Below are 60,083 nucleotides of genomic sequence, written 5' to 3' on the forward strand. Positions count from 1 at the left end.
ACCGTAGGAACTAGGTTCACTTTTATTCAAATATTAATAAAATAAATAATAACGAGACACTCGTTATTTGTGGGAAATTCGACTAGTACAATACCGGTTACAAAATTAGATAAACAAATATAAAATACAATATAATTGTACCAATCTTGATTCAAGTTGATGTCTTTGGAAACTTCAACCGCACCTACGAGATCGAAACTCCGCTGCAAGACAAGCAAAATAGTTGACGGTTTTGGTTGAGGCACGTTCTATGTGGTGATTCTAACTCACCACATTTAATCATCAAGATAGCCAAATTCAAGCATAATTTAAGTTCTATGTGGTGATTCTAACTCATACTCACACCAATTTCACATGAATTCGTGGATTGATTAAAACCCATTTCATACAAAATCATCAAATCACAAATTTCAACATACCTTATGTAGAGGACACTTAGATGTTTCAGAAACCCATCACATGCATATGAATTCAGCCCAAATCCACTCTCAAATGGTTGAATTTCTGATTATAGTTGGAGGAGTGGTTTTTCTCCTTCCCTGCTCTGTATTTCGACAAACACACATACCCAGAATTGGGTTTTTCCTTTTCCCCCATGTTTTTAATTAAAACATTTTTCAACTTGCCCCTTTTAACCCCTGTAGTTCTGTTCATTATTTTGTTTAGTCACAAGAAATTCATTCCTTGTTATTGAACTTACATTTTAACTAAATTAAATAACTTGGTTATCTCATATTATACCATAGCACAAGGAATCAAGCTTTCAAATTAAAATTCAAGTTTTGGGGCGTTACACCGAGGGGGCGCGGAAGACTGGACGGTGGTTAATAAAGGAAATCCCGACTCCAATGCTCCAACCTCCTCCTCCCCTGTGTCATTGAAATGTGGTAGGGAAGCAGAAACCCTGTTGGAAGGTAGGGTTCGGTACACAATTTCAAGACAGTCGGTCTGTCTTGGTGTTTGGGTGTTACACCCATCGTTTTTCTGTGCAAGAATTTAAGAATATGTAACAATTAGCGATTTAGGGTTTAGTCGTTACATTTTGTATGAAAGTGCCATGTTTTGTGTATTAATATAAACCGATGTTTAATTAAATTTTGAATTACGTTTCTTGTTGCGTTATGATTAATAAATGACAAGTGAAAAACAATTAAAGGCATAATAATACTTAATAAATAAACAATTTGACATTTAATAAAATGTTATAATATACTCATTTAATAAAATTTGACATTTAAAAATTTGACAATTAAAGACATAATAATACTCATTGTAATAAAATTTTATAATAATACTCATTTAATAAAAATTTGACATTTAAATCATTTCACAATTAAAGACATAATAATAATTAATAAATAAAAAACTTTATTATCATATATACAATTCGTTTTATAGAAAAAATTGACATTTAATAATGCTTAAAAAAATTTGACATTTTATAATATACACAATTCATTTCATAAAAATATGAAGTTTTTAATAATAATACTTAATAAAAAAAACATATGCACGTTTTTTATTAGAAAACGATGATATTTTCTATAAATAAAACATGACGTTTTATAATATTAACACATTTTTATAAAAACATTTTATAAAAGAAATCTATTAATTTTTTTTATGTATATAAGACTACATGGTATGGTGATAGACCATCCTTGGAGGATGATCCACCACGTAGGCGACACATCATAGTCCTCCCAATGATGGATCATCCTCTAAAACTAGGGGGCATGGGAGGATGGTCCTAGTCATCATCCTCCACCACTTTTATATTTTTTTTACTTTTTTTAATCTTCAACTTTTTTTAAACATTTAACAAATAAAGTAACAAAATATTTTCACTAATATTAAAAAACATTACATAAACTTAAAAAAAATTAAACTTAAAAAAATAAACTAAAAAAAACATAAACTTAAAAACCTAAAGTTAAAAAAAAACTTAAAAATATCCTAACATATTAAAATAAGCTACTAGTCGTCGTCTTCCATGTGGTGGGCGGGTTCGTTTTGAGCGTTGTTCCAAATGTACTCCACCAAGTCCGCTTGTAGGTTGTGATGTGTGTACTCGTTACGTACAGCGAAGGCGTTCAAATCTTGTTGTTCCTCACTAACTGGAACAGAATTTCCAGTAGACGCGTTTTCGTCGTAATCGCATATCGCTCTCCCTTCGTCTTCAATGATCATGTTATGAAGGATGATACAAGCGTACATAATGTGTCGTAACCTCCTTGGTGTTTGCGAACGTGCTGGAATAGAAATGATGTGCCATTTTTTTTTTGTAGAACACCAAAAGCCCGTTCAATATCTTTTCTTGCGCCCTCTTGAAACTTTGCAAACTTTTTCCTTTTGTCGTCGGTCGGGTGCGGGACAGTTTTAACGATTGTCGAGTACGTTGGGTATATCCCATCGGCTAGGTAGTAACCTCGCCTGTACTCCACCCCTGAAACCGTAAAGCTTGTGTCTGGACCTGTACCCGCCACTACATCATCAAAAATCTGTGACTGGTATATGATGTTGAGGTCATTGAGTGAACCAGGTAGATCAAAAAAAGCATGCCATATCCAGAGATCCTGTGACGCAACAGCCTCTAGAATGATAGTCGGATGTCCCTGATCTCCCCTAGTATACTGACCTTGCCATGCAACCGGGCAGTTCTGCCACTGCCAGTGCATGCAATCAATGCTCCCGAGCATTCCTGGGAAACCATGTCTCTGTTCGTGTGCTTGATATAATTTTTGAACGTCGTTTGCGTTCGGTTTCCGCAGGTATCGCTTGCTATACAATTTGACAACCCATTGGCAAAACTTGTACAAACATCGACGTGCGGTTCTTTCAGACATCCTAATGTACTCGTCTAATGCATCTGGTGCGTAACCATACGCAAGTTGGCGAATGGCCGACGTACATTTTTGTAAATTACTGAAACCCCTTTGCCCCCTAGCATCGTTTCGCAATGTAAAAAACGGATCAGACTGGGCCATGTCGCCTGCAATACGTAAGAACAGTTGACGACTCATGCGGAAACGACGTCGAAAAATCTCGGCTGGGTACACGGGTTTGTCGGCAAAATAATCGGCTACTAGTTTATCGTGGCCGGCTATAAATTTAGAACAAAAAATAAATGAAATTAATTAAAACATACATTTTAAAATCTATATAAAACATAAGGAAAAAAAATAAAATACCTTCTTGGTCTCGGTTATATTTTGCTCGTCTGGTTAGCGGTTGGGACGACCCTTCAGCGGCCGCCATGAACACCTGAGCCGCGTTCATAATCATGTTGTGCATAATAACATCCTCTTCCGAAGATGATGAATACCACTCGGACGAAGACGATGAAGACATAGAAGAAATTGAAGAAATGGAAGAAACGGGTGAAGCCATGATTATTTTTTAGCGAGAGATGGGGTGGTAGCGGGTAAAAAATGGTACAAAATATGATGATTTTTTATAAAAAGGGAAGAGTGGTTTATAAAATGTGAGAGAGATGGGGTGGTAGTGGGTGAAAAGTTGTGAAAATAGGGGTTAAAGATGTGAGTATTTATAAAAATGGAAGTGAAATGGGGGTATTATTTGAATATAGCCGTTTGAAAAAATCTTTTTTTTTTATTTCTAACGGTCAAAAGGTGGGGGACCCACATCATTTGCATCGTCGCAAACGGCTAATTTGGGACGGAGAGGACGGGGACGGTAGGGGGCGGCACGGTGTTTGGACCGTCGCCGACCCGCGACGGGCCGGGGCCGACCCCCATACCGTGTAGCCTAATTCACAACTTCCCCATAAACATTCATCAATTTAAACAAAGCTTCATATGTACATCCCAATCATTGGGCAATCATTGGCTGATACCCAATGATTGGCATTAGTTAGATGGGTGGGTCCATTTTCAGGTGTATTAGACAATGAGGGGCGTATGGTGAGTCATTTTCTGGCGTATTGGGCAATGAGGAGTGTATAAGGTTAGGGGGATGTGTAGATACTTTTGGGGGATGTGTGGATACCCCCACCGATAAATAAAACTATTGAGGATTTTCTATTTCCAACACAATAAAAATCATGTAACTAAATATAGAAAATGTTAATAAACCAACGATATGGGACACTGGCGAAGCTAGTTAGAAAATTCAGGGGCATCCCAACCTTTTTTTTGGATGAGTATCCTTTGTTTAAAACCAATTTATTGAAGTCTATGAGGTTCCACTCTAAAACCAATTGGTGATAGAGGGAGTAACCCAAGATCTTATTAATACAACCGGAAGGTCTTATTCTTTCGATGTGGGATAGGGCTCCTCCAATACCCTCCCGCACGTGTAACCCGGTCTATCAAGAGGTGTACACGTGGCCTTAACCGGAGCTGACATAGAGCCGTGGCTCTGATACCATATTGAAGTCTATGAGGTTCCACTCTAAAACCAATTGGTGATAGAGGGAGTAACCCAAGATCTTATTAATACAACCGGAAGGTCTTATTCTTTCGATGTGGGATAGGGCTCCTCCAATACAATTATTTTTAAATTTTTTTACACTACGAAAACGGTACGGAGACATGGTTGAAAGATAGCCCGTGCTACCCCTTCTAATACACTAGCTCGGCCCCTGCATGGGGAAGGGGTATGGGTGCTTCCGTGCTTGCATCTAGGGGTGTGAAAGATTCCATGCCATTGTAAGTTTGTGACACTTTTATGTGTGCAAGATTCCATGCCATTGTAACACTCTTATGTTCTATCATCAGTTCCTTTTAGATAAATATTTAATATGCGACTTATGTACTGGACTTGAAGAAATGTGGCTAAGTAGCGATCCTAACACACACTTTGTTGGCAAGATGACGTACAACTGCCAAAAACAGTAAACATGGCCGTTGTACTCATCAAAAGTAAGTTTTGAGTGGTTAAAAACGCATAATTCATGCAGTATTTTTAGTACCATTATGGACAATCTGGAAAGCAAGTAAAATGAAGAAGTTCCAAGGCATGAATGTGAACAGCCATAAGGTAATAGAAGAGATAAAGGAAACTGCGTACATGGGCGGATTTAGCATGGTTCCATGGGTTCCTAGGAACCCATTCGATTCGAAGAAAATGGAAAAAATTAGTGTAAACCGTAGGAACTAGGTTCACTTTTATTCAAATATTAATAAAATAAATAATAACGAGACACTCGTTATTTGTGGGAAATTCGACTAGTACAATACCGGTTACAAAATTAGATAAACAAATATAAAATACAATATAATTGTACCAATCTTGATTCAAGTTGATGTCTTTGGAAACTTCAACCGCACCTACGAGATCGAAACTCCGCTGCAAGACAAGCAAAATAGTTGACGGTTTTGGTTGAGGCACGTGTTCAACGCGCCTCCTCTCAAACGGTTCTGTCTCCCAGGGTACAACAACCGAAGCAGTAGTTGTACTGCTGGAGATGGCACTCGTGCCCGAGGTTACACCAGGTAACATGTGTTCTTATAGTAGAAAAATTAAGTTGAGTCAAACAATTTAGAGAATGCTCTTCTCTAAATTTCATGGAACAAAGATGATTATCACATGTGTATAATTTTTCATATGATCTTCTTTACAATGGACCATAGTCCTTTTACTTATACACAATGTATTAAAACCTATTTAATCTTGTAATAATTACAATATTAAACAAGACAATCAATCTTGTAACTACAAGACAATCAATCTTGTAATAACCAGGTTTTAATTTGGATTAAACTGCCATTGAAGTGGTCAACGTAACTGTCATATTAATTCATGACGATCTCGTAACTGACAGAGATTAGTTGACTAGCCGTGAGCAGCCTGCAAGCGAGCTGCACACTATATAGTCGGACCCGCGCCTGTGCGTGTCGTAGGCCACCAGTATGTTATACGCGCGCACCGCACTAGAACCCGCGCGGACACATAGCCTCGCGTCATGCGGATGCCGCTACGCATACCAGGACGCCACCTGGTCATGCGCCATTCACACTCGCGCGCCCTAAGGAGCTCGCGCCGCATCGACATGTGCCATGCCATGGCATCCGCCTACGCCACCCAAAGGTGCGTCATAAGCGGACCCGCTATGTATCTAACCAAACGCTCATGGACAAAAATACAAAGGCAGTGTACGAAGTGCAAAGTGCATCACATTGCGACCATCATCCATGCCACGCACGTGCGTGTGTGCACGAGCGCACTCTTTAGGGTCCCCACTAGTGTTTGCCTTTAAGGAAACAATATACAAGGAGTGCTCCTCCTTATAAACCACTTCAAGTTTTATCATCCTACCTATGTGGGACAAGGTGACAAATCTTAATCCATTTTTCTCATCTTTTTTTTTTTTCAAACATACAACTTCAAGCTTCGATATCTCATTCATCTCAGCTCTATTTGGACATAGTTTGAACACAAACCCATAAATAATTATTTATACAACACATATATAAATATTATTGATGTCCAAAATATTTAGTGAAAAACTCATTTTCACTAAATTTCCAACATAAACCTTGTATGATTTGAGAAAAAATAATAAAAATTAGTGAAAAACTACCAAAAGGAACCCAGTGGAATCCGACCCTGGATCCGCCACTGACTGTGTATGATTGTATGAAGATCGAAGTTCAAGGAGATAACGTGGGAGGAATGGCGTAGGTTCTAAATTCAAATTTAAAGAGTATAAGGAGATGAAATAGTCTGGTGTAAAATGTATGTTTTGTTTTTGTTCTTTAGTTTTCTCCATACAATGGTCAATGGTGTTCATAGATGATGTTATTACTCCTTTTTTTTTTCTTTTTTAACTAATTAAAATGATTATAACGATAAGGATCTTAACTTCTTAAGTTCCAAATTGACGAGTTGCAATAAAATAACAATTGAGTTACATTGACACAAACCTATTAAAAATAAAATAAAAAATATATTATTCAACACTTGACCTACCCATCCAATGAACAAAACATTTGATCATGATTACATTGCAAAAGACACAAAATAGCCAGCTATAAAGATAATAACCCTAGTGATGAAACCAACAATGTAGTTTTTTTTTGTCACTTTTGGGTGTTTAAGAATAAATATTTGCCAACTAGTCATTATATAAGGATTGTGTATCTCGATGATTTGCAAACAAGACACCTATATTTGGCAGCCCCAGTTGACCTTTCTTAATTTTTATTAATTTGCTACAAACTTATTATCAAATAATAAGGTAGATACCAAATGTAGGAAAATAAGATGCCAAACGAAAGAAACAAATGTGAAACTGTTTTGACGCAATGCACGATATTGGAAAGCAAAATCAATATTTTTTTATATCATCCAAGAAAATGTGTAACGAAGTGACATTAACATCTCTCAACTATTGGTCTAGTCAGGTATTAGGTGGCTACATGAAAATTTTCCTATAAACAGTGTAACAAAGCGATGAGCTTAATTGGTCACAAAACACACACATACACACACACAGATATGGCGACGACAACATGCCTACTTTCCTCCGCACGGTGTTCTGCAAAGCATCCCATCAATTTTAAAGCACATGATCTTAAGACTGCACTCGCAAGTGTTGTCAAGGTATTTATTAATAAACTCTGGCTTAGATTTCATTTTTCTAAGTTATAAGGCTATGTGTTATGGTTTCGTTCACTTCCTTCATATTTCACTTTCATCTCACCATATCAAATCCTATGTTGTCATTCACTCATAAAATTTATATTTGTTAACATTAAAGAGAGAGAGAAAGAAGAAGAGAAAGAGAGAGAGCGAAAGAATGGAGCATGGTGAGTGGTCTTCTCCTTCATCCATATCCAATGTGGCACCTCCCCAAACCCACCCTCGATTCAAAAGCGCTTAGCCTAACAAGCAGGGCCGACTCTGAGAATTCGTGTACCCTGTTCGAGCTCGAAAAAACGTGCCCTTGGACCTTAACAAAATTGGGTATTGGACTCACTAAAGGTCTAAAGCTAATGCCAATAGGCTTATAACTAATCTAAACTATAAGAATAGTTTGTAAGTGAGTCTTTGTTGGTGTTTGTATGGGTATATACTATTAAAAAAATTACATATACATATCGGGTTCTTTTTTTAAAATAACGTGCCTTGACTGGTGGTCCTCCCCGCCTACCCCAGTTACCCAGATCCACCCCTACTCACAAGCATCTGCATCAAAACCATCAGTTCAACATGAAAGACCATGTGCAATGGTCATAGAGTGAGAACTTTTATTCATTGCTACCTCAAGTTCACATTACCACACTCGTACTTCACTCACTCCCTCAACCTTGCTATGGTCTCACTCACCTTTTTATTTATTTTTTTAATACGGTTAATATATATTAATTTAAAACAATTGCTTAAATAAAATTATAAGATCAATATTAACTATTTTCTTAAAGACATTATAATGCCAAATCACTTAAAGTTGAAAAAAAAAAACATAAAAGTATATTAAAATGCCATATCACTTAAAGTTGAAAAAAGAACATAAAAGTATTTGCGTAAATTACACTTCGTGTGCTTTATGTATTACTAGAAATATAAAACGCGCCCTTTCAAAAAAAAATTAGAGATTATATCCAAAAATACTATGTTTTGTAACAATTTATGTCCTTTTAAGCAATATAAGTTAGTGAAGTCAGTTATCTCCAAATTAACCAAGGACAAATTAGTCTATTCACGCATAGTCTCTCTCTCTATAGAGCCTAATCCACCACTATATATGACTAACCCGTCACTTGCCTGACCTCTCTTTCTTTCTCTCTCTCCCCCCTCAATCTCAATAAATGGATCCCCATTTGATAACCCGACCTGTCACAAAGTCCGTGACTCAAACCTTATTATCATATATTGAAGGTTCCTTCAATTTATTTATAGGTTATATTCTACTAACCCACTAATTAAGTTGGGTCAAAGTAACCGAATATTAACTAAGGGTGTCCGGAGTGGGGGCCGCAAACCCACCCGGCACCGATCGGCAACCATTGCCGGCTCATTTGCCGCATGATGTTTACAGAAAAAGAGGAAGAATTCGGTGAGGGTAAACTGATGCGGGGAAGAGAGTGGGTGAGAGAGAGAGGGTAGTGTGGGGGTGGGGTCCATTTCAATCTCAACCAATCACACTTTTTTCCTTTAAAAAAAAAAAATAGTTTACCACTTCACCATTGGCTAAACCATTGCCAACACTTTGAGCATAGTTTACCACTTTGACATTGCACACTCTCATTGGTTGATTTTTTAGTTTGCCACTCTCAAATATTTAACCACTCCTAACCATCAAATTATGTGAGGAGGGGTTTTTATATTATAAAGGGTATAAAAAGTGGTTGTGAGTAGAGGAGAGAGAAAATGTTACTGTTCATCTGTATATTTGGGGGGACACTGTTCACCCGTTATAATTTTTTAATATATTTTGAAAGTGGTTGTGAGTGGAAGTTAGAGAAAAATGTAATGATAATATTATTTAATTAGAAAGGAGAGAGAAAAAGTATTTGTTTTTAGTGGAAATATATTGATATAGGAGTTGTTTTTTAGTGGAATGTATGTATAATTTGATGGATTAGATGTGAATGCTCTATTCACATCCAATCCACCATATTTTCACCCTAAATTATACTAAAAAACACTACATTTTCTCTCTCCTTTTCAATTAAATAATATTTTTTATACATTTATCATTACCTTTTCTCTCTCCTTCACTCACAACCACTTTCAAAATATATTAAAAAATTATAGGGGTTGAGCAGTGTCCCCCCAAATATACAGATGAACAGTAACATTTTCTCTCTCCTCCACTCACAATCACTTTTTATACTTTTTATATTTTAAAAACACCACACACACAATTTGATTATTTGGATGTGAATGCTCTAACACCCTAAACTCTTAAATGAAATAGAATATTGACTAGACTCGTAATTGAAATAGTAAACATGAACTAAAATAATAGTTTCTTTCCTTGGTCTAATTAATTTAACTTAACTGGCGTTACTAACTCAGTTTGTTTAAAAGTACATAAATTGTTACAAAACATAATTATTTTGGACATAATTTGTAATTGTTTTTTTTTTTTAAATGGCACGTTTCATAATTCTTCTGATAATACATAAAGGACACAAAGTGTAATTTACTCAAAGTATTTTATATTGAAAACAACTAGGTTCCGTAAAATGTAATGGTATGTTGAGAAGCAAAAGTTTAGCACAGCCAAAGCTGCCTATGAGATCAAAAAGTCCTTTCCAAAACAACTCGATTTTCGTTAAAGTTTATATTTGAGAAAAGAAAATAAACAAAACCGCATATTTAGTTTTCTTTAAAGCTAAATATTACAAGTAATTAGAGAAAAATCAAATTGTTAGCTAAATGAAATAATATAACAAAAAAAGTCTTACTCACGTCTCACGTGGACTCACGAATGGGATCAATGGGGTGTGGTGAAGCGTTCACTAGCATGAGTAGAGCCACGTCGTCACCCGTGGGGGAGGGGGCTCACAAACTGCAATAGAGTTATATGATATGTACGATTTTATTTATATGCTTTTAAGACTGTGGGGTATGATGGGGCGAGGGTTTGGGGCATGCTTTTAAGACAGGTGGGTGGGTGAACCATTTAGCTTGGCCAAACGGTTATATTTTAAAATTTAAACATGGCCCGCTATGACCTAGCCAACAAGCAAATAGGAGCCGGCCACATAGGACCGCTAGGCATGCCCAACGTCCGGGCTTAAACTCCCGCCCAAGTAGCCACGTCCAAACCCAAACCCACCCGAGGTGATGACTTGGGCGTTTTCAGCCAACCCACGCCCCAACCCCGCCCCATACCCATAGTCTAAGAATATATATGGCACACTAACATAACCTAGTTGAAATTTAGATGGAAGTTGCATTACCAACTTCAAATAACCCCATTATTGGTGTATGAACGTATTTAAAGTTTGTGAATAGTGTTTAGGTTATAAAAAGAAACGTGACACTTATTATAAATCATTCTTGAGAGTATTGCATATTTTCTCTTAAAAAACTGCTTAATTACGTATTTACCCAACTTAAAATTAAAGTTGCCTATATCCCCTTCCTAACTAATAAAATTACAAATTTACCCATTTTGATTTATTTCATAAAAAACAAGTTATGTAATGACTTCTTTACCCTTATTTTTACTAAAACTTAAAAAAATACATATTTATTTATTTTTACTAGTTTTTTGTAGATTTTTACTAGTTTAGCGGTTTATTTCAGTGTTTAATTTTTAGTAAAAATAATAAAAATGAATAAATGTGTATTTTTTTAAAGAATTCTGAAAAATCCACAACTAGTAAAAATGAATAAATTTTTTTAAGCTTTAGTAAAAATAAAGGTAAAAAAGTCATTATATAACTTGTTTTTAATAAAATAAATCAAAATGGGTAAATCTGCAATTATATTAGGTAAGGAAATGGGATATATGCAATTTTAATAGTTAAGGAAGGGGATATATGCAATTTTAATTTTAAGTTGGGTAAATACGCAATTAAGCAGTTTTTTTAAGGGGAAATATGCAATTATCTCATCATTCTTTGTTGATGTTTTAATATCATTTTTCTATCATTGCTTCAAATTATGAGCAGCCACCAACACAAAAACTGAAGAACCCATCCCTCAAAGTTGAAGCTGTTAAAGCTCTCAAGATGGTTTCAACCACGATATTAGATACCATGGTAGATTTCATCTTTCAATTTGTTGACCAACCCATGATTCCATCTCAGGTATACCAATCCATTCTCCACATATGAGATTTCATGTATTTTGAGTTTTTATATAAAACAAAATTAATTTTGGTGACTAAATTGTTCAAACTTTTATTTTTAATACGAGTAAAATGTCATTTTCGTCTCGAAGGGTTGATCACTTTTACGACTTTTATCCCTAAGGTACCATTTTCATCTAGAAAGTTTGAAATCTTGCAATTTTCATCATTGGGACCATTTTTAGAGAGACGAAAGTCACAATAAATTGTCAACCTCAAGGATGACAAAGGCAAAAAAAAAAAAACCGAAGGTGAAGGGCTGCAATGCACAAAAATTCGTTTTGGATGAAACAGACAAATACACCCAAACCTCGGGGACGATTTTGGCAATTTACTCTTGTAATATATACTTTTTTAAATATATGGATAAAATGACTAAATTGTCCAAACTTAACTGGAAATTTTAACTGTGTTAGAGCCAAACGACATACGATGTAAGATTTTTAAAACATAACTGATGATTCTTGTAATTTCAAAAGGTAAATGACATCTATTGCAATTTGGTATAAATATAAAGAAGGAAAAGTATAATTTCGGTGAATTATGAACCAAATGAAACTGACAATTGTTGACAAAGACACCAAAATAACATACCAAAAATAAAAGGGTTGCTTAAACATACCCCACTCATTAGTTTTTTTTCATTTGCTCCCCCTAACAATTTCAAATTTTTATAATTCTGTCTTTTTAGTAATATTAGTGATTTGAACAAGTAAAAATAGAAGAGGCGTGATGCTTTAAAGAAGATACATTCTATTAGAGACACCCAATTATATATCACTAGTTCACTACTTGCCATTGTTCTAATATTAACAAATCCTTTAGGCTTCGGTCCTTAAGCCTTACATGATGCACCATTTTAATGGTTTTTGGTATACCGTTTTAATGGTTAATTTTTCATGCACCATATTAATGGTTTATGCTATATATTCACTGTCCTATTTTAAACAACAGTTCGATCATCAAACGCCAAGTCCTTATGTGTGGGTTAGATGTGAGCTAAGCTCCCATCCTTGGGGTCTATAATTACTATCCAGATTCTTAAAGTCTTAATGTTAGAAGTAGAATCGAACAAGAATCGTAAGAGAGAGAGTAAGCTCAATTCATTTCCAAACTAATCAATACAATCTGTTACAACAGTATTTAACCCTAACTACTGAACTAACTGATTAACTAACAAACAACACTATTGATCCCTCTACTTTCTATTATTTGCATATTAACCCCTTATTCTCTCATTTTATTACACATACCACAAACATGTAACAATACTCCCTCCTCTAAAAATTCTTGTCCTCAAGAATCAACTTGAAAGTCTGGAAATCTGACCATAAACTCATCAGCGTCCACCCAAGTGGCATCATGTAATGGCAAGTTGGACCATTGAATTAAGAACTGCACTCCTGCACGCCTTCCTTTTTTAACCAATTTTCTCTCTAAAATAGCTAAAGGCTGCATAGTAGAAGAACCTTCCTTTGGTAATGGACAAACAATATCTCCCGGTCCTTCAGCTTTCTTGAGTAGTGAAACATGGAAAGTAGGATGAATTTGGGACCCACTTGGTAAATCTAAAGTATAAGCTGCAGTACCTACCTTTTTAATCACCAAGAAAGGACCAAAGTATTTTTGTGTGAGCTTTGAGTATTTATGCTTCCTAAGGGATGTTTGAACATGTGGTTGAAGCTTCAAATAGACCCAATCACCTTCATTAAACTGTCTTTCACTTCTGTGTCGATCTGCAAATTGCTTCATGCGATTTCTTGCTTTGTTCAAAGAGTCCCTTAAAATTCTCAACATAGATTCTCTTTCATGAAGCCAATCTCCCAGAGCCTGAACATTAGTATCGCAAGGAATGTATGGAAAGTGAATAGGAGCATCTCTGCCGTATAAAGCTTTGAAGGGAGACATCTTAATGGCAGAATGCCAAGTTGTGTTGTACCACCACTCAGCTAGTGGTAACCATCTTACCCATGACTGAGGTTCATCCATAACCATACACCTCAAGTACGTTTCCAAGCACCTATTTACTACCTCAGTCTGCCCATCTGACTGAGGATGATAAGCAGTGGATAAGGCTTGGTCAATTCCTTGCAACCTTAAGAATTCTTTCCAAAACAAGCTCATGAATAAGGGATCTCGGTCTGAAACAATTCTAGCAGGACATCCATGCAGTTTGAAAACATAATCCATCATACATTGAGCTACCTTGACTGCTGAATAAGGATGTTTTAAGGCCAAAAAATGAGCATATTTTGTAAAACGAACGACAATCACCAAAATCACATCTTTTCCTCCTGATTTAGGTAGACCACTGATAAAATCCATTGACACATCCGTAAAAATTGACTGTGGAATAGGTAAAGGATTCAGCAGTCCTGGTGTAGCAATTGCTTCATACTTTGCTTTTAAACAAGTACTGCATTGCTTAATCAAATTCTTGATGTCTTTATAAGCCTTTTTTCCAGAAGAACATGTCTTTAAAACGTTGTAAAGTAGCTTGCATACCAGAATGGCCTCCCAAAGGTGAACTATGACATACATCCAGAATAAGCTTTTTTAGCTCAGCATTATCCCCAATCCACAACTTGTTTTTTCTTGTGAGAACAGAACCATCCCATTTCATATGTTTAATTGCCATACCCTGCTGTAACTGCTGAATCATATTTTGAGCTACCAAGTCTTCTTCCCAATGTTTTTTTATCTTTTGTAATAACAGTGGGTCATAAGACGAAACAGCAAGTGAAAATAGAGTAGCCCCATGAACACGAGATAATGCATCTGCAGCTTTGTTCTCAGACCCTTTCTTATATATAATATGATAATCGTAGCCCATCAGTTTGCTCAGCCATGTATGTTGTAACGGAGAAGTAATCTTCTGCTCTAAAAGATGTTTCAAGCTTTTCTGATCAGTCTTGATAACAAAGTGTTGCATAATCAAGTACTGGTGCCACTGCTTGACTGCTTAGAGAATGGCTAGAAGCTCTTTTTCATAAACGGATAATGCACATTGACGAGCAGATAAAGCTTTACTTACAAACGCAATAGGGTGATTATTCTGCATGAGAACAGCACCCAATCCTTTTGAACTTGCATCCGTTTCTACCACGAATTCTTGGGACCAATCAGGGAGAGCCAACACAGGTGCATTGCTGAGTGCGTGTTTCAATGTATCAAATGCATGCTGAGACTCAGCAGTCCAAAAGAAAGCATCTTTCTACAACAATGCTGTCAAGGGTTTAGCTAAACTGCCATAAGAGGCTATGAAACGCCTATAATAACCAGATAATCCGAGAAACCCCCTCAACTGCTTTACATTAGTGGGTGGTGGCCAATTCCGTATTGCTTCAATTTTAGAAGGGTCAGTTGAAACTCCTTCCTTAGAGATAATGTGACCCAAGTATTCAACTTGTTTTCCACCAAAAGTACATTTAGACATTTTAGCATATAACTGTTGATCTCTGAAAATCTGTAGTACCTCTTTAAGGTCGGCCACATGCTGTTCCATAGACTTGCTGTAAACGAGAACATCATCAAAGAAAATTAGTACAGATTTCCTGAGCAACTTTTTAAACACCGAATTCATCAAGGCCTTGAACGTTGCAGAAGCATTAGTCAGCCCAAAGGGAAGGACCAAAAACTCGAATAACCCCTGGTGGGTTCTAAAAGCCGTCTTGTGGATGTCCCCTTCGAACATTCTCACTTGATGATACCCCGAACGTAGGTCCAATTTCGAATAAAACTCAGCTCCCCCCAACTCTTCTAATAGCTCTTCAATTAATGGTGGGAAAGCGTTTTAACCGTATGATCATTTAATTTCCGATAGTCTACACAGAGTCTCCAACTTCCATCTTTTTTCTTTACCAGAACTACTGGAGAAGCAAAAGCACTAACACTTTGTCTGATTATGCCCATATCTAACATCTCTTGTACCATCTTTTCAATTATATTTTTCTGTCCCATAGGGTATCGGTAAGCTTTTTGATTAACGGTAACTGCTTCATCCTTTAGCTGAATTCTGTGATTAAACTGTCTATCAGGTGGTAAAGACTTAGGTATTTGAAACACATCTTGATACTCCTGCAACAACTCATTAATTCTGACATCATGCACTTGTTCTTGTACTTTAGCTTGGTGATGGAACGTATCAGTTCCCTCCATTTGCATACTAAACATTTGCACTTTCATATGATCACCAGGCTGCATTAGTAAACTTGACAGTTTTTCCAACGAACATAATGCTACCCCATCTTGAGTCACCCCTTTCAACTTAATTGATTTTGAGCCTACCAAAAACTGCATAGTGAGCTCTTTGAAGTTCCATACAATATCATTTAATGATTGCAACCATTGTACTCCAAGAACCATGTCATAATTGTCCAAGGGTAGTAAGAAAACATCAGTTTTAAACCAACTTCCCTGCATCAACCATTGGAAGTCCTTGCATAACTGATTACATTCTAAGGCCTTTCCATTTGCTACTTTCACCTTCATGAGTGGTAGTTCCCTAGTATGGCATTGTAATTTTGTTGCTAATTTCGAATCAACAAAATTATGAGTAGACCCAGAATCAATTAGAATTTGCAATTGCCTGGTTCCAGTTGTTCCAACTACCCTCATTGTTGAAAAAGAAGTAACCCCTAATAATGCATGAATAGAGAGTTGAGCATCTAGGTTCGACTCCTGAATTTCCTCCTGTGACTCCTCAATCTTTTCTTCCTCTTCTCCATCATCAAAAAGTTCCAACACATACAACTGTTTGTACTTGCAGTTGTGAGTAGGAGTGTATTTCTCACTACACCAAAAACATTCACCCCTGGCTCTTTTTTCCTCAGCCACCCTTGCAGGAACTTTTTTAACATTTTTTACCATTTTACTTGCAGGTGGTGTAGGTAATAAAGCTAAAGTGTTCACAGGATTTACCACTGCTTTAGTACCACTGGTAGAAGCCATGCTACTACTTTTGACTGATGTGTTATTACTGTTCCCAGTCCAATTACTTTTCTTAGTGTCCTTATCCCCAAATAGGGTAGAATAGACCACTGACTGTTGTTTTGCCATGGCTATAGCATCCCTCATACATTTCGGTTTAAAGATCTTAACCAAGCATCTAACCTCCGGTTTTAACCCCCCCACAAACAAACTTGCAGCATACTCATCTGTCAATTTTACCCTATTCAACAATGTATCAAAATCTCTAGTGTATTCTTGTAGGGTACCTGTTTGATGAAGGTTCTTCAACTCCTCCATAGGATCTTGTGACAACCTTTCTGAAAATCTGTTTTCGATAGATCTGCAATATTCTTCCCATGTTATATCTTCAATGTCACGATCTTGACTGTCAAAATACCCTTGATGCCACTCTAATGATGCACCCTCTAGGTTGATGACTGCATAATGGACCTTTGCTACATCTGGAGTTCTGTCCACAGCGAAGAAATGATTGCAACGGATAATCCATCCTTCAACTTCCTCCCCATTGAACTTAGGGAAATCCAACCTTCCAGTACGAACCAACCTTTGATCATGATGACCTCTTCTTTCGGTAGCCATACGATCAATCTTCTCATTAATCTCCGCCATTTGTGTAACCAGACTCGTCATACTCGTTTGTAACAGCAAAATAGCTTGTGAATTCTACTCTAAAACTGCTTGTTGAGTTCCAATTGTGGTCGCGTGTTCTTGACAGAACTTTTCCAATCTTTCCATCGTTTGATGCCTTGTCAACATACACAAACAGATCAATCGAACAGATACGCCTGATAGGAATCAATCGAACGATGATTGATTCCAATTAGAAAAAAAATGAACCAGAATTAATCGAACAAATGATTAATTCTTCTTTGAACGAATGGAACGAATTTGCAGTGAACTACGAATCAAATTGAATCAATCGAGCTCCGAGAATCGGTAGCTCTGATACCAATGTTAGAAGTAGAATCGAACAAGAATCGTAAGAGAGAGAGTAAGCTCAATTCATTTCCAAACTAATCAATACAATCTGTTACAACAGTATTTAACCCTAACTACTGAACTAACTGATTAACTAACAAACAACACTATTGATCCCTCTACTTTCTATTATTTGCATATTAACCCCTTATTCTCTCATTTTATTACACATACCACAAACATGTAACACTTAAACACACTAACTAAAGTATTTCAGAATATTCTTTGTTTGTCACACTTATTTAAATTCAGAAAAACTTCGCGCCAGTTGAGGAGATCGGAGAATTGATCAAAGTCGATTGTTTTCAAGGCAATATCCCTGAAGATTTTCCAGAGGGTGTTTACATTCGAAACGGTGCTTACTTTATTTTTCAATAACTTTGTCAACAAATGCCTGTGCATTATACAATTTACAACATGTAGACGTACGATTCTCAAATATTAAAGTTGTACGCAGGATCAAATCCGTTATTTGGAGGTTTAAAACTTGCAGTTTCGGTGTTTGGAAAAACGGATAGTTTGTGGATTGAAGGAGAAGGGATGCTTCATGCCCTACATTTCAAGAAAGATGAACAAGGAAAGTGGAGCTTTTACTACAAAAATAGATATGTGGAAACAGATACATATAAGATGGAATCAAAAAGGAAGAAACCAGCTTTTCTTCCCATTGTAGAAGGAGATCCCTTAGCAACATTAGCTGCATCATTTTTCAATGTGGTAGGGTTTCCTATATCTTGTGAAAGTTTCATGTATGAAAATTTAATCTAACAAAAATATTGAGTATTATATAAGAAAAGGTAATTAATACCATTTTTTTCTTTTATCCACAATTCATCACACCTTTGATGAATAATAATTCTTGTTAATTGACAAACATGTATATAGAAAAGGAGAGCAAAAACGGCTAAGGTTTATTATTATGTAAAGCGCATACAATGAAAACATAGAACTTAAATAAATAGACAAGTTAATTAGGTTATCTAGCTAAATGGGCAAAATAAAAGCATTGAAATCCCATCCATCAACCATCAACCATCAACCATTCCCCTATCTTTAAAATTTTAAAAAAATCTACTAAAAACTTTGTACATCCCATTCATCATTTCTTTATCCCACCCTTATATTTTAAAAAATTGCTACACTAGCTTTTTATATATGAAAAGCTACTATTCATCATCTATCAAATTATTGTATAACAACGAGAAAATTAATAAAATAAGTGTTTGTGAGTAAGATAAAGATAAAAATGGTGAATGGGATGTGTGAAGTTTTTTTTTAAAACGAGAGATATATTTTGAAAAGTGTGATCTTTAGTTAAATTATAGAGTAGAAAATGGAGGGGACGTGAATGCTCTAATAAACCCAATACAAAAAGAGCTCACTAACTTAATTATGCTAACAATACTACCTTGAAAACCATTGGGTGTCAGCCCAATGGCCACCAGCCCGCATTCTAACCCGGAGGTGGCGGGTTCGAGTCTTGCTCGTTCCCAATGCCCCTACGGTAGCGGATTTACCCCCAGACTCAGGCTTGCTGGGTGGCGGTCTGCGAGGTGGGATCACCTCGGCGGTTGGGAGGACCGTGGAATATCCCTCCCCCCCCCCCCCCCCTACTACCCTGAATGCTCTAATAAGACCACAACTGGCATAGTATTGTTTTGCTAATGGTTAGTTTTGTGACTTTGGCAGTTAAGATTTGGCCAGGAGTACAAAATCATGAGTAACACCAATGTCTTTGAGCATGGAGGAAAGCATTATTCTACTGCTGAGAACTATATACCACAAGAGATAGATTTAATTAGCCTTGAAACTTATGGCAATTGGAACCCGGGTAGAACTTGGTCTCGACCTTTGACTTCACACCCAAAGGTTTTTTCTTACAACGACGACACACACTTCTTAATGCTACACCACTTAAAATTTATCTAAATACCCACCCTTTTACTTGATGGGAATTCACAAATGCCATTGGGCCAAAGGCCTCTTGACTCACACCCGAAGATTAATCAGCAATGTTCTATGTTAACTTTCGATATGGTCCACATAACGGGACCAACATTTCCAAACATGTTTTTTTTCAAGATCTCGTTAGAACTTTAATTTTCTGTTATGTGTAGAAAACACCAGGAACTGGAGAACTGGTTACAGTAGGGTTTGAGGCAAAAAAACCTTATTGCATTGTGGGTATAGTATCAGGTACTTCAATAAATGTATAATAATATATTATCCTTGTATTATCAATATTTATAATCAAGCTGCTTTGATAGCTGATGGAAAAGAACTTGTCCACAAATTGGATCTGCAACTGGATCAATGCTCACTTTTCCATGATGTGGGTGTTACAAACAAGTGAGTTCCAACAGTTGGTATTATCAATTTGGGTTTTTTATATATATATATAGATGGTATAATAATATGTATTTTGTTTTTCTAATTAATGTACAGGTACACCATATTGGTTGATTTTATGCTCACATTAAGCCCGGAGAGGGTAATGAAAGGAGGCTCGTAAGTATATACGACTGTTCCATATTCACAAGAACATATTATAGAATAATGAAAACCCCCTGAGTTATTATACGTATTAATCAACTATATACAGAGAATTCGTTCACAAGAACATATTATAGAATAATGAAAACCTTGTGAGTTATTACGTATTAATCAGCTATATAGGATATAACAAGGATAATTACAAAGAAAACCAAATCAAATCATATCTCCTGATTATAGTAGTTACAATAAACCGTTATCTAATACATACTAGCTAGTCTTAATTAACCATTCAGTAAACATAACAGAAAGAAAAAAAGAACATAAAAGGTGTAGTGGTAACGTGTCTCCTCTCTATTAAAGAGGTGGATGGTTCAAATCGTGCAAGGTACAGGCATAAGTGTATGTTAGTTTGCCGCTAAAAAAATAATAAATGAAAGTTATGGTTATTGTGGTTTAGGTTATTCAAGTACGAGAGGGAGAAAGATGCAAGGATCGCAGTGATTCCTCGATACGGTGATGCAGATTCGATTAAGTGGTTTCATATCGAACCATGTGTTTCTTAGATCATCTAATGAACACCTTCGAAGATGGTGACGAGGTGCATATCTTTTATCATTATTATAATTGTCATTGAGCTTCCCAACTCATTGTTTCAGTATAAAACCTTCATATTCTTCTAGACCCTAACATGTTTTCACATGTGATTTTATCATAGGTTGTTGTAAGAGGATGCAAGGCTAATGCAACCATTATTCCAGGCCCTGAATGGGGTGAGAATAAATTTGAATGGTTCTCTAGAGGATTTAACTTTAAAAAGTTCGCTGAGGTAGCAAGCAAACTTGGCTGAGTTTTCTGGTCAAATGAACGAACTCACTTTTTGTCCATATCCAAGTTTGTTTGCCACACCAGCGAACTGAAAAAAAAAAAACATTGTCACATTTCCCTCGAGTTCGTTGAGTTTGCTGGTCAAACGAGCGAACTCTCTTTTCGTCCATATCCAAGTTTGTTTGCCACACCAACGAACTCAAAAAAAAACATTGTCACATTTCCCTCGCGTTTGCTCATATCATAGGTGTAGCGAAGTGTTTATTTGTACAACAATTTTCACCTACAACTCCAAAAAATAGTATGTTTAGGTAAAAGTAAGACTTTATGACGCTTTTGAGTCACTTGTACACGTGTCACTAAACGACACTTCCCTTTATAGCAAATATGTTACAGGGGCCTAAGCAACTATATGTTTTGTTACAGGGAAGGCTAAATACGGAGGGCTAGCTAAATTATACTTTGAAGAATCAAATAAACAAAGAACTCATGATGTCAAGTATCATTGGTTACCAAAAAATAACTTCTGCACAGGATTAGTTTTTGTGGCTAAGCCAGAATCCACAGAAGAAGATGATGGTTGGATTGTTACATTTGCTCATGATGAAGAGAATGACACTTCTTATGTATGCATTAGATTTCTCTATCAGTACTAATTAATAAACACAGATATTGACAAGTATGTCTCTTTACATGTGTTTTTTTCTTTTTTATTGTGGTCACAGGTACTAGTAGTTGATGCTAAGAACTTTGGGGAGGAGCCAATAGCTAAAATAAAGCTCCCTCAACGCGTGCCATATGGTTTTCATGGGTCTTTCTTTACATCCAGATAAACAGTCACCGGAACCTATAAAATGCGGTTGAAGTTGGTCTATTCATTGATGGAATTCTGTGAAAGGTGAATACCTGCTAGCAATATTAGATCAAACTGGATATGCTTATACTGTTTATTTGTCAATTTCTTTTGATGTGTGATCTTCGATATGTTTGTGTCCGAATCTATTTATGGATAAATGTGAGCCGTTATCTCTTGAGATACTATTACTACTAACTAACTGCTAGGAGATTTTTAGTGTTATCATGATCATTTTAGTATAACTGGATTTACTTAAAACCAAAGGGATATAAGAATATATATTAATTCAAAAATAATGTGTAGAGTACAATGTACACGCTCGATATGAGTATCCTTATTTCATGCACCTAGGTAGTGGCGGATCCAGGATTTTTTTCTAATGGGTTCCTTTTGATAGATTATCACTAATTTTTTACAAATGATACAAGGCTTTCACTAATTCTCACTATTTTGATGTGCTAGTTTTATCGCTTTAGGATGCGGGCAATTTTATCATTATTTGACCCATATTTTGTATGCCCATATTTTGCACCGATGACAAAAAATCATGGGTCTGCCACGTAGGTGGTTCAAACGATAAATTTGATTTGTGATGTTAATGCACATTGGTTTGATTACCATTTACCAGTGTGTCCACAAAAATTGTGTCATTTGTCATTTACTAATTCTTGCAACATGTCTTATTCACTGATTTCTCCATCACACTGAATTGATTTTAAAGGTTGGGGTTTGGCAATTGGGTTGTGACAGAGATAATGAAATAGATAATTGGTTAGAAGGACGATGAAAAATAAAGGGAAAATTACCAAGTGTTCAAGTTTGACCTTGACTTTTTCAAAATAGAAAACAAGCCGGCTAAACCAACAATTTGAAAGCTTAGCCGGTTCATTTTCTGTTTTAATGATTTGACTCGTCAAATGATTATTTTGGTAATTTCCGCTAAAATAAAACATCCCCATAAACAACTAAGTCATTGGAAAGAAAAGAAAATGCAATCTTGGGACCAAAGGTAGAATTACTTTGCTATTGGAGGACTTATAGTGTAACATTTCTGAAACTTTATATTAAAAAAAATAGAGTTAAATGCCATTTTAGTCCCTGTGGTTTGGGCCATTTTGCCAGTTTAGTCCAAAGGTTTCATTTTTAACCTGTGGGTCCAAAAAGGTTTCACAGTTGCCATTTTAGTCCACTGGGTTAACTTCATCCATTTTTTCTGTTAACGAGAAGGCCAATTCGGCCATTTTATATGGCTGAATTGCCCTTTTAGTTAAGAGAATTACATACAAAATGACCAAATTGCCCTTCTCGTTAACAGAAAAAATGGATGAAGTTAACCAAGTGGACTAAAATAGCAACTGTGAAACCTTTTTGGACCCACAGGTTAAAAATGAAACCTTTGGACTAAACTGACAAAATGGCCCAAACCATAGGGACTAAAATGGCATTTAACTCAAAAAAATATTAGAGAGTTATTGGTGACCCGTTAGTCAAAATCTAAAAAGGTAGGGGTGTGCATAGTCGGTTAACCGTAGGTTTGATTAACCAAGGGTTCAATTAATTGATAAGTATTAACCGTAGCCGTAATTGATGGTTAGTTAACCGTTGTTATTCGGTTAACCATGGGTTATGGATCGGTTTCGATTAATTTTGGTTAATTATCCAATGTACATAAAACTTGAAAACTATAAACTCATGAATATTAAACTTGCAAAATTATATAGATAACACATGCATATTGGACCCTCATATTGGACACACATATGTTTGGCTAATTGGCTCGGTTTGGTTATTTTCGGTTTTAGATATATGATTCACCGAAACCAAAAATTCAGTTATTTAGAAAACAAAAACCGAACCAACGGCTATTGTTTCTGTTCCTTTTTTTCAATTCGATTAATTCAGTTATTCGGTTTCGATTAGTTCGGTTTTATGCACACCCTGTAAAAAGGTATAATCCATGAGTGATTCTAAAACCCAACTAGAAATCCGATTTATACGGCAATTTAAATTTAACGATTTATATGTATTTTTGCTTATGGCTTCTACTATAATTAACTTACATAAAAAAACGTCTCAATTTGCTGATTTCTTTGATCATTCATCCCACCCAATTCTCCGTCGCTTGTTGAGAGGTAGGCATCTTAAATTACTGATTTTTTTATTAAAAATCTTATATTTTGGCCATAAAAATCTCTGGGTTTTGTAAACCCTGATCAGTTCATAGAAGATAGCTGTGTCAATTTAACTATGGTTTGAGCTTTTTTGCGGTTGTGAATTTGAATATATAATTAGGGTTTTTTATGTTTCTAAGATCCGAATGCATCTTTTGAGTTTTGGTTTTGGAGTTTTAATTGGTGATGTACTGATATTGTTGCCTCTGTGTGTGTTCATGTGAATGCATCTTTCACTTCTGGTATATGCATATGTACCATATCTGCCTACTGCTTTGATCATTAGACTATACTATACGCTGTGGGTTAACTAAAAAGTGCAAAGTTTACCCCTTCGGTTTAACTAAACTACACTTACCTTCACACGGGTTTAGTGGTTTAACTGAAAAATGTGGGTGATGTGGCACCACGTGATTGGCTCAAAAAATATATTTTTTTCAGATTAAGGGGGTAGTGGGGTAACGAAGAACAGTGGCGATGCTTGAGATTTCCGACGGGAGGTCGAAAACGTATATACCCGAAAAATTTCTATACGAAAGTTACATACACAACACTACTGAGCGAAAAGTTCGGAGGGTCGCCCTCCCCCCCCCCCCCTCTCCGGCCCCTTCTAACCTGCGCCACTGACGAAGAAGGGGGGACCCTTCCTTTGGCGCCTCCGTAATGGTGGAAGTGGTGATGACGGGGAGAAAATACGTTTACATCTTGCTTTCTGGTGACGGTTGCATTCTTTTTAGCGTATATTATTTGTATCTTACTATCTTTACTCATCTTATCTTGTTTGATGATTATTACTTCATGTTGATGATATGGATCTTCTTCATTCAATTTTTTTTTTCAAAAAGTAGGTACCTTTTGATTTCGAATTTTACATTATGTTTGAGTAGCACATTTAGTGACTTGATTTGGGTACTACCGACACATGGTTTGCTACATCTATGTGTTCTTATATATATATAAATGAGTTACAACTTACAACTTCTTTTCATCGTTATTTGATTGACTTGCAGTGAATTAAATTACTTAACCTCCGATGGAGATTACCACCAAACGAATGGCTGTAGTTGTTGGAGCCCTCGGAGTTGTTTCCTTCATACTCGGCGTTATCGCTGAAAACAAGAAAGTATTAAATTTTCAACCTTACTCCTCCAGCCGTCTAATTTCATATGTTCATAAAAAAAATCAATCGGCTATTGGCATAACCATGGTTTTAAAAAACGGTTGAGGTGTGCGCCTCGAGGGTTACCTCGAGGCAAAACGCCCAAAAAACGATTATTGATTGTGCGCCTCAGAGGGGCTGAGGCGCTAAAAAGGCTGCGCCTAAGGGGTTTTTGATATTTATGTTTTTTTTTTTTTTTTGGCTCATTCCACACGAAAAAGGGCAATTACAAAGCAATGGCAGGTAGTCGGGCAACAAGTTGCACCGCCTACCTGATGATGAATTTAGTTCGTATTATTATTTTTATAAGATATATAATTTTATATTTATTTTTTAATTCCGCCTCAGGCTCACGCCTCGGTTCGCCTCGAGGCTTATGCCTCGTGAGGCGAAGGGAAAACGCCTCGAAACTCGTTTCCGTTCTTTTAAACCTTGAGCATAACACATAACAATTTGTTTTTTATGACAATGGATCTTTTCTTGTATTTCCAGCCTGCATCCGGAACCCCGATCACAGGGAAGGATGTTGTTATCTGCAAGTATCCAGCGGACCCCACAGTGATATTAGGGTATTTGTCATTTGGATTTCTTGTTATCTCAACCTTGGCTGGTGCGTTTTCGTTGTTTTACCCTTACAAAGGGAAGTCTATTCCGTGGCCTGCGTTATTTCAAAGCACAAGTTTCTTCATATTCTTCTTGGTTGCTTTGTAAGTACACACATCACCTTAATCTTGAATACTGTTTCAATTCTACACATAGCTGTCAATAGAGAATAGCGGTAAACAGCGACAAGCTACCAATATGCTACGTAGCGATAATGACGAAATAGTGCCTGCTATTTCAATTTTAGCGATAAAGTAGTAGAAAATTAGTTAATTACTGTTTTCGTCCCTGTGGTTTGTCAAAAATCACTACTTCAGTCCATTAGTTTAAAAATTGCGATTACAGTCCCTGGGGTTTCACTTTCGTAACCATTTCAGTCCACCTCGTAACCATTTCAGTCCCTGTACTTAACAGAATAATGGATTGAAATGGTTACGAAAGTGAAACCCCAGGGACTATAATCGCAATTTTTAAACTAATGGACTGAAATAGTTATTTTTGACAAACCACAGGGACGAAAACAGTAATTAACTCGAAAATTTAAGAAATAGAGTTAATTACTGTTTTCGTCCCTGTGGTTTGTCAAAAATCACTATTTCAGTCCATTAGTTTAAAAATTGCGATTATAGTCCCTGGGGTTTCACTTTCGTAACCATTTCAGTCCCTGTACTTAACAGAATAATGGATTGAAATGGTTACGAAAGTGAAACCACAGGGACTGAAATGGTTACGAAAGTGAAACCATAGGGACTGAAATCACAATTTTTAAACTAATGGACTGAAATAGTGATTTTTGACAAACCACAGGGACGAAAACAGTAATTAACTCTAAGAAATATTTACACGTATATTTTATCTAAATACGCTTCTTTTTTCAATCGTGAAACAAATAACCATAATGGGCATCACTATTTATATTTAAAAATAAAAAGAAATTACAGAAAAAAGTGCTATTTGTCGCTAAACGCCCAGTAGCGCCATATGGGCACATCGCTACGTAGTGCGCTATAGCCGCTATTGACAACTATGATTCTACATGTTGATCATTATAGAACACAGCGAACCAATGAGAAAAAAACTTGAAATGCCCGTTTCTTCACTTATAGAACATAATGAACATGTGTAACTATGGATGGCCCGTTTCAACCTGATACCTCTGTCGACCCGTTATTAAACTGGCCCGACCTGCTTATCTTCCAACCTCTACTGATATTTTGATATGTGTACCAAAATTGCAGGGGTTCGACTGGACTAGCGGCAGCGATGCTTTTGTGGCCCACGATTACAGAGCACAGACACCTTTTGAGTAATGTCCATTACAACCTTGAAACAACTTGCCCGACTGCAAAAACCGGGCTGCTTGGTGGTGGTGCGTTTTTAGCCCTTGATGCAGCTCTTTTCTGGCTGGTTTCCCTCATGTTGGCCGATAATGCACGAGAAGATTACTTTGATGACGTTAAAGGTGCTGGCGATGATGCTAAATATCGTGATGACAGCGTTGTTAAAGACAGTGCTTAAGTTTAGCGATCATTAACCACTGTAAATACTTTTATAGTTTTGTCATATACATTCATGAAAAACATGTTTATGATAAAGTTTTAAGTCATATTATGCTTGTTAAATGAGTTGTTTTTACATGGGATGTTGTTTCTTGTTCTGTGTAGGCAGTGGCGGATCTTGCCCGTTGAACGTCCCAGGGCCGAAAGACACGGGCACTAAAAAATGCCCGGACCGAACATAGTATATATAAAAAATTTCGATCGAAATGCGGAAAATTAGCACTACGGCTGAAAAACTTGCCAGGGTTGTGGCGCTGGCACAGGCCTTCTAAGATCCGCCCATGTGTGTAGGTTGCAAGTTCTTCTGCGCGTTACTTATTTATCTGTCGATTTTAGAATTTACTTTATCTTTTAACAGATCAAACAAGATATTCTTAAAAGGAAACGGGTCGAGTGAGCGTGTTTTTAGTGTATAAAACTTTCTAAATTGAGTTTTAAAAAACCTTATTTACTGCTAATACAATTAAGATAACTTTTTTTGTTAACTGGTACACACAAACTGCACTATGGAGAAGGTCAAACTACTTGTAGGATAACTTTGGATGCTTGTAACACTAACAAGCTTGAAAAACAAACCACTCTTACATATGCCTTAACAAAAAACAAAACAAAACAAAATAAAGCGCTTACAAGATCCGTTTTCCATTGTTTCAACTCTTTAAACTTTGGAACAACGATTTACAAAGGAAATCAAAAACCGACGAATATCATATCATATCCAACGTTTGCGATTTCGCGAAGAAGATTGATTCGCTCTTTGAAACCATCGATCCCATCCGCCATCCGCTGGCCCTCTTGTCCTGTTCATCTTAATTTATCAGTACCAATGTTCAACTCAAATTCACCTAAAATCTAAATCAATCATTTGCAGCATCTTGCAACTATAATCTATGCAGTTATATCGGTCCCCTAGTAAAATATCGGTCAGAATATCAGTACTGATATTATCGGCGATATTGACCGATATATCACTGAATTAGTGAATTATTAGTGTTAAATTGCTATATATATAAATTTTGCATGATATTAAAATTACCGATATCTCACTGAGATAACCCATATCTCAAATATCGGTCCTTGACCAATCTTCGATATTTTACCGCATTAACTACATAGAGTATAATAATATATTCTATACTACGGCAAGGTCAAATACACGATACTCTTAACCTAAAAAACAATGAGAAACAAGGTGCTGATACGTAAACAACGCAACGCAGATGTGTTGTTACGTATCTGCACCTTGTTATTTACATATGAGCCCTTTAATTTTTACCGTTTTTAGGTTAAGAACATTATGTACCGGAACACCGTATGCTATAAAATAATAATAATAATTTTAAAGAAGTGACAAAAAAGTGGATATTGGGGATGTAAAAAGAAGACAAAAGAGTCTTACACAGGTAACAGAGCATCTGTACTTGATTCAACACTGGATACCAGCCTACACACATAATCAAATTCAACTAAAAAACAATTAATCAATGATTACTAAAATTAATAAACAAATTTCAATTCACATACTGTTGACACACAAGTGATGATTCACCAAGTGTTTCCAGCTGATCCAGCTCCTCCTGAATCATAACTCAACAATTAATATTATTATTATTATTCAATGATGATCTAAAAAACCAGGCTTCCTGATCCTTATCCTGATCCTGATTCACCAACTATTTGTTACCTGAATAACCTGAATTTGTTGAGTCTGTTGAGATATGATGGCGGCTAATCTGTGCTTGCCTATGAAGTTGGAGGATTTCAAACCTGAAAGTGTTTGATGGGTGTGACCATTGTTGACAACATTGGGTTGTGTTTGTGATGAGGATCCATTAGGTTGAGAGGGTGAATCCATGAGATGAATATGAATATGAGTTGGGTTGTGTTGGGTTGGGTTTGAAAAGAAAAGAAAAGTAAAGTTGGGAAGGGAATAAAGAAAGGATTAGGATGAAGCACATAAACCCATCTAGTTTCTATTGGTTGGTCAACAACTTGTGAAGGGGTTGGTCTTTGATATCAACAAGTGGATGTGTATGGATATACAAAGAAAGGAAAAGGAAAATGAAAATGAAAAAGAAAAATAGTTTTTTATTAAAAAATGATTAATCACTTTATACTCTATGGGTTAACTTTACAACTGGACACTTAAAAACTTGTACTTGAAAAACATGGTCTTTAATGATTGAGATTAAAAACAAGGTTAACCACTATTTGATTTTACTTTACAAGTTATATATAGGGGTTAATTTATGAAAGAAAGTATTAATCAAGGTTGGAGAACTCGCTAGTCGCTAGTCGGCCGGTGAGGTGGAGACTAACGACTACTCGGGATTACTCGCGATTAATCGGGGTTAATCGGATCAGGTTTTTTATATGTAATTTTCAGTTTTATGTATACATATACACATTTTTATCGGTAAATATTTTAAGTAGCTAGGTTTTAAATTTTACTCGACTCATTTTTTTAAGTATACAAGATTAATTGTTAGAATTCACATGGTTTGGTTGGAAATTAGCCGGAATTTAGATGTTTTGGCTGGAATATATAAGTTTTTTTGCCGGAATTTGGCCGGAATCGCCGATTTTTGGCTGGCCGACTAGGTTCGACTAGGCACGACTAGGCCGACTAGGCCCGACTAGCGATTAATTGACTGATTAAGAAAAAATTACTCAGTTACTGGCCGACTAGCGATTAATCGCCGACTAGTCGCCGCTTAGTCGCGATTTTTACAACACTGGTATTAATAGTGTATATAACATACAAATTTTATAAAGTTGTGGGGGTCTGCTCATGTATACATGTTAGTTTATGTATAATATGGTTATTTTGTGCGAAGCGTATGAAGTATCTTTGATATACGTGTACTTTAGCAAGAGTATATGTGTTAGTATAATTGCAAGAACATTTTACACATTGTTGTACTGATTTAGATGTGACATTGTAATTGCATCATTGTAAACGCACTTTTACCCACACTTTTACCCACCGTTGTTATTCCACCATTTAAACGGTTTAGATGCGCCAATATTAAACGAAATAAATTCACTTTATTTGTTTCAAAACTACATTTATGGAATAAAATACACAGAATTTGTATGCCATTAGTTATAAATTGGTCTTTTTATGGAATATATTTTGTTCTGTTGGAAAAGGAAAGTTAAATGTTTATTTCTTTTTTTTTAACGGTCAATAGAATCAATCCGAGCACTCTCGGGGCACCTACTGGATCAAACGGAGTACTCTGAGAGTAACCCGACTCCATCACCAATTCCGGGGAAAACCAGATAACCCACCCGCATGTAGGCACCACGATGAAATTACCGGTAAAACCCGTTTAGCTCAAGGATCGAACCCAGGTTTGCTTGGGTCTCCTATTATCAATGTCTCACTCTACACCAAGTGAGAGTTGAACTTGCATATAGAAATGTAAGCTTTCGATCACTTAATCTAGAAATCATTGCATAAATGTTTATTTCTTATAGTTACAAATGAATCAAAGGTTCTTTATCTGTTAATAAGGTATGTCAACAATAGTTTGCTTTGTTTGTCGTTATTATCACTTGATAATATATTTTTATATGATAATAGAGTATTATATACTCCGAGATTCTTTTATCATGTTCACACATGCAGAAAGTGTGTTGAACTTTCTTGACTTTACAATTTGTTACCTTCATCAAGGTGACTTTTTCATAATAATAATAATAATAATAATAATAATAATAATAATAATAATAATAATAATAATAATAATAATAGTTGGTAACAAAAACACCCCTTCGGGCCTTCATTTGGTCAACACCACCCGTCCACCATAGACCGGTCAATGACACCCATACATAGGCTTGTCTCATGAATTGAAGCTCGCTCGAATTTAGCTCGGATAAATCTCGTTTAATATGACTTGGTTAAAATTAAGCCGAGCCGGCTCAGCTTGGTTAGAAAGTGAGTCTAGCTTGGCTCGGGTCGGCTCGGTTCGTAATAAGTCAGATTGTCTCGATTTGGCTCGCTCATTAACTCGGCTCGATTTAGCTCAGATTAGTTTACTTTTCATATACTGAATTTTAATACACGCATAATATATTAAAGAAAATCAGTTATTATTTGTAGGAATATATGAGTGTACTAGTGTAGCTGGATATTGGTGGCATATTTAGAGGTTGATTAGGAAGATAATGAACTTATATTGTCCTTTAAAATTTGAAACTTATTTTGTATTTAGTTGAACTGGATTGTGACTTTTAATGTATAAGGTTGAATTTGAAAACTATGTATTAAATTCTCTTTTTAAATTCAAGCCTAAGCGAGCCAAGCCGAGCTCAAGCATAGACTTTCAGTTTGGATTCAAATTCAAGCCAAGCCGGCTTGGTTTATAATCAAGTCAATCCCGAGCATGCCCTGGCTTGGCTCGGCTAGGCTCGTGAACTGCCTTACCCATACTGATTCTAGCACACATTAACACCATCAACGGTGTGAGGCTATGAGCAGAACTGATTCTAGCACACATTAACACCATCAAGGACTACCACCCATGATATTGACAAGTACATTTGAGATTTAAAACTAGCATTTTCAAAAGCGAGTACCCTACAACCTATTCAAAATCCCGCCCCTCGCATGAATCCTTTCCCATTGCATCTTCTCGTGGTGCTCATTTTATTATTTGTGGTGCATTCAAATCGGGATGGCCATCCCACTTTGATGTTTATCTTGCGCACCCAAAGGTCGAGGCAGTATGCCTATGCGGTACCGCCCTACTATCGCAGCCAAAGCTGAATCTACTCCCTTCCCACTCCTTAGCGTGACCATTCCATCCACCCTTAAAAGGAAGAGAGGGGTATTTACATATGTGGAGAGAGAGAGTGTGTGTAAGGAATATAATTTGAGCAGGAGGTTCGTTTGAGAGAGAAAATTTAATTGAGAAGAAAAAGAAAAGGGTATAATTGTAAAATATTAAATATTTCTTTTATCTCATCTATACTATATAATAAAAGAAATCACTTTTGAGACACTTGTCATCATATTAGACCATCTCTTAATAGATAATTATAATTTTAGTTTAATTTCTTCTAATTAATTATAGATAACCCTCTTACTAAATATTATTTATTTTAATATCTTATATTATAGATAATCCTCCTACTAAATATTATTAGTTTAATATCTTATGGATAATTACTAGAGTTAATTGCCAAAATCGTCCATGAGGTTTGGGCATGTTTGCCATTTTCGTCTAAAATGACTTTTTTGTACCAAATAGCCCCCCACGTTTGTAACTTTTTGTCATTTTCATCCAAATGCCTAACTGGGTTAGAAACAATTGTTTGATGAGGTTTTTTTTTTCTTTTTTTTTTTTTTGAAATTTCACAAGTACAGGGCCTAAAATGTAATTTCTTTTTAAACCTAAAACCATCACCCTCTGCTTTCTCTGTCTACAACCTTCAAAGCAAACCATCAACTACCACTCACACCGTTACTCACCTCCACCGTGTAATGCTCATAAATAGATATAAAACTAAGATGTATCGACCCGTACCCATCACTATATGCCCTTCAACGAAACCTTTTATGTATCGACCTGTACGTAATGAAATGAATTAAACTGAACATATTAGCTGAACTCATATCACAATTGGGTAGATCATAAACAAAAAAAAGCTAAATGGGTTTAAACTGTCATCACACTGCAGCTAAATGAAGTGGTTACCGGTTTCAGCCTTTCACGTTTTTGGGATACACGCATACCTCAGACAGAAAATAAACAAGGAAATTCGAAGTAACTAACAGAAACCATGAATCAAATGGAAAATCCAATAATACTAAGACTACCTAGGACATGATTATATTCGGTTTCATAAATTTGTAAAATTAGCATATGATGATATTCTGTTTACAAAATATAATGGAAAGGGATACGAGGAAACAGAGGAAGTAAACATGAAACTAAGAATATTTGAAAGGTGATGTTCACATGTTTCTTATCAATAAGCAAAAAGGATAAATATGTTAAAAATAGGCATATGACTGTAATACTCCAGAGCATATAAGTATAATTCGTCAAAACGGAAGTTAAAGATACCATAATAGGCCTATATATAAATCTACAATTATTTAGTTTAATCTCCTTCTCATTTATAATATTATTTATTTGAATTAATTATATTTGAATGTTTTGTTTAGTTTGGTATCAAATAGATTTTACGAAACTTATTTAGTACAGATATAAAATTAGATTTATTATAGATATAACTTTTTATTATTAGATATATAAAATTAGATTTATTTAATTCGTACAACACACGGGGTTTTTTAAGGATATATATTTTTTATTATTTAGTACAGAAAATTACATTCATTCAAACCGTGTAATGCGCATATTTTTAAAGATGTATTTTTTATTATTTGGTATATAAAAGTACATTTATTCAACACGTGTTATAAATGAGGTTTTTTAAAGATGTATTATTTTATTATTTGGTAAACAATTGTACATTTATTCAACCCATGCAATACACGTGGTTTTAAAGATATAATTTTTTTATTTGGTATATACAATTACATTTATTCAACCCGTACAATATGGTTCTTATAGATATAAATTTTTATTATTTAATATATAAAATTATATTTATTCAACCCGTATAATAAATGAGGTTTTTAAAGATATATTGTTTTATTATTTAGTATTTAAAATTTATTTATTCAACCCCGTGTAATACACGTGGTTATAACCTAGTTTATTACTATCTTTAAGTAATTAATTACTCATAAAAACAAGAGAAATTACTTTTTGAGTCCCTGTATTTTAGTGGTTTTAACCACTTAGTCCAAAATCAAAAATTTTAACGTCCTGAGTCCATAACCACTCATTTTATAACATTTTGATATAGTCGAGCCGAGCTAGACCCAGCTCGAGCTCGGCTCGAACTCGATTCGAGCTGGCTCGGATCGAGCTCGAATTTCAAATCGAGCTGTAACACCTCGAATTTTTGTGTCCAAATGATGTATTAACACGTGTCATTTGATTACACGTGGCATTGATATTAAATAAAGGACTAATTTTGACAAACCTTGAAAGTATGTAAATTCGAGGGTTATAAATGTCAACCAAGGGTAAATATACTGTATAGTGACCCTAAATGATGCTCGTACCTTCAAACGAATAAATCGTGAATCGTACGGAAGCGAAACGCGTAAGAAAGTGAGAGATTACAAGCTATAGGGGTTAATTGCGTCAACATGTTTAATTATACCTCTGAGTGACCCTTTAACGTTCCCGAGGCCTTGTAACAGTAAAATACACTCACTAGAATACGATATATAAATTTCGCGAAGTTCCGTTTTAAAACGAGAAAGTTATGATCAAATTCGTAGGAGAAGGGTTAAAAGCGTCAATAATATAATTTAAGGCCTTCCGGATAATAAATAAATTTAACCGAGGGCTTAACAATGCGGGTAAATAACGCGAGGTCCTTAACTGTAATTAATCAAGGGCCATATCGCAAAGTTACCCCTTCAAACCCGAAAGGTCAGGTAATTAATTACCAAGATTTTCTAATCATTACTAAAAGATTTAAAAAGATCCATTTTTAACCCCTTACGGACCGTAAAGGGTATGCCTTACGGACCGTAAGGAGGGGAATAATTGCTGATGATCCGCCTATGGCTTACGGACCGCAAGGCCGAAGCCATACGGTCCGTAAGCGACGCCCAGCGACAGATTGTTGGCTGTTGGCTGATTTAAACGGCCAAACAAGGAGTAATGGGTTTCTCAGAAGTATGGATGCCCCCTACTCGACCCATAACTGTCACACCCCGATTTCCACGTGTCTCACCGGTGGGCCCGGTGGGGGATTACCGTGACGATGTTGGCAACAATATAGTCAAACCACACAATTATATAATGCACAGCGGAAGCATAAGATAAATATATAAATTTCAACCTCTGATCGTAATATCAAAATGTATTACAGGGGTTGAATATATCCACAGTGGATCGTAAATAAATATAAAGTATTGTTCCATTAGATACTGCAATCAAGCTTGCGAGGCTTATCCCGATGCTAGGGAGCTAATACCAGCCAATTTCGTTTAGGTACCTGCACTTAATCTTTTTTGGGGAAAATACGTCAGTTTACACTGGTAAATACATTCAACTGACACATTTGAAAATGTTTATTAAAATTGATTTGAATGCACAAGGCACAAACTCTTTTATAACTTGGGAAAATTCATAATGATCTTGTGAACGTTTTACATGTTCTTTTATGCGTTCAGTAGCCCGGGTCGTGCCGGGTTAAAGATTTATAGACACACCACGTTTGCGTAAAACCGTAGTACAGAAACCAACGGCTACGTCTTTTAGTTTTAATGTCGACACTTTATACCGGGTGTACGCCTACACCGGGATGTCGATGGTCGTGGCCATTTCGTAAAATGATGCCGAGGATATCCGGGACAACGGTCATTAAACCCCCCAAAGGCTTATAAGCAACAAAACTGTTTAAATGAGCCAATCATATTTAATCAATTAACCACCTAAGCGATGGAATTATATAATGCTCAATCAAGCGGTATTAATATACCGTAACCCAAGCCCATATAGGGGAAATAAGTCAAAAGTATTTACCTTTGCAAGTATTAATCCTTAATTTAGATCAAGTCACCGATAGCTTTTACTGGGGCTCCTAATCTGGAACGAAGGTTTTAATTAACCTCTTAGAATCCTAACGGTCCTTGTATTAGCCGTAGCTTAAACCGGTTGATTCCGATATTTAGATATGGTTAATTCGCACGAAAAGGCGAAAACCGAGAATGGAGTATGATTTAGCCCTAACAAGTTCAGCGACTCGTTTTATATGGGTTTATAGTTCATACTCTGGATTTTGGGGGTTCAAATAGTATAATTTGACCCATATCGGCTATTGCACGAAAACTAGTTCCGTGGGCCGTACCGTGTGCGCAAATAGGCGAAACGGTTAACCATAAGAGTCGTACGCTTATTTCCTAAGTCAATATGCCTTAAAGGTATTTTGGTATCAGTAGGATACCTTCCGTAATGCCCGTAACGAGTTTAAGTTTATATTATGCCCCGTAGGGGCTTTTCGGTCATTTTAAAGACTTTAAAAAGGCTTTTCGAGTTCTACAGGAAATCTGAGTTTCCCGAACAGCTTATAAAGCTAAAAATACTTTATTTATTATTTAAAACCAGTGGCAATTGGAATCGGGTCAAAAGACCTTGTAGAACTCCCGTTTTGGCCAAAAAGGGCATATTCGGTATTTACCGAACCGTAGCCATAACCGCAGGTTATGAGCAAGGTAAAATTTATTAAAAATCTTTAAAATTCCCAAAATATTATTTTACCACAGTGGGTAAAAGTTTTGGTGGCGAAAACTTGGGTTAGATGGGCGTTATGCTAATTGCGCCGTTAATTATAAAACTTTCTTAAAAGTGCGCCTTTTAGCATAACTCTCATTCTAGACCTCGGATTGACGTGAAACTTCAGGGACATGCTTATAATTTAATAAGCAAGGTTTTGGTCCGTTCACGTGTCCGAAATACTCGTTTTAATTTTAAAAGGCCGTTACGGTCAACTTTTAGGCGAATGACGGAATTGCGTAAAAGACTTGGGTAACTCATGAACCGACCACAGAGGCTTATACCAACATGTGACCTGGTCCTAAGAGAGTCCTAAGGTATATTTATACCTCACTAAAACGGGTCAGAACTGAAGTCAAAGCAAAAGTCAAACTTTTGCGACATTCGGCTCCGAACCGGTTCTATATAGTAAATGATCGATTCAAACGAGCGCAAACATGTTTATATACTTATTACCATGATTTATGATTGTCAAAACAGGTTCCATAACATATATATTACAGATTATGCTTAAATCGCTAAAATAGCTTTCTGTTGACTTTTTAACCGCACGTTTGACTCGATAATTGACATAGTTAGAGTGGTGATCAGGGGGAACCATTTTAGAGGTTTAATACCCACATAAATACCAACTCATAACCGTTTTTGATTCGTCATAAGACTGAATCATTTGCAAGATATTGCAATGACAACCGTTAGTTACGACGGTTGCGTTTATAGGCTATAACTATGGAAATGTGAAACCAAAATGGTTATGAACGACTTACAGAAGTTAACTCTTGATTAGAGAACAGAAGAGAATGCTAGGGAGCTCTTGAAATGATCAGTTGTAAGTGTTTTGTGTTGTGTGATTTGTTATGCACAAGGTGTGGCTATTTATAGCCAAAGGAAGCAACTTATGATCATTACAAGCACTACAATCAGTCCAGAGCTGATGGGTAGATGTCCCCTAAGTGTATGGGTTGAGCATAGGGTGCCCATGCCCCATAATTATGTGCATGATCGTTCACAAGCTCCAAAAGCCAAGTAGTTACAACCATTCTGCATCTGGGCACTTTACGCGGCCCGCATGGACATTCCATGCAATTTTTACGCGGGTCGCTTGGGATTAGAAGTTCAGACGCGTTATTGAGGAGGCTCGCGGCCCGCCTCAACTTATGTTGAAACCTTACGCGGGTCGCGTGAGGTTATATTTTCTGGATTTTTCAAATCTTTTATAATGATTACAGAATCGGGCCATTAATAACGAAATCTTTCGTAATGATTTACCTGACCTTTCGGTTTTGAAGGGGTAACTTTGCGGTTTGGCCCTCGGTTATTTACCGATAGGGGCCTCGTGTTATTTACCCGCGCTATTAAGTCCCCGGTTTATTTATTTAATTATTCTGAAAGCCTTAACTTTCATTGTTGACGCTTTTAACCCTTCTTCTACGAATTCGATCGTATCTTTCTCGTTTCATATCGAAACTTCGCGAAATTTATATATATTATTTTAGTGAGGGTATAATACCGTTACAAAGTCTTTGGAACGTTAAAGGGTCACTCAGAGGTATTATTAAACATGTTGACACAGTTAACCCCTGTAGTTTGTAATCTCTCATTTTCTCCCGCGTTTTGTTTTTGTACGATCTATAATTTATTCGTTTGAAGGCTTAAGCATTATTTAGGGATACTATACAGTATATTTACCCTTGTTGACATTTATAACCCTCGAATTTATATACTTTCAAGGTTTGTCAAAATTAGTCCTTTATTTATTATAGATGCCACGTGTAAACAAATGACACGTGTTAACACATCATTGGACACAAAATTTCGAGGTGTTACATCCTCACCCCCTTAAAATAAATCTCGACCCGAGATTTACTCAAATAAATAAGGGTATTTTTCTTTCATTGTAGCTTCGACTTCCCACGTATATTCAGGACCTCTACGAGCATCCCATTTGACTTTTACAATCGGTACGTGCTTTCTGTGAAGCTTCTTCACCTGTCGATCTTCAATCGACAAGGGTTTTTCTATGAACTTTAAGCTCTCATCTATATGCACATCTGTGTGTGGAATTACCAACGACTCGTCGGCGAAGCACTTTTTGAGATTGCAGATGTGGAACACATTGTGAATTCCATTGAGCTCTTCAGGCAAGTTCAGTTTATAGGCAACTGATCCGACTCGTTCAATGACCTCAAAAGGCCCTATGTATCTGGGACTCAGCTTGCCCTTCTTGCCGAAACGCATCACCCCCTTCCAGGGTGACACCTTAAGTAATACTTTTTCACCTACTTCAAAGTGAAAATCCTTACGCTTTGGATCAGCGTAGCTCTTCTGCCTATCGCGGGCAGCCTTGAGACGTTCCCGGATCTGGACAATCTTGTCCGTTGTCTGGAAAACAATCTCTGGTCCCGATAATTGGACCTCTCCTACTTCCGCCCAACAAACGGGCGATCTACATTTCCTACCATATAATGCCTCAAAAGGCGCAGCCTTTATGCTGGTGTGGTAGCTATTATTGTAGGAGAATTCGATCAGGGGTAGGTTTTTATCCCAGTTACCACCTAAATCGATCGCACATGCACGAAGCATGTCTTCTAGCGTTTGGATAGTACGCTCACTTTGACCGTCCGTCTGTGGATGGTAAGCCGTACTAAAGTTCAAACGCGTGCCCAAAGATTGCTGGAAACTCTTCCAGAAGTGTGACGTGTATCTAGTATCCCTGTCGGAGATAATAGACACAGGTATGCCGTGTAAGGCTACAATCTTATCAACATATAGTTGGGCTAGCATATCGGAGCTATACGTCTCCTTGATGGGTAGAAAATGAGCTGATTTAGTCAGCCTATCGACTATGACCCATATTGTATCGTTTCCTTTCCTGGTCTTGGGTAACTTGGTTATGAAGTCCATAGTTACGCATTCCCACTTCCACTCGGGAAGTTCAGGCTGTTGTAGCAAGCCAGACGGCTTTTGGTGCTCGGCTTTGACTTGAGCACAAGTCAGGCACTTTGCTACATGGGCGGCTACAGACTTTTTCAAGCCTATCCACCAATAATTTGCCTTTAAGTCTTGGTACATTTTATCAGCACCAGGATGGACTGAGTATTTGGAACTATGGGCTTCCTGGAGAACAACATCACGTAGTCCTCCGTAAACTGGAACCCATATACGTCCATTCAGTCTTAGGATTCCATCCTTGCTAAGAGTCAACTGCTCCTCAGTTACTCCCAGCTTTTCATTAGGATAATTAGCTTCCAACACAGCCTCTCGCTGTGCAGCCAAAATCCTTTCAATCAAATTATTTTTAACTTCAATGCTCTTGGCATTGATTCGAATGGGTTTTACCCTTTCTTTTCTGCTCAATGCATCGGCGACTACATTCGCCTTGCCGGGATGGTACCTGATTTCGCAGTCATAATCATTCAGGGTTTCCATCCAACGGCGTTGCCTCATGTTCAACTCTTTCTGGTTGAACAGGTGCTGGAGGCTTTTGTGATCAGAATAAATCACAAATTTAATACCATAAAGGTAGTGCCTCCACAACTTAAGAGCAAATACAACGGCACCCAACTCCAAGTCATGGGTGGTGTAATTCTTTTCATGCACCTTTAATTGCCTTGAAGCATAGGCAATCACCTTGCCCTTCTGCATAAGCACACACCCCATGCCCGTGTGTGATGCATCGCAGTAAACTACGAATTCATCTGTACCCTCCGGTAATGTCAACACAGGTGCGTTGCTTAGCTTCTGCTTCAGTATTTCGAAGGACTCTTGCTGCTTCGGGCCCCAAATGTATTTTTCTTTCTTCTTGGTCAAGGAAGTCAAGGGCGCAGCAATCCTTGAAAAATTCTCAATAAATCTCCGGTAGTATCCCGCTAATCCCAGGAAACTACGAATCTCGGTAGGCGTCTTTGGCTCTTGCCAGTTCATGACTGCCTCTACCTTAGCGGGATCCACTTGGATACCACGCTCACTCACAACGTGTCCTAAAAACTGAACTTCTCTTAGCCAGAACTCACATTTCGAGAATTTGGCGTAGAGTTTCTCACGTTGTAGTAATTCGAGAATGCAACGGAGATGCTTCTCGTGGTCATCTTGATTCTTGGAATATATAAGGATATCGTCGATGAAGACTATGACGAATTTGTCCAAGTACGGCTTGCAAACGCGATTCATGAGATCCATGAACGCAGCCGGTGCATTTGTGAGCCCAAAAGGCATCACTAGGAACTCGTAATGACCATAGCGAGTCCTAAATGCAGTCTTGTGTATATCTTCATCTCTGACCCTTAGTTGATGATAACCCGACCTTAAGTCGATCTTGGAGAAGTAGCTTGCTCCTTGCAGCTGGTCGAACAGATCATCGATCCTTGGTAAAGGATATCTATTCTTTATGGTAACTTTATTTAGTTCTCGATAGTCGATGCACAACCGCATCGATCCGTCCTTCTTCTTTACAAATAGGACAGGAGCTCCCCAGGGAGATGAACTAGGTCTTATAAAACCTTTTGCCAGCAGTTCATCCAACTGGGTCCTCAGTTCTTTCATTTCCGTTGGCGCTAATCTGTAAGGTGCTCTTGCTATCGGAGCTGCTCCAGGAATGATGTCAATTCTGAACTCCACTTGTCTATCTGGTGGCAAACAAGGTAGTTCTTCAGGAAAAACCTCGGGGTATTCAGAAATGACAGGAAGATCCTCGATCTTTGGCTTTGGTTCTTCTATTATCACCTGAGCCATGTAAATTACACAGCCTCTGTTCAAACACCTTGAAGCTTTCAGCATAGATACGTCTTCGGGCAATCCGTAATGCGTATCCCCTCGAATGGTAAGAGATTCACCACTCGGAGTCTTTAAGACTATTTGCCTCTTGCCACAAATGATTTGGGCCTGGTTATGGGATAACCAGTCCATGCCTAGCACGATGTCAAAACCCGCAAGTTTGAAAGGAAGTAGAGATAAAGGAAAAGAATGGTTCCTAATGGATATTTCACATCCTTCTAGAACGGTAGAGACGGTTTCTATCGTGCCGTCTGCTAACTCTACTTCGTATTTTACGTCGAGGGTTTTGATAGGCATATTTAGTAGTTGGCAAAATTTCTGGTCCACAAAGGACTTATCAGCGCCAGAATCGAACAGTACTCTTGCAAATATATTATTTACGAGAAAAGTACCTGTAAGCACATTGTCGTCCTTGACTGCTTCCTTTGCATCCAAGCGAAAAACCCTCGCATTTGATTTCTTCGCTTCTTCCGCCTTCTTGGCATACTTCGGGCAATTACTCTTTATGTGCCCCTTTTCATTACAATTAAAGCAGGTTGCGTCCTTTATCTTTTTGCACTCCACTGTTTTATGATCCTTGGACTTGCATAGCCCACAGGATGGAGTCTTTTGTTGCGACTGTGAGCCAGACGCAAACCTACACTTCCCGGAGTGAGGTTTCTTGCAGACCTTGCAGTAAGGTCTTCCATCAGATTGCCCCTCCTTCTTTGCCTCCGACCCTCTCTTGCCCTCACCGTTTCCACGGTGCTTTTTCCCAGACTTTCGTGAGGTATCATCCTCACGCTTTCGCTTTTCAGCCTCCTTGCTCCTTTGTGCCCTCAGACGGACAGCATCAAGTGTAAGAGACAAGGAGAGGTCAGTAACTGACCTGAAGGTCGTTGGCCTAGAGGCCTTTACGCTGGCCTTGATCGCCGGCTCTAAGCCCCCAATGAATCGGGCAATCCTTCGTGGTTCTGGTGTCACAAGATATGGCACCAGTCGTGACATAGTGTTAAAGCTTGTCAAATAAGCTTGACAATCCAGGTTTGTCATCACTAGTGAGACAAAATCAGCCTCAATCTTCTCAACCTCGTGCTGAGGGCAGTAGTTTTCTTTTATGAGGGTAATAAACTCCCCCCATGACATTTTGTACAAGGCAGACTTACCTGAAGCCTGCACCAGAGCTCTCCACCACGCCAGGGCCTCGCCCTTGAATGACTGGGACACAAACTTAACCACGTCCCTCTCAGCGCACCCGCTGATGTCCACAATCGTGTCCATCTCGTCCAGCCAGGTGATACAATCAACCGCACCTTTCTCCCCTGTAAATTCACGGGGCTTGCATGATACAAAGTATTTGTAGGTGCAACCCTTAGCACTGGACGCATCAGTATATTCTCTATCGCGGTGAACGCTGTGCTCAGTAGACGAATGCTTGTCGTCATCTTTCTTGGGTTCAGAGGGTGGTTTGGAGTGTGTCTTTGGTTTAGAGGGTGGTTTTGACACAGATCTGCCTTGAGACTCAGTATTTTGACGATCAATCGCTGCCTGGACAGCATTGTTGATCAGAGCCTTCAGTTGTGCGCCTGTCAAATGTACTGACGCATTGTCATAGTCATCTTCATTTGTGTGGCTGTTCTCTCCATTGGGATCCGCCATTTGTAACTTGAATCTGTTACAGGAGATAACAAAATTTTAATTTAGGAGATTATTATATGATTGTCTTTTATGACAATTTGTCAACCATGGTACAGAGACCATATTCGGTTAACTTTTTATTTCATTAAATATTAGGATTTGAATATATCCTATTTTAACTATATAAATAGTATTGGCGGCATAAAGCCTAATTGCGATGATGTTTTATAATATTAGCCGAGATTTCAGAGAATCAAAGGCATAGAGAATTGAACCGTAGTTCTTTATCTCTTTTCGACAGGGAGTCATAGACCACCACTGTTCTTTGTCGTTATAAGACAATTATTATGGCCCATAGGCACTACACCTCTAATGGATGTCTTAATATGGTTGGCCCGTAGGCACTACATCACTAATGGATGTTTTGATAATATTGGCCCGTAGGCACTACATCACTAATGGATGTTTTAATAATTCTGGCCCGTAGGCACTGCATCACTAATGGATGTTTTAATAATACTGGCCCGTAGGCACTGCATCACTAAATGGATGTTTTTATAGTACTGGCCCGTAGGCACTGCATCACTAAATGGATGTCTTTATAGTACTGGCCCGTAGGCATTGCATCACTAAATGGATGTCTTTATAGTACTGGCCCGTAGGCATTGCATCGCTAAATGGATGTCTTTATAATACTGGCCCGTAGGCATTGCATCGCTAAATGGATGTCTTTATAATATTGATCACCTTCATTGGTGATTTAACCCACGATCTATATATCATTTAGTTGGGTTTTGAAATCCTCAAAGGATCATTGTATAAGAATGACGTGCGTGATTATAACGAATCACATCTGCCATGAATGTTAACATCCGTACAGAGGTTAACAGGGAATCAGAATCTTTTCAGCTAGGTCGTACCATCTTGACTGATCTTAAAAGACCCAAAGCTAGGTTTCACCCCCTTAAGATTCTTTATTAGGCAGATCAATATAAAAGGAATGGTTTTGATTTATTTTTATATATATTAAAACAAAACTCATAACATACATTCCGAAATCTCAAATACAATTACATATTGCCCTAAACGGGTCTTTCAAATAATACCTACCTCCAGAGAGGTTTAAAATAAGTGACAAGTCCACGCAGGGACTAATACAAGATAGGTGTCCATGCAAGGACTAAAGATAAGTCCACGTAGGGACTGAAATACGATAAGTTGTCCACATAGGGACTTATTTCAAAGTAGAAATTACAGTAGTACAACTATTAAGGGCTAGTGGTCACGTTTCTTCTTTTTGCCCTTTAGTAGATTCGCCAAGCCCTTGAGAAATCCTCGGTGGCTTTTCTTTTCTTCCTCGAACTCTCTCTCCACACGATCTAGTCGATGGAGTATTTCTTCCTGTTCAGGAGGAGAAAAACGTGGTTGCGGCGCTTGATGCGGAACTGGAGGTCTGGGAGGTATTGGATACCCATGAGCTGAGTAGTCCGGTGGTCCCATGTTTCCATGTGCTCCGTCAGGGTAGCGCGCATTATATCTAGCCGACACCACATATGGGTCGCGCTCATAGCCGTAGTTGTATTGTGCTTGTGACGGTTCAAACGGGTTGTAAGCCGTTGGACCTGTGTAAGCTGGTATGGGTTGGTCATACCCAAATGGTGGCGAATTTCGTGCAGTAGGTGCGGAGTTCGCTTCTTGTATAGGACTTGAAGGTCCTTCTTCATGTAGTGGCGGATAGTGGCTACTACTTGAATGTCGAGGAGTGCTGAAGTGGTTACCCCCTCCTCCTCGTGTAGACATACGAGCATTGGTCCTCCTACGCCTCGGCGGATCAGGTATAACTGGTTGTGCCGGTGGCGGAGGTGGTGGCGTAACTGCCTCAAAGCGTGAATCCTCAGAGGGATCCTGTGGATGTCTCGGTTGTTGTGTCTGATGAGATGGTGTGTTGTACCACTCATGTCGGTCAAACAAGGCCATAAAGCTATCTGGGCCTTGATACTGCGGACCATGATATGAAGGTCCATCAGATACTTCGATCGGATGCGTGGGCGTACCACGAGCTGGTTCAGTTGGATCCTCATCTTCCTCCATGGGATCTTCAGAAAAATGGTCTTGTGGCCCTAGTGGAACAAAACCTGAAGGTTCCTGTATGTAGTCAGCCGGATTAAACTGAGCTACGTAGTATGGACTAGGGTCGTCATAATTCCGGTGCGAAACCGAACGTTGCAGAGGTATGAAGGAAGGTTGTGGGTTGTTGGGATTATTTTCTGAATCTGGCCCAAAGGAGTGCCGGTAGGATGGCGTCGAGCTGTGCGAAGTGGAATGCCTCGCAGGTTCGTAAAGATCTCTTCGTCGTTGTGGCTCTTCGCTCCGTGTCATCGAAGGATGTCTTGTACCAGATGGTCCAGCTTCTTGATCGTGATGTGTCACGATTTCTCCTCGGCCTCTTCGTCCCCTTCCTCTTCCTCGGAATATAACAGGTGGCATTTTCCTGCTCCAAAACTTATCAAAAATCAAATCGAAAAGTAAAGACAAATAGGAGTATTAATCCGAATTTGTCCTAAGTTCTTGTCTAGACTCAAGTATGTGCAATTGTGTCACTGAGATTAAACACAATAGGGTAGTGTTTAATTCACTCAATGTTGGCTCTGATACCAACCTGTCACACCCCGATTTCCACGTGTCTCACCGTGGGCCCGGTGGGGGATTACCGTGACGATGTTGGCAACAATATAGTCAAACCACACAATTATATAATGCACAGCGGAAGCATAAGATAAATATATAAATTTCAACCTCTGATCGTAATATCAAAATGTATTACAGGGGTTGAATATATCCACAGTGGATCGTAAATAAATATAAAGTATTGTTCCATTAGATACTGCAATCAAGCTTGCGAGGCTTATCCCGATGCTAGGGAGCTAATACCAGCCAATTTCGTTTAGGTACCTGCACTTAATCTTTTTGGGGAAAATACGTCAGTTTACACTGGTAAATACATTCAACTGACACATTTGAAAATGTTTATTAAAATTGATTTGAATGCACAAGGCACAAACTCTTTTATAACTTGGGAAAATTCATAATGATCTTGTGAACGTTTTACATGTTCTTTTATGCGTTCAGTAGCCCGGGTCGTGCCGGGTTAAAGATTTATAGACACACCACGTTTGCGTAAAACCGTAGTACAGAAACCAACGGCTACGTCTTTTAGTTTTAATGTCGACACTTTATACCGGGTGTACGCCTACACCGGGATGTCGATGGTCGTGGCCATTTCGTAAAATGATGCCGAGGATATCCGGGACAACGGTCATTAAACCCCCCAAAGGCTTATAAGCAACAAAACTGTTTAAATGAGCCAATCATATTTAATCAATTAACCACCTAAGCGATGGAATTATATAATGCTCAATCAAGCGGTATTAATATACCGTAACCCAAGCCCATATAGGGGAAATAAGTCAAAAGTATTTACCTTTGCAAGTATTAATCCTTAATTTAGATCAAGTCACCGATAGCTTTTACTGGGGCTCCTAATCTGGAACGAAGGTTTTAATTAACCTCTTAGAATCCTAACGGTCCTTGTATTAGCCGTAGCTTAAACCGGTTGATTCCGATATTTAGATATGGTTAATTCGCACGAAAAGGCGAAAACCGAGAATGGAGTATGATTTAGCCCCAACAAGTTCAGCGACTCGTTTTATATGGGTTTATAGTTCATACTCTGGATTTTGGGGGTTCAAATAGTATAATTTGACCCATATCGGCTATTGCACGAAAACTAGTTCCGTGGGCCGTACCGTGTGCGCAAATAGGCGAAACGGTTAACCATAAGAGTCGTACGCTTATTTCCTAAGTCAATATGCCTTAAAGGTATTTTGGTATCAGTAGGATACCTTCCGTAATGCCCGTAACGAGTTTAAGTTTATATTATGCCCCGTAGGGGCTTTTCGGTCATTTTAAAGACTTTAAAAAGGCTTTTCGAGTTCTACCGGAAATCTGAGTTTCCCGAACAGCTTATAAAGCTAAAAATACTTTATTTATTATTTAAAACCAGTGGCAATTGGAATCGGGTCAAAAGACCTTGTAGAACTCCCGTTTTGGCCAAAAAGGGCATATTCGGTATTTACCGAACCGTAGCCATAACCGCAGGTTATGAGCAAGGTAAAATTTATTAAAAATCTTTAAAATTCCCAAAATATTATTTTACCACAGTGGGTAAAAGTTTTGGTGGCGAAAACTTGGGTTAGATGGGCGTTATGCTAATTGCGCCGTTAATTACAAAACTTTCTTAAAAGTGCGCCTTTTAGCATAACTCTCATTCTAGACCTCGGATTGACGTGAAACTTCAGGGACATGCTTATAATTTAATAAGCAAGGTTTTGGTCCGTTCACGTGTCCGAAATACTCGTTTTAATTTTAAAAGGCCGTTACGGTCAACTTTTAGGCGAATGACGGAATTGCGTAAAAGACTTGGGTAACTCATGAACCGACCACAGAGGCTTATACCAACATGTGACCTGGTCCTAAGAGAGTCCTAAGGTATATTTATACCTCACTAAAACGGGTCAGAACTGAAGTCAAAGCAAAAGTCAAACTTTTGCGACATTCGGCTCCGAACCGGTTCTATATAGTAAATGATCGATTCAAACGAGCGCAAACATGTTTATATACTTATTACCATGATTTATGATTGTCAAAACAGGTTCCATAACATATATATTACAGATTATGCTTAAATCGCTAAAATAGCTTTCTGTTGACTTTTTAACCGCACGTTTGACTCGATAATTGACATAGTTAGAGTGGTGATCAGGGGGAACCATTTTAGAGGTTTAATACCCACATAAATACCAACTCATAACCATTTTTGATTCGTCATAAGACTGAATCATTTGCAAGATATTGCAATGACAACCGTTAGTTACGACGGTTGCGTTTATAGGCTATAACTATGGAAATGTGAAACCAAAATGGTTATGAACGACTTACAGAAGTTAACTCTTGATTAGAGAACAGAAGAGAATGCTAGGGAGCTCTTGAAATGATCAGTTGTAAGTGTTTTGTGTTGTGTGATTTGTTATGCACAAGGTGTGGCTATTTATAGCCAAAGGAAGCAACTTATGATCATTACAAGCACTACAATCAGTCCAGAGCTGATGGGTAGATGTCCCCTAAGTGTATGGGTTGAGCATAGGGTGCCCATGCCCCATAATTATGTGCATGATCGTTCACAAGCTCCAAAAGCCAAGTAGTTACAACCATTCTGCATCTGGGCACTTTACGCGGCCCGCATGGACATTCCATGCAATTTTTACGCGGGTCGCTTGGGATTAGAAGTTCAGACGCGTTATTGAGGAGGCTCGCGGCCCGCCTCAACTTATGTTGAAACCTTACGCGGGTCGCGTGAGGTTATATTTTCTGGATTTTTCAAATCTTTTATAATGATTACAGAATCGGGCCATTAATAACGAAATCTTTCGTAATGATTTACCTGACCTTTCGGTTTTGAAGGGGTAACTTTGCGGTTTGGCCCTCGGTTATTTACCGATAGGGGCCTCGTGTTATTTACCCGCGCTATTAAGTCCCCGGTTTATTTATTTAATTATTCTGAAAGCCTTAACTTTCATTGTTGACGCTTTTAACCCTTCTTCTACGAATTCGATCGTATCTTTCTCGTTTCATATCGAAACTTCGCGAAATTTATATATATTATTTTAGTGAGGGTATAATACCGTTACAAAGTCTTTGGAACGTTAAAGGGTCACTCAGAGGTATTATTAAACATGTTGACACAGTTAACCCCTGTAGTTTGTAATCTCTCACTTTCTCCCGCGTTTTGTTTTTGTACGATCTATAATTTATTCGTTTGAAGGCTTAAGCATTATTTAGGGATACTATACAGTATATTTACCCTTGTTGACATTTATAACCCTCGAATTTATATACTTTCAAGGTTTGTCAAAATTAGTCCTTTATTTATTATAGATGCCACGTGTAAACAAATGACACGTGTTAACACATCATTGGACACAAAATTTCGAGGTGTTACAATAACTCTCAAAGACACATGCCATCCATCCATGACCAGTTGTAGAGTGATGTGTGATGATCTTAGGTGCCTTGCTTGACTATAAATAGGCCTCTTATGCTCATAACTTTCATCACAACTCAAAACACTTCTCTGGTCACTTCTAAGAGCTCTCAAGCATTCCTCTTTGTTCTCTAAGCAAGTCTCAACTTCTGTAAGTCCATTAGATCCTTTGTGATTTGATTTATACTTAGTAAATAGCTAAAAACCAAACCGTCGTAAATACTGTTTGACTTCAAAATAAATCCGTAATGGCTCAGGCTTATGACGGATCAAAAGTAGTTATGAGTTGGTATTTATGTGGGTAATAAACCTCTAAAGGGGTTCCCTCTGATCATCACTCTAACTAGCTCAATGTCGAGTCAAACGAATGCTTAAAAAGTCAACAGAAAGCTATTTTTGCGATTCTTACATAATCTGTAATGCATATGCTATGGAACCTGTTTAGACACTCATAAAACATGATATTAAGTATATAAACTTGTTTGCGCTCGTTTGAATCGACCATTTGCTATATTAACCCGGTTCGGAGCCGAATGTCGCAAAAGTTTGACTTTTGCTTTGACTTCAGTTCTGACCCGTTTTAGTAAGGTATAGATATGCCTTAGGACTCTTTTAGGACCAGGTTACATGATGGTATAAACCTCTGTGACCGGTTCATTGTTTGTCCGAGTCTTTTACGCATTTCCGTTAATCGCCTAAAAGTTGACCGTAACGGCCTTTTAAAAATAAAACGAGTATTTCGGACGCGTGAACGGACCATAACCTGGCTTACTAAATTATAAGCATGTCCTTAAAGTTTCACGTCAATCCGAGGTCTAGAATGGGAGTTATGCTAAATAGCGCAATTAAAGTAAACTTTTGTAATAAACGGCGCAATTAGCATAACGCCTATCTAAACCAAGATTTCGTCACCAAAAATTTTACCCACTGTTGTAAAATAATATTTTTGGAATTTTAAAGATTTTTAATAATTTTTACCTTGCTCATAACCTGCGGTTATGGCTACGGTTCGGTAAATACCGAATATGCCCTTTTCGGCCAAAACTTGAGTTCTACAAGGTCTTTTGACCCGATTCCAGTTGCTACTGATTTTAAATAATAAATAAAGTATTTTAAACTTTATAAACTGTTCGGGAAACTCAGATTTCCTGTAGAACTCGAGAAGCTCTTTAAAAGTCTTTAAAATGACCGAAAAACCCCTACGGGGCGTAATATTAACTTAAACTCGTTACAGGCATCGCGGAAGGTATCCTACTGATACCACAACCTCTTTAAGGCATATTGACTTAGGAAATAAACGTAGGACTCTCATGGTTAATCGTTTCGCCTATTGTGCGCACGGTTCGGCTTATGGAACTAGTTTTCATAAATTAGCCGACATGGGTCAAACCATATTATTTTGACCCTAAAATCCAGAGTGTGAACTTTAAACCCATATAAAACAAGTCTCTGAACTTGTTGGGTCAGAATCACACTCCATTCTCGGTTTTCGCCTTTTCGCGCGATTAAACCATATCTGTCTTTTGAAACCAACCGGTCTCGGCTACGGCTAATATAAAGACCTGTTAGGATTCTAATAGGTTAATTAAAACCTTCGTTCCAGAATAGGAGCCCCAGTAAAAGCTATCTGTGACGTAATCCATTAAGGAATATACTTGTAAAGGTAAATACTTTAACTTATTTTCCCTTATACGGGCTTGGGATACGGTATATTAATACCGCTTGATTGAGCATCATATCTTCCATCGCTTAGGTGGTTAATTGAATAATGTGATCGGCTCATTTAAACAGTCTTGTTACTTAAAAGCCTTTGGGGGGTTAATGACCATTGTCCCGGATATCCTTGGCATCATTTTACGAAATGGCCACGACCTCGACATCCCGGTGTAGGCGTACACCCGATATATTATGTCGACATTATTATTATTAAAAGACGTAGCCGTTGGTTTTTACACTACGGTTTTACGCAATGTGGTGTGTCTATTAATCTTTAACCCAGACAGGATCCGGGCTACTGAACGCATAAAAGGACATGTAATTCGTTCACAAGATTTTAATAATTTTCCCAAGTTATAAAAGAGTTTGTGCCTCGTGCATTCAAATCAATTTTTAATAAACATTTTCAAATGTGTCAGTTGAACGTATTTACCAGTGTAAACTGACGTATTTTCCCAAAAGATTAAGTGCAGGTACTACACGAAATTTGGCTGGTAATAGCTTCCTAGCATCACGAATAGTCTCGCAAACTTGATGCTGTATCTGGTATAACAACCCTCGGTAAAACCGACACCTCTCATAATAATTATGTCACCCTAATATCTCTTTAAATATATCAATTTGTCTTTATATGCACCCCGTATGTGAAAACCGAGCCCCAAAATAGATTATACTATATAAAATAAATAAAAACAATAATTATTAAGCTGAGGCGGGCCGCGTAGGGCCTCACCTCAAGCTTATGCGGGCCGCGCGAGTATGTAACCAGACTTCGCCAAAACTATAAGTTAAGGCGGGCCGCGTGCAAGGTAGCCCAAGTTCATGCGGGCCGCGAGCACCTGGAAATCTGGCAACGCCCTGGGCCGCCACCTGGCCCAACACCCGTCGAAGCTATACGATGACTGGGCCAAGCTACGCGTTGACCCAGCCTTGACGCGGGCCGCGTAAGCTTAGCCCATATGTCACGCGGGCCGCGAGAGACCCCAGATCAGATCCTATAAATAGCACGCATCGGCTTCATTCGACGATCGCTCAATTTCTTTCTTTCTTACTAAATTTCCGAGTAGTATACACTATACCCGGGCATTATACCCCCTAAAATAGCGAGGTTCTGCTACGATGTAAGTATTATAACCCCTGGAGACGTATTAGATACGCTGCCCGATTGATCTAGGGTTCCGTAACGGCTGTCGTGGTTCTGCCCGACGTAGTCGTTGGAATGCCGTCTCGGGGAGGGTATTACTAATGTTAAAATGGGTTATTATACTAACACACGTGCATTTGTGTAAATTATAGATATTCACCAGGAAACCCTAAAGAATCACCTAAGACAGCAATGTGAGTTGATCCACTTTTTGTAAATCTTTCTGTTAACTGTTTTACAAAACCTTAAATTTCCATGCGAATAACAGTTATTGAGTATTTGTAAGAATACAATTACAGTCGGTAAATTCGGGGTTTTGTATACAAAATTTGTTACCACCTGGTAAAGGAGTAACATGACCATAAGTCGGAACGACATTACCGTGTGGTGGTAATTGATATAACTTGGAAACAAATGTAATTGCGGATGCGCCCTCAATACTGTTCACTGTGAATTTTTATTTAAACTTGATTAAACTGGGATTCACTCACCAGTATTTCCCACTGACAAAATGTTTTTAAAACGCGTTTCAGGTAACAATATGTGAAAGCCAAATAGAAGCAAGCTGGACAGCACTGAAGGCTTGAAAAAGTGGCAATAAAGTTACCTAAGAATAAAATGGATGTTTTTATTAAATAAATAGGATTTATTCCTATGAAACGAGTGTATTGAAAACTTGGGTTTTTACCCATATGTTTATTGTTATAAAATATGGTGGTTTACTCTGATTAAATATTTCCTAACTACGGTCCTGATGAAATTTTCCGCTGCCAAATTGGATAATTAAATGTGATACCACCAAAACTGGCTCACGGCCGCCCGTTCCTGGAAGATAGGGATCGGGGGTTGTGACAGAAGGTGGTATCAGAGCTATGCCACTGATTCAGCCACAGAAGTGTTCTGCTGACATCAAAAAAATTCAAAAGTGTTAGGAAATAAATTATGAAAATACGTGTATAATTGTATTTCTTGCTTTGTGTTATCTGACTATTTGTTAGTTTACAGTATGAGTGACCAAGGACCTTCTGACGCTTATCGTCAACTATCTGGTTCGCCTAGGAGCGAAGGCACCTCCTCTTCTCAGCCTGCCCTCTCAGGGTATTCTGCTGACACAGAAGAAGGGATCTTTGTGTTTAAGGCTCAGTCTGAAGAGCCATTTCCTCAGAAAAAGAGGGGATGGTTCAGTAGGGGAGCGCACGAGCGTAGGAAAAGAATGAAAAAGTTGCAGGAACAGCGAGTGTTAGCCGCAGCAAAAAGAGAAACTGATGCTTATAATCAGGATATGCTCAATAGGGGTATTGCTAATATCCATATTTTAGCAACCACTGCTGCTGACCCAAACCTGGAACAAATGCTAGCACCCCAACCACAAAATCCTGATCAACCCATGGAAGTAGAAGACCAGATAGAAATGCCTGATTTCAACCTGGAGGAAATACCTAGGGTACCTGCACCTGATCCTCTAGACCCAAACAATTACGACCCCTGGTGGGACGATGTTAGGGACTACGTGCAACAAAACTCAATACAGGAAAATGTGCCAATGCCCAACTTTGGAGCTTACCCAGGGTTAGATCCTCAAGATCCCTACAACATTAGTGATGCATATGTTAGGGAAATTTTAGAGAATCCATACCCGTACCAGGCCCCTATGCCTCCATATCAGGAACCCATACCTCAGTTTCCAAACCCAGTCCTAGAACCTGCACCCCCAATGAGTGCAGAAAATGTCCAGGAACTTAGGACTTTTGGGGAGGATATTTTAGAAAGTAGTGATCGTATGCGACAGGTGGGAGAACGCCTCGTATGGAAATACGATGAGCGTAATATGGATTTTTGGATGAATCCATATCAGTGAAGGTGATGGTAGAAACAGTAATAATAATAATAATAAAATATATATGTGTGTATGTGTTAGAAAAAAAAAACTACGGATGCTTATTATTAGTATTGTAGCTTTACATTTCAGTCAGTATTGTAATTTAAATTTCAGTACTAGTGTGTAATGATGCATACTATATAAATAGAGTAAAAGTCGCAATGCTCGACGTTTTTGGTTAAACGTGCGTGTCATGTGATTGGCTATATTCAAATATTAATTGTGATATTAATATTTGGTAAATGTTTAAAATTCAGATGGCCGACGAAGGAAATCAAGATAATCTGAATAACGATAACCAGAGTAACATTAACGTGGTTAATGAGAATCTGGACAACAATAACAATGGAAACCAAATGGATAATAGTGTCGTTCAACATATAGTGGCACAAGGAATTATAGATGCAATGCCATTTATTATTCAAACAGTTCAAGAAGCGAATAATAAAAGTAAGCATAGCAGTAAACGACCAAGTGAACCGGAACACAGCGTGAACAATGGACCCGTATTTCAAGCGCCCATTCCCAAAAGAAGAAGAACCATGCCACATGGTTGTTCTTACAAGGAATTCTGGTCCTGCAAACCAATAGAATTCTCGGGCAATGAAGGACCCATTGCAGCTTTACGCTGGATAGAGAAAACTGAGGCTGTTCTAAAAATAAGCAAATGTGCTGAAGAAGATAAGATAATGTTTGCTTCAAATCTGTTTAAAAATGCAGCCTTAGAATGGTGGAACACTATCCTCCAGTCAAAAGGAAGTGATAGGATTTATAACATGGAATGGGAGGAATTTAAGAATACGGTAGAAAGAAAATTCTGCCCTCCCAATGAAAAGGAACAAATAGCAAATAAGTTTCTGAATCTGAGAATGACCGGAGTAGACAGTAAGGGTTACACTACCACATTCTTTGAATATGCTAGGATAGTACCTACCCTTGCATCACCTGAACCGGTATTAATCTCCTGTTATATCTGGGGCTTAATTGGAGAAATTAGACATGTAGTCAAGGCAGCTAGACCCCAAACTATAGAAGAAGCTGTAGAACTAGCCAATACCTTGACCGATGAGTTAATCCGTACTAGAGAAGAAGACCAGAGAAGAAACCTAACCCAAAGGCTTACTCAAGAATTCCGTTCTGGGAATTCCAATCGTAGGAATGTAGGTTCTACCTCTGCACCATACTGCAAAGCCTGCAAAAAGAAGCATTCTGGAAGATGCTCTACTTACTGCAATTTCTGCAAAGCACCAGGACATAAGGAGGAGACATGCAGAAGAAAACCAACTAATGGGATGTGCTTCAATTGTGGAGAAAAAGGTCATATCAAGCCAAACTGTCCAAAGTTAGCCCCAGCTGCGAACAACAAGAACACTAAAAATGCTAGAGCATTCGTTTTAACTACAGAGGAAGCCAGGATGATTCCAGACGTAATTGCTGGTACGTTTTTAGTTAATGATATTTTTGCTAAAGTATTATTTGACTCTGGTGCCAACCAAAGTTTTATTAATACTTCATTTTGCAAACTCCTAAATCAATCATTAACTAAACTACCACAAGAATGTCTAGTAGAAACTGCAAATGGAGAAACTGTTAGGATTTCTGAAATCTTGCAGGGGGCAAGAATAGAAATTTTTAATCAAAAATTTATGGCAAACCTTTACCCAATGAATCTGGTTGGATTTGATGTAGTATTAGGAATGGATTGGTTAATAGCCAATAAAGCCAGTATTTTATGTGATCAAAAGACAATTCAATTAAAATCACCAAGAGGTGAAAAGATCTCAATTAAAGGAGATAAACCATTTAGATCCACTAAATTCATCTCTGTGATGAAAACTGCAAGTTGTATAAGGAAAGGATCTATAGTGTATTTGATTTCTATAATCACTAACACTAAGGGAAAAGAGTTAAAAGACATTCCAGTAGTGTCCCAATTTTCAGATATCTTTCCAGAAGAATTGCCAGGACTACCACCAGACAGGGATGTTGAATTCAGAATTCACCTATTACCAGGGACAGCACCGATTGCCAAAGCACCTTACCGTTTGGCACCCGCTGAAATGCAAGAACTGAAGAGACAACTAGACGAATTGTTGGAAAAAGGATTCATACAGCCAAGCTCATCGCCATGGGGAGCGCCGATTTTATTTGTCAAGAAGAAGGACGGATCAATGCGTATGTGCATTGACTACCGTGAATTGAACAAAGTCACGATTAAGAATCGATACCCATTACCGAGGATCGATGATTTGTTTGATCAACTTCAAGGAGCTCGATTTTTCTCTAAAATCGATTTAAGATCAGGATATCATCAATTAAAGGTACATGAAGAGGATATTCCTAAAACCGCATTCAGAACAAGGTATGGTCATTATGAATTTAGTGTCATGCCATTTGGTTTAACCAATGCCCCAGCCGCATTTATGGACATGATGAACCGAATATGTAAGCCATATTTGGATAAATTCATAATTGTCTTCATAGATGATATTCTAATTTACTCTAAAAGTAAAGAAGAGCATGCAAAGCACTTGCACTTACTTTTAAGTTTATTGAGAAAGGAGAAGCTTTATGCTAAGTTTTCAAAGTGCGAATTTTGGTTAGAACAAGTACAATTTCTCGGACATTTAGTTAACCATGAAGGAATTCATGTAGATCCAACAAAGATCGAGGCAATTATCAAATGGAAAACCCCAGAGTCACCAACCGAGGTTAGAAGTTTCTTAGGATTGGCCGGTTATTATAGAAGATTTATTCAAGATTTTTCTAGAATAGCCATTCCTTTAACTAGGTTAACCTGTAAATCTGTTAAGTTCGAATGGGGACCAAAACAAGAAGAAGCCTTTAGAATTCTTAAGCAAAGATTAACCCATACACCGATACTAGCGTTACCAGAAGGAACTGAAGACTTTGTAGTCTTTTGTGACGCTTCTAAGTTAGGTTATGGATGCGTATTGATGCAACGTCAAAAGGTTATAGCTTATGCATCTAGACAGCTTAAGAGTCATGAAGAAAATTATTCGACCCATGATTTGGAATTAGGAGCCATAATTTTTGCCCTTAAGATTTGGAGACATTATCTTTATGGTAGTAAGTTTACCATATTCACAGATCATAAAAGTTTAAGATATGTCTTCGGGCAAAAAGAGTTGAATATGAGACAGAGACGCTGGATGGAATTACTTAGTGATTATGATTGTGATATCCAGTATCATGCAGGAAAAGCCAATGTGGTGGCTGATGCTTTAAGTCGAAAGTATCACGAAAAGCCAAAAAGGGTACGTTCTCTTAAATTAAATCTACAAGTAGATTTAAACAATCAGATTAGAAAAGCACAAGAATCAGTAATCAAGGAGGATACTGAAAAATTAAAAGGAATGATTAAGGAATTAGAACAAGGAACAGATGGAATTTGGAGATTCCATCAAAAGAGAATGTGGATACCTAAATTAGGAAATTTACGTCACCGTATATTAGAAGAAGCTCATAAGTCTAAATATACGATGCATCCAGGAAGTGATAAAATGTACCAGGATTTAAGGAAAAATTTCTGGTGGATAGGAATGAAAAAGGATGTAGCAGCTTATGTTTCTAAATGTTTAACTTGCTCACAAGTTAAAGCTGAACATCAGAAACCCTCAGGTTTGTTACAGCAATTAGAAATGCCAGTCTGGAAAATGGGAATTGATAACAATGGATTTTGTTACCAAATTACCCAAAACAAGAAAAGGTAATGATACAATCTGGGTGATTGTAGATAGGCTAACCAAATCAGCCCATTTCTTACCAATGAAGGAAACCTTTAGCATGGAACAATTAGCTAAATTGTATGTAAATGAAATCGTTTCTTTACATGGCATACCTTTATCAATTGTGTCTGGTAGAGATAGTCGTTTTACTTCTCATTTTTGGTCAAGTTTTCAAAGAGCAATGGGAACTAAGCTAAACCTAAGCACCGCTTATCATCCTCAAACGGACGGGCAAAGCGAAAGAACGGTTCAGACAATGGAAGACATGCTTAGAGCTTGTGTAATTGATTTCGGAGGTAATTGGGACGAACACTTACCTTTGATAGAATTTTCTTATAATAACAGTTATCACACAAGTATCAATGCTGCACCATTCGAAGCACTTTATGGACGAAAGTGCAGAACCCCAGTCTGTTGGGCAGAAATTGGGGAAAAACAATTATCTGGACCCGAAATAGTACAAGAAACAACTGATAAAATCATTCAAGTCAAGGAACGACTGAAAACAGCACGTGATCGCCAAAAGAGCTATGCTGATAACAGACGCAAACCATTAGAATTTCAAGTGGGAGATAAAGTATTAATGAAAGTCTCTCCCTGGAAAGGAGTGGTAAGATTCATCAAAAGAGGAAAGCTTAGTCCCAGGTATATTGGACCTTTCAAAATTCTTGAAAGAATAGGACCGGTAGCCTATCAGCTACAAGTGCCAGAGGAAATGGCAGGAATACATGATGTGTTTCATGTATCTAATCTCAAAAAGTGTTTAGCTGATGAATCACTCATAGTACCTCTTAAGGATATAGAGGTTAATGAACAACTCAAGTTTGTGGAGAAGCCTCTGCAAATTGAAGATAGGAAAATTAAAAATCTCAAGCACAAAAGACTAGTTCTAGTCAAAGTAAAGTGGGACTCCAAAAGAGGACCCGAGTACACGTGGGAGCTTGAATCCGAAATGCAAAAGAAATATCCACACTTGTTCCAGTAGATCTCGAGGACGAGCTCTAAAACAAGGTGGGGAGGATATAACAACCCTCGGTAAAACCGACACCTCTCATAATAATTATGTCACCCTAATATCTCTTTAAATATATCAATTTGTCTTTATATGCACCCCGTATGTGAAAACCGAGCCCCAAAATAGATTATACTATATAAAATAAATAAAAACAATAATTATTAAGCTGAGGCGGGCCGCGTAGGGCCTCACCTCAAGCTTATGCGGGCCGCGCGAGTATGTAACCAGACTTCGCCAAAACTATAAGTTAAGGCGGGCCGCGTGCAAGGTAGCCCAAGTTCATGCGGGCCGCGAGCACCTGGAAATCTGGCAACGCCCTGGGCCGCCACCTGGCCCAACACCCGTCGAAGCTATACGATGACTGGGCCAAGCTACGCGTTGACCCAGCCTTGACGCGGGCCGCGTAAGCTTAGCCCATATGTCACGCGGGCCGCGAGAGACCCCAGATCAGATCCTATAAATAGCACGCATCGGCTTCATTCGACGATCCCCTGTGGATACAATTTGACTTCTGTAATACACTTGATATTACATTCAAAAGGTTGAATTATATTTATCTTTATGCTTCCGCTGTGCATTCATATAATTGTGTGGTTTGACTATATTGTTGCCAACTACGTCACGGAAATCCCCCACCGGGCCCACCGGTGATACACGTGGAAATCGGGGTGTGACAGGAGCTGAGATTTGAAGCTCGAGCTCGGCTCGATTAGAATTCGAGCTAGCTCGGCTCGGCTCGATCTAGCTCGAACTAACAAAGAACCGCAAAATTTATTACTTCAAAAGCCTTTAAAAATGAAATTCTTCATAACTTAAGGGCCATAATTGACATTTAATTTTACCATATGGCTAAATATGCAAGTATAAATAGTTAATTCACTTTCTTCATTGTCTTTACCTTCTTTTATAGGGGAGATACTCCCTTAATTTTTGTTTTCCAAGCGATGTGGGACAAAAAAAAAATGAAGGATGTAAACCTTATCGAGCCAGCTCACGAGCTCACGAGCCGAGCCACACCAAGCTCGAGCTCGGCTCGTTTATAAGCCGAGCCGAGCTGGCTCATTTACAACCGAGCCAATTTTCGAGCCGAGCTTTCTTCGAGCTTTTTTCGAGCGAGCTGCGAGCCACGATTTTTTTGAACACCCCTACATTTTGAGTCCAATTTTTAACACTTGTACTTTTGATTATGGACTCAAGTGGTTAAAACCACATAAACACAGGGATTCAAAACGTTATAAAATGAGCGGTTAGGGACTCAGAGCGTTAAACTTTTTGATTTTGGACTTAAATGGTTAAAATCACTAAAACATAAGGACTCA

General features: G+C 37.9%; 3 protein-coding genes across 4 annotated transcripts; 2 read left to right on the forward strand and 1 right to left on the reverse strand.

Annotated features, from left to right (window-relative positions):
* The first annotated feature begins 7,444 nt into the window (after positions 1-7,444).
* On the forward strand, positions 7,445-22,081 carry LOC110925716 (carotenoid 9,10(9',10')-cleavage dioxygenase). The gene is made up of 12 exons (XM_022169583.2): positions 7,445-7,566; positions 11,595-11,732; positions 17,975-18,077; positions 18,180-18,439; positions 19,412-19,591; positions 19,840-19,918; positions 19,990-20,071; positions 20,168-20,230; positions 20,676-20,816; positions 20,934-20,988; positions 21,470-21,669; positions 21,769-22,081. The coding sequence occupies exons 1-9, from the start codon at positions 7,462-7,464 to the stop codon at positions 20,779-20,781; spliced, it is 1,116 nt and encodes a 371-aa protein (XP_022025275.2). The 5' UTR covers positions 7,445-7,461; the 3' UTR covers positions 20,782-20,816; positions 20,934-20,988; positions 21,470-21,669; positions 21,769-22,081.
* A 1,668-nt stretch (positions 22,082-23,749) lies between these two features.
* Positions 23,750-27,454, forward strand: LOC110921058. 2 transcript variants are annotated; one of them, XM_022165324.2, is made up of 4 exons: positions 23,750-23,847; positions 25,081-25,193; positions 25,722-25,936; positions 27,071-27,454. In XM_022165324.2, exons 2-4 carry the CDS (start codon positions 25,104-25,106, stop codon positions 27,348-27,350), a joined length of 585 nt encoding a protein of 194 aa, XP_022021016.1. In that variant the 5' UTR covers positions 23,750-23,847; positions 25,081-25,103; the 3' UTR covers positions 27,351-27,454. The 2 variants fall into 2 exon arrangements, with proteins under 2 accessions (XP_022021016.1, XP_022021015.1); XM_022165323.2 differs by lacking the exon at positions 23,750-23,847 and adding an exon at positions 23,880-24,031.
* A 444-nt stretch (positions 27,455-27,898) lies between these two features.
* Positions 27,899-29,388, reverse strand: LOC110921057 (guanine nucleotide-binding protein subunit gamma 2). Its single transcript, XM_022165322.2, has 4 exons — positions 29,076-29,388; positions 28,916-28,968; positions 28,791-28,835; positions 27,899-28,191 (listed from the first exon to the last, which is right to left on the reverse strand). The coding sequence occupies exons 1-4, from the start codon at positions 29,244-29,246 to the stop codon at positions 28,104-28,106; spliced, it is 357 nt and encodes a 118-aa protein (XP_022021014.1). The 5' UTR covers positions 29,247-29,388; the 3' UTR covers positions 27,899-28,103.
* Between the last annotated feature and the right edge of the window lie 30,695 nt (positions 29,389-60,083).

Source organism: Helianthus annuus, chromosome 17, assembly GCF_002127325.2.
Source record: "Helianthus annuus cultivar XRQ/B chromosome 17, HanXRQr2.0-SUNRISE, whole genome shotgun sequence".
Taxonomy (NCBI): domain Eukaryota; kingdom Viridiplantae; phylum Streptophyta; class Magnoliopsida; order Asterales; family Asteraceae; genus Helianthus; species Helianthus annuus.

Bases quoted from the DNA above. Each gene is read 5' to 3' on its own strand.
- LOC110925716 (XM_022169583.2), top strand. From the start codon at position 7,462: ATGGCGACGACAACATGCCTACTTTCCTCCGCACGGTGTTCTGCAAAG. The intron at 18,078-18,179 runs GTGCTTACTTTA...AGTTGTACGCAG, and splicing joins GGGTGTTTACATTCGAAACG to GATCAAATCCGTTATTTGGA. The intron at 20,072-20,167 runs GTGAGTTCCAAC...ATTAATGTACAG, and splicing joins GATGTGGGTGTTACAAACAA to GTACACCATATTGGTTGATT.
- LOC110921058 (XM_022165324.2), top strand. From the start codon at position 25,104: ATGGAGATTACCACCAAACGAATGGCTGTAGTTGTTGGAGCCCTCGGA. The intron at 25,194-25,721 runs GTATTAAATTTT...TTGTATTTCCAG, and splicing joins TTATCGCTGAAAACAAGAAA to CCTGCATCCGGAACCCCGAT. The intron at 25,937-27,070 runs GTAAGTACACAC...CCAAAATTGCAG, and splicing joins ATATTCTTCTTGGTTGCTTT to GGGTTCGACTGGACTAGCGG.
- LOC110921057 (XM_022165322.2), bottom strand. From the start codon at position 29,246: ATGGATTCACCCTCTCAACCTAATGGATCCTCATCACAAACACAACCC. The intron at 28,969-29,075 runs GTAACAAATAGT...GTTATGATTCAG, and splicing joins AACAAATTCAGGTTATTCAG to GAGGAGCTGGATCAGCTGGA. The intron at 28,836-28,915 runs GTATGTGAATTG...TTATGTGTGTAG, and splicing joins TCATCACTTGTGTGTCAACA to GCTGGTATCCAGTGTTGAAT.